This window comes from Oxyura jamaicensis, chromosome 1, assembly GCF_011077185.1.
Source record: "Oxyura jamaicensis isolate SHBP4307 breed ruddy duck chromosome 1, BPBGC_Ojam_1.0, whole genome shotgun sequence".
Taxonomy (NCBI): Eukaryota; Metazoa; Chordata; class Aves; order Anseriformes; family Anatidae; genus Oxyura; species Oxyura jamaicensis.
In genome coordinates, this window is record NC_048893.1 from 107,495,579 (window position 1) to 107,567,667 (window position 72,089).

Sequence of the window (72,089 nt, forward strand, 5' to 3'; positions counted from 1 at the left end):
AATTCTGACATGATGAATTTTTCTCTAGATACTACTTTGAACTCTGTTGCTTTGCTGACCTAATAGCTAAAAATTAGGTGTTTTTTTTTTTTAAGAAAAAACTGTTCTTGTCATATTTATACTGTATTTTCCAAAAGATAATATGATTTGTGTCCTTCTGTTATTTAAGGAGAGACCTTAAATTACTCTGCTAGTTAGATCCTTTGTAAGTATAGCACTGTAAAAAATCATTATATATGGTTATTTGAGAGATGTGTTTATGTCATGTTTCACCCAAGACCGGAGAAGCCTATTTCAGCTTTTGAGTTCAGCTGCCAATGAAACATTCAATTTTGTAACATCTGACTGCAGCCTGGGACAACTGCAGTCGTGCTCAAACAAACCAGCAGAACATCTGAAGCCTGCGCTCACGATTCACCCATGGCCAGAATGCAGGGAAAGCCAGTGAAAGGCTCAGATGGCAGCAGGAGTTTCTAAATGTCTACAGCTATAGAGACGCAGTCTGTTACACAGAGAAAGTGCATTTCTTGCTGTTACTCAGGTTAACAAAAGTAAGCGTGCCACTACAATGGCAAATGCATTTGCTTCAGACCACTTAAGAAAACAGTGAAGTAAATGAGTTTAAAAAAACAAGACCTATGCAATCTATTTCCTATTATTACTAACTTCCTTCCATCTTAACAAATGCTGAACAAGCTTAATTTAAGTATTCCAGATAGTAAGGATATGACTCATGCAGCCTTGAGACAGCCAAATTCTAGGGTAATTCTGCATTTGAAAAGTCTGGAAGATAAGAACCTGCAGGTTTGAGTTTGGCGGCTCAATTTTTTTTTTTTTTTTAACGTTTCCCCTTCCACAGTTATCTCTGTTCCAGCTGTTTTTGTGAATTAATCATCTTTGGAAATGTGTCACCTCCCTCGCCCCAGAGGCTTTGTTGCCACCTAGGCTTTTGTGAGCATGACACATGGCTCATTTTTCCCTACCTAGCAGTCTTTGCTTGCTCAGCGCTCAGGATGGCAGCACACAGATGCCAGTGGTGCTGTCATTTTGGCAGCACCAAGATGTGCACTGACAGAAGAAAAGGGCTGCGGGGAAAGGAGATTTGCTTCAGGCAGAGATATAGGAGGAGGACCACTGTCCCTGGCCAGCAGGATTGTCAGGAAAACTGGCAGAAACCATTATGGCAGGACTTTCCTCTCCCATGCACATACTTCTTTCTACATGTGCATACCCACAGCCCCAAGGGCCTTCTCCCTCCTGTTAGAGCATCCTTGCACAAATATACACAGAGAAGAGGGGAGAAGATGCCAAATGGGTGTCAAGCTCTGATTTCCGAAATCCGTGAGCATTAATACCTGCTGTGAAGTATGCAGTTGTGCTTTCAACACTTAAAGTGCTCTGTGATGCACCACAGTGCATCTAAGGTGCTCTATATACTCCAGGCTGTGATACCTTGTATATCTCTGAACAGGCCCCGTTAATGCACCTTTTGTGTTTTAATCTGTGTGTGCCTCAGTTCCAGCTGAAAGAAGAGAGTGGGAGGGGGCATACAAGGAAAATTAATTTATCTTATCACAGCACAATGTAGGAAAAGTAATGTGGGAGACCCACAGATAATACACTGATGAACATCCTTGGAAAATCTGTGACGAAACTATTGACTGTCTTCTTGACAATCTACCTTGCTTGGACCGATATCAGCCACCTACAGGTTCTTCAGTGTTCCTCACAAAGGGTGCTTTGCATTAGTCATAGCTGTATACATGAAAGATGGCAATCATTCGCACAGTAACTCTTCCCAGGCTTTCCAGACTGCACTGTCCAGTGGTTTAAACTGTAGAAAGCTCAAGATATAGCATGAGTCACTCAGCGTTTCTACACGTCGATCACCAGTTCCCCCTTTTAAACCTCAGTTCCTTTAATTCCCCCATCCTCTTTACCCCTTCCTGAGCAAGCAGCATCAGTCTAGAGCTCAGATCCGGTTGACTGGTGGTCTCATGACGTGGTCTGATGATTGCTGCATCCTTCATACAGTTTCCAAATTTACAATCATACAACGTTTTGTGGCTTGGTGCTGGTACACGACAGCAAGATCCTCTGCCAACTTCTAGGTGCTGGCTGTGAGATACGTTTTCTTTCTTTGAACTGCTTAGGAACATATGAGAACAGTTGGTCCACAGATTTAGTCATTTGACTGAATTTCATATTAAATTTAATACAGAAATTAGGGAAATGAAATGAGGATGTGTGTGCTGATGTAACAAACGTGTGGCGAGAGGCAAGGCTATCTTCCGGGTGCTCAGGATTAGTACAGGGATATGAGAACTGCAAATGACAGAAAGGAACTAGTTACAGCTGAGAAGAGGAACTGGTGAGTGAGCTGTATGCATTAACTGCTTTCTTGCTTGCTTTTTATGGCTTGCATCAATGGGTTGTACAGACTGTTATCCTTAGCTCAAAATTAAAAAGCTTTTGTTTGGACATTTCCCAAGGCTTTTCTACACAAACATTTTATACTGGAATATTTACTTCTTTTAGGGTTATGTTTTTGTCTAATATGCCTAGTACCAGTGGAGCTACCTGTGGCAAAGATGCTGATAGCATAGTAGGTGGTTCTCATATTGAAAGAGGAATAACCATTATACGGCTCTGTTCTTCTAGTACAGATGAATCCATGCTGAGGGTTGTATTTGCATTAAAAATACTCAAATTACAGCCTTGATAAATAGCCTGTGTTGTAAAAACTACACTGAAGCTAGAACACTGGCACTGAAATAAATGCATCTCCACTAATGGACCTTTACCGCTTTCATTGCACAAGCTGAGTTTGTTGCTTTTATTAACTAGATCCGCAGTTACTGACATGAAGGGGCAGTGATGTGATGTTCTGTGATGAAAAACCTCCCACTTCTGTCTTGTGACTGCTCCACAAGCGTATGGCACATCCCGGTGCGCAACCCAGGCTGCCCTGTGCCTACAGACTTCCTCCACAGCCCTGTGATTGCAGCAGTCTCTCCAGCTTCTTCCTTTGACTTGTGCCTGTCGCTCTCCCCTGCTGTGCCTGGGCAGCTTAAATAAGTCAACCACGCTCAGAGTTGCTAAGAGTAGCCAGAAGCAAAGACATCATTTGAAAACACCACGTGCTAAATACCTTAACCACCTCTCAGTCAGACCCTTCTGTATTCATGTCAGTATATAGGTTTAATGATTAAATGTCAGTATTTTCTATACTAAGAAACAACAGTATTTTCTATACTAAGCAAGTGTTAATATTCATGGGAGACTGGCACATTCAAACATATTCATAAATACAGTTCTAAATGTTTGGCTTATTTGGGGAGCTCAGCCCCTTATTGAGTGTTTAATCAGACAAGAAGCCCACTGCTCCCATACAAAATAGTATCTCCTTTTGAATTTATCCGTATTCAAGGAGAAAGTGAACACTAATCTGTGAAATAATTAAAAAAAAAAAAAAAAAAAAAAAAAAAAAAAAAAAATATTATTTAAAGGAAAAAATATATACATAAAAGTTCCCAGCTAAACTAAGTTATATTCAGGTATGCACTAAAATGTGCTTAAAATGTGCGTAAATCTATTAATGACCTTTTGAAAAGCTCTCATTAATTTGAGTCTGTGGAAGAGGCTCTTACATCTGACTGTGTGAGCTCCCTCTGGTGGGTAACGTGACATCTACCATTGCAAGGCAGATACAGATGCCTCAGTAAATATTTTCAGTATACAATCACATTTACCCAAGCGGAGTTTTTGTTGTTTGAGTGGTTATAGCTACTCATTCTTCACTTTATCTGGTATAGGACAGTTTACTGATTTCTCACCATCTGATCATATCTGTGTGAAAATACCAAAAGGGTGATATCTGGTGTTTTTAACGTACTAGAAATACTTGCACGAGGGTGTATTTTCCAGCAAAGCATTAGACAACAGCTAACATGAACACCTGAGCTGAGTGAGTTCTGGCACCCTAGAGATGCTAAAAGAGTCCATCCCACTTCCATGTCATATAGAAATATCTTTATGTGTCCAAAATAATTCTGTTGACTTCAGCTGGATTTACATTGATCTCTGTTGATTCCTGCTTGGAAATCTGGCCTAAACAGCTTTGCTTTGCAACGCACTACCCAGTACTAACTGATTGTGGATTATTTATGTAAAAAGTATTTATATAATAGCAAATATATATATATATATATACTTAAATAAGAGTACAGAACAGCTCTTTTTCTATTTATTGGTAAATTTTAAGAGGCCTTAAATCTCATACAGCATTGTCTTAATGAGTTATGTTTTGAAATACAATACCAATAACAACAAGAAAATGAAAATGCAATGTTGTCTTTCTATTTTTCTCTCTGTATTCAGTCAGGTTAAGTAACCTGATTAGACAAAGTGCTGGACTTTGGAAGCACACACTAACGCATGGGAAATTTTCCAGCCGCAGTTCAAGTTTCAATGACCCAAAGTGGCTGTGCTGGAATATTGGGCTTGTTTTGCAAGCCATGAAATCGGTGGCTCTTGCACAGCCCACAATTTGTTTGAACAACCATATTTTTTTTGAAAATTTGGATTAATATTACATTTTTGAAGGAAAAAGAGCAGAAAAAGCATGCTAATAAGTTTTCTTTGCTATTTTAGCTGTTTCAGAATTCCTCTTTAGTTCATAAAAAGAAGTCTCTTTCCTCACCTGGCTGAAACCTGGCAAGAGACAAATCTGTAGTTACATGGTTTTACAAGTGAGACATGAAAACGGAAGAAAACATAGGCAAGATTTTACCAAAAGCAGTGGACCACATTTTTATCAGCAGTCTGTGATAGCTGTGTATCTCCTAAGCATGGCTGTACATGCAGTGTTTTCAGATGTTTGTGAGGATCTCCTGATCCTGTAGCTTCAAGAGACAGTTAATTCAACGTTTGACCATCAGAGTGCTCTGACGTAAAGCTACCAACATATTGCCATCCGAAAGGGAATCATCACTGGATTTTTACCATGAGAAAGGGGCATTTTAAATGTGCTGACCATGAGTTCCGAAATGAAGGAGTCCACATCTAAGTGAGCGAGGCTGCTGGGTAGGTTAATCAGCAACTCGAAGAACAAACCATATGGTAAACTAGATTTAGGCCCTGGTTCAACACAGCACTTAGTGTGGAGCACTGTTGCCATATCAAACAAATTTCCCAAACAAGTACCTGACTTGAAGCGATGAGTAGTTCCCACCCATTGGCAGCAGTAGGGTTTTATTCACGCGCTGAAGTGTTTGGTTGGATCAAGGCCAAAGAGACCAGCACTTCAGCTTGAAACCTGACGGCTAAAAGACCATCTGAATGTAATGACGTGCTAGGAGTGTTTAAACACTGTGCTTGGTCAGTATCTTTCCAATGAGCTGTGCGTGAGCTAAACAGGTCGCCACTGAGCCTGACGCTGGGAAGGACCTTCACGCCGTGAGGTGTGTACAAAACTCGAGTGTCCTGCTCCATTGCTTGGAGCTGGGACTAGGCCCAGCTTCAGCTTCTGAGAAGCCAGCCCAAGGTGTAACTCAAAGTAATGAAGAAAACATTCTCTTCTGTCATCCCTGTTAAACATATTTGTTCCTACTCTCACAGCTACAGCCATGCCAACGCTTATGGAGTGGCTCTGTAGAGTCATTATATGGAACTATATGACTTTAAAGAAAAGCAAGCAAACAGAGAAAAAATGTCAAATATTTACTAAGCAATATGAAACACATCTAGAAAATGCTCTTGTCTAAAGGATTGACAGTATAATCGACAGCATAAACAATTTTAGAAATACTCTGCCAGCTTTTTTTTTGGGAAAAAAATTGCAGAAATATTGGGCTAGGAGGAATATGCCATGGGTTTCTACATCAGATACATCCCATCCCTCCTTTCTTCTCCCTTCACATACCCCTTCCAGCTCTTCCAGTAAGAGGAGATCTCAGCTGCTTCAAAGATGTGACAGGGAAAAAATGTTTCTTGTAGTTGTGACAGTGGCACACATGTCTCTGAGAAGCTCTGCATGCCTTCTGCTTTGGAGCAAGCATTGGGCAGGGGGGGAGTGCCTGTGTAAAGGCACTGGGGGCTCTGCCCTCCACATGAATGCCTGATCAAATCCCAAGGTGTAATAAGCATGGAAAATGTTCAGTTTGCATGTGGTAAGCAGAGACTTGGAGCTAAACTATTTCCTAGGTGAACTTACTCCTTAACCCAAGAGCACTGATGTGTATACGACTGTTCGGCACATGGATTGCTCTCCCCTGCAAATGCATACTTCAGACAGGGATATATGACCACTTCCCTTCCCTTCCCATTCAGCAGTATTAAAGCATATGCTCAGAAAAGATAAGCAATTTAAAGTAGAGTGCCTTTATAGGACAGATAGGCAGTGAGCTCAGACCTACAGAGATGTGTACAGCTGAACAAACAAAATGACTGTTTCAGCATGATCTTAAGCATTTGGAGCTTTTTGTCTGATGACACATTTTCCTATTTCAAGAGTAAGAATTACTTAATCTCTGTCTGAAGTAGGCGGAGGATTTATGAAACACACGATCTTCAGCTAGTCTCAGCCTTACTGGACCGTTATTGAGGACTTTTATTTAAAAACAATATGTAAAAATTTTCAACCTCATTTAAGCCATGCTTTTATAAATACCATTTTAGTTACAAGAGTCAATACCAACTGAAGGACAAGTTTTGAAGAGTCTACAAGTTTAGAAGAGTCTACTAGTCCACAGTGGGCCCAGATTGCTCACTATACAATTTAAGTCAAGTTTTCAAAATTAACTAGTGTTTGGGTAAGCAGCATGCAGTAGTTTCTCGGGGCTTCATTATCAGGAACTGGGCAATAGCACTTCTCAAATGTCAGATTTCTTTAAATAAATCAAAATTGACACATCACAGCAAACCAGACTTCACCTGTGACAATTAAGGCTGTATTAAGACCTCTGCTAACATCTGACAAGGCTTTGGACAGCAGAGATAGTGCCCCGGTTCAAAAAGATGTGAGAAATTCACATTGTGTGTTATCTGGGGCTGGTGCTATTCTGGGAATGCAGTCAATAGCAAGGAGTAGGCATTTATCCAGAGCGTAAGTGCCTCCTGTAGCAATCTTTTTCTTTTCCACTGACTGTATAGGGACCTCGGAGTTCAGTCACCCACCATATGGGTCTCCAAGGGGCTCTTATTGCATCTTGCGTCTGCATGAAAGAGCCATTCATTCACTTAAAACTTGGCTCTCACCACTTGAGACTTCTGGGAATATTGTTGAGAATGAGACTTTTGGTACTCTGAGTCATGCTACATGGACGTAAAAAGTACCTAAAACTCAGATTATGAGTAGCCTCAGCGCCTAATTGTTTTGTCTTCACTTGAAAACCCCCTCTCAGAAACCAGAGATTTGCAAAAGAAGCTATTCTGCCAGCCCCACGGAGGCAGGTATGGCATGACTACAAACTGAGCACACGCAAAAGGGAGCTTGAAATTGTTCTGGTATGTCTCTGCAGCTACAGTCATTGATCTCTTGAATTTAGGGGTCTGACATAAAGCCCTGTTGTGTGCCATGTACATTGTATTCCTTTGGTGTGACTCCTTCCTTGTGGAGCCACCTTCAAGTTTTACAGGGTAAGGGTGAGCCAAAGGAGCTGCTCCGCTCCTTGCCTGGCTCATTCCAGCTGTTGCTCTTCATGCAGCTGGCAAAAGGCAGAGAAGCACCATCAGGAGGCAAAGAAGCAGCCAAAAAGTCTTCAGACCTGTAGATCAAATGCTGCTGCAGCTCCAAAAAGCATCTAGAGCACTCCAAGAGGAGATAAAGCAAATGAGACAGTAGAAACTGTCCTGTTAAAGAGTAGTTTTAAAAAATAATATTGTGCTGTGATGAAGATGTGTGAGAGACAAATGGACTATTGAGAGCAGGAGTTGGTATGGATAACTATAGTCAAGTAGAAGTTGAGCTTTTTCAAGGTTCATCCTGAAGATTCTTTGAAGTGGAACAAGATTAACTAACAAGATTAATAAGTGCTTATGTAGTCTGTGAAAGAAAAAGAGAAAAAAAAAAAAAAAAAAGAGGGAGAGAGAGAGAGAGAGAGAGATGCTGCTTCTGTAATGCTCTTGGTCTGAAGCCTTTAATAAGTGGAAATCCTGGAGTCAGACAGCTGGCAGGTGGTATCAGACTGCTTTTTTAACATACTGAAAGAAGAAATTTCTTGCAGATTTGAAATAAGAAATGCAGGAAATATTACCTAAGACCTTTATTCATCTGCACTCTTTGACCTTCAGAAGGTTTTGATGACAGTTTAAAAATAGACTTTTTATTGTGTCTTATTAGAGGAATAAAGCTCTGGAAAGAAGGCCAATATTCACTGCAGACCTTGTGGCAGTGTATGTGGGTCTTCTGGGGCTTCCTTGGAAAACCCTCCGAGACTGTTTCCTTCATGTGTGGAAGACACGGGGAGAACAGCATGCAGTGATGTTGTAACACCTCACCCTAGGTCTGTGGGACCTAAAAGCCCAGGATATACATTGCCTTCACACCTCCTGCAGCCCTCTTAGTCCATTCACTTTCAACAGCTGATGAGCTGATCTGGATTGCTCTTTTTTCAGTTACTATTCCAGATTATTTCTTCCTAGATCTCGTTGTGAATTTGCTTTAAAGCTGGGCTATACATTTTATGAATTCATCTCCAATTTTGTCCTTCCTTCTGCCTATTTCTGGAAAGTCTGTGTGCAATTTATCCATGTATCGGTAGTATGAACCAGCAATCCATTTGGATTAAATGAATGAATGTTAAATTGTAGTGGTGTTTGTAAGCATTCTTGTGACTGATCTGTTACCTGTTCATTCTGCTAGAAGTCTGTCCCTCGTTTCCTTTTGAGAACAGAACCAATTCACTGTATTTTTGTTAGAAATGCTCCAACCTGCTGTCAGATGGCTTTTCTACAAATTTCTTCCTCTCTGTAGAAAAAATAATTTGATGTCCAGACCAAAACTGTTAGAAAAACAGAATTTATTTGTAGCAACTTAATAACAGGCAATTAACCTTTTTTGGTTGGTGGCTTTTCCCGATTTTAAGAGTCTAGTTCTTTTATGAATACACTAGTCCTTATATATGTATGTATGCTAGTTGCACAACTAGTGTTATGACATGTTAGCTGTTCCATGAATAACTCTGCTCTCCAAATTAACGTGCTTCCCTTCATGACTCGTCAATTTCTTTTTCCTCATTGCTCTTTTGAGCCATTTCTGTACTTCTTTATTCTTTTGAAACAACAACAACCTTTCTCCCAGGTGTGAGCTTATTTCTCTCTCATTGCCTGTCTGGTAGCATGGCTGCTTCGGCACTGATAGTCAAAGGCACCTTTCCTACCTGGAACCCATTTTCCTAGAATTTTGCTTCCAGCCCTTATCTGAAAACATAAATGTCTTGCTCTAACAAAGTTGTTTACCATGCTCCAGTAAAATCCTAACACAAACACATGGCTGCATTTCCTAAAGTGCATCTTACGTATTGAAATCATATTGAAAATACATTAAAAACACAGTCCTAATATGCAAAATACTTTAACAGTTTCTATTAGCAAGATGCCTTTAAATTCAGCAGGCAGTAAGACAAGTTTTCTCAGCGCTTCTGATTTGTTTTCCAGAGGGTTTGTTGGTTAACTAATTCTACTTAATTCTATCAATGATTAAATTTTATGCTTCCATTATAAGGGGTTCCCAGGGCATTATCTACCTAAACAACATTTTTTCCCTATGGATGAAGCTTCTTTTTTAATATATGTATCCCATAATACTTGCTCAACTATGGTGGTTATCTAGCCAATAAATGAAGTACATCTTGTTCCCAGCAGTTAGCATATTTGGCAACGTGTCTTACATTGCTGTTTGAAACCTCAACAGCATCTGAACAAGCTTAGTTTAGTCCAAGCTCATTTCCACATTTTTAATGGCCTGCTGCCTATTTTAATAACCCATCAATTGCACGCTTAAAACACTGCACATGGATTAAAACAGAATTATTGTGATGTGTTCAGGAGAGAAGCTGCTTGAACAACGCAAACAGGCTGATGTCTTGAGAACTAATGAAAAGAGGATTTCCTGAAAACTGGTGAGGGCACAGTTTTGTTATCCACGACTCTTTAGTAATTTCTGCCAAAATCATTCCAAAAGCGCTCAGAGGAAAGAACTAGAAAGCCGTGGCTGGTGCCAGGCAGCATCCCCATCAACTGTCTGGCAGCTGGAGGTCCAGGCAGGGACGAGGCACCACCTTACTCACATGCTTGAAAAGCGCAGCCAGAAGCACTGAGAGGATGCCCTGGTCAAACTGGGATGCAGGGAGCAAACAGAGCCGTGTTCAGGAGGAGAAGCAAGGAACATTTGTCTTGGTTCAGCATTTTGGATGCAGTTTTAAATATCTAGGTATATTCACATACTTTGATATACCCAGGTGTATTTCCAAACACCTCCCACACTCCAGTATCTGCATGTGCAAGCTCACGATTGCTGGTTTAGCTGCTACACCAAATGCAGTATGTTTAAAGCATGTTAGCTATTTGCTTAGTGAAGCTGCCTCTGTCCCCTCATTCTCCAGTTAATATTTTTTACATCTTCGAGCCCTCCAGAAGAAACACCAAAGAGCAATACTTGTAAGTGGAATGCAGTTCTTTCATTTTTAGGGTAGTGCTTTGCCTGCCAGGGAGCCCCACTGCAGGCCTCACGTGGTGAAAATGCTATCCTTCTTGATGAAGAGATGCATCATCTTTATCACCGCGTATCTGGCCGCCTGGCACCGGGGCATGCTGATGTGTAACCCCGGTAGGGTCATGCCCCGGGACACATCAACACGCACACGTCCTTCTGGGGGTTTGCCTGCCCCGTAAATCCCAGCGGCCTGCAGCGGTGCGTGGCTGCGCTACAGTACCCACTATGAAACTTTATGTAAGCTTGTCACATACAATGTCATTTAAGGAATGCTATCACAAATAAGATGAGTCACTTAACTTAAGCATCATTCTAAATTTAATACTGAAAATACCAAGGTACAACTTAGAAAGTAGCTCCTAAGGTAGGTTTCTCTATTCTTAGCAGCATCGGCCGTGTAAAAACTTGGCAGAAGCTGAATTCAAACAACTGCAGCACTCTAGTTCTGTTTCAAAACCAGAAAGTACCTAGAAAATACAACAGACTCTTCAGTCAGCAGTTTTTTGTGCTGCATCATTTCCACTGCAATTGGCAAATAACGAAAAAAACAACCAAGCTGCTCACGTCCGGACAGAAACGAGGCCTCTGAGGCACTGCACAACTGAGAACTTTTAAAACAAAACCTACAGAGCAGCGTGCAGCTGAGAAGTTTCTAGCAATTTAGAAGTGGTTATCTGACAGTATTTCTTGCTTTATGAAACAGCAAGTGTTGGTAACAGGGACAGGCAACTTTGTGTTAATAGAAATGTGAAGCTTAGTCCTTACGCCCTTATCAATAAAGCTGCCAACAGCACAAAAGCAGTTATACCCTTCTGGTTGGTACAAGGACAGACACTAATCCAAATAAACACAGTTATGCTGACACATGACCTCTCTCAATTTGCACAATTAGAGACAGAGCTGCTGCAACCTCGAACAGTATTTTATGTATATATCGGCTTATATTTTAGCTGGTCTGAATGAACTTTGGCAGGCAGGTTTAGAAGCCTTTTGTAGGGGCCTGCTGGGGAAAAAAAAAAAAAAAAAAAAAAAAAAAGTAGTTTTTCAAAGACTGTAAAATTGGTCAATATTGATTATTGCACAAGAGCATTTTCTCAAAACATCTAGATCAGTGTCTGGAAGTTTCCTTCCCATTCTGCTGCATCGTTTCAGTCTTCCAAACTACAATGTCCCACCAGCGAAATTGTCAAGCAGTATTTAAATAACACAAAGGAAAATGATGGAGAAAGATGAAAAACAAACAAACAACAACAACAAAAAACTTACATTTCTTGGTATGTAACATAGCAGTGTATGTTTCAAACAGATTTTTAAAAGCTTGCTCATTCAGATTGTAGTGGGTCTACTCACCTGCCTAATGACATGCACTCTGTTAAATGTCTTACCAGATGTGCAGGACTCCATGTGCACTATATTCCATTTTGCTCTCTCAGGATTATTTCACACACCACCCTGGACTTGAGCAATTTTTCATAAACAGTCACACGTGCTATACATTCCTATCCCAAAGCCTATGTCCTTACCTAGAGTGGCACTTCATCTGTCATCCTGAATGCTCCTGTTTCATTTATTACTTTGTTCCAAAAATGTTTTTAAAAACACCCCTGGACTGTTCATTCTTACCTCCACCTGACAGTCTAATATTAAAGCAATAGTAACTACTGTGTCATATAGTGATCGCTGAACAACGTTGTTGCTGAGTCCCTCATTCAGCACGTCCTCCCCATTTTCTGAGAGCTCGGATGAGACGCGACAGGTGGTGTCATTTTTTACACGGCAGCGATTCAGGAGCACTTCACTGGAACCTTAGCTTTGTGTTCTTCTTAGAAGGACTTAGCATGAGGTAATTACGTTTTCTGATTTGCAACATTTGTCATGGAGTGTAAGGCATTTGCATTTTCTTAGATGAGAACTTGCTTTCACGTGGTGGGAATGCTTGCAAACAAGCACTGGGAGCCGCAGGCTTCTATCTTATCAGTACCAAACACTGCTGTGCTCTGCCAGCGCTGCACATGGAGATTCAAGCAGCTTGACTGTGACTTGCAAAACTCCGTCTGAACCCCAGGATCCCAAATTTTTCCAGGTGACTCCTCAGCAGAGGAAGGTAAGTAGTAGGTACTCCACACCCTGGAGAACGTGGCTCCTGCGAGCAACAGACAGACCTCAACCTGAGCTCAGGTGTCTTGAGAGGTTGGTCAGCAGGAGGCTGCTTTGCCAGGTGCTGCCTCTGGAAGCCCCAGCAGGAGCAGCAGGCTTGGCAAAAGCAGGTAGAGAAGGTGTTGCTTTGGAGCTGCTACAAGCTGTCACAGCCCTTAGATAGGCTATATGAGTCGTGACCTCCAGTGGGGTACCACAGACAAGAGTCCAGCAGAAAGCCCTAGTACAGTCAGCTACGTAGCCTTTCAGATAATAAATATAGCCAAAATTTGCTAGACAGACAAAAAGGTCAGGGTTTTGTATAGAAGAAAAAAAAAATTACTGTGGTGTATGAAACAATATCAGAAAATCTCCTCAGCTAAATGACAAACAGAAAACACCTTACAAGGAAATTTAAGGTTGTGTTTACAATCCTCCTTGTCAGGAAATAAGTCTATGCAAATAAATACCTGCAGGAATTTGATTTTCTCCTGCCTGTCTAGTAGAGTGGCAACTTCTTCCCCCCTCTCCTCTTCCTCACCCCACCAAATGCTTGTGGGGAGGTAGGGCAGTCAGTGTGGAACCAAACTGGGCCCTTCAGGGGACCGATGACCCTACGTGAGCTCTGCAGACAGGAGATGGGGGCTTGTTTCGGGAAAGACACAACATGTACAAAAGAACCCACCACCAACATGCTCACATGCTGCTTTTCACAACAGTGCCCAAGCCTCAGATACAGATGTACCGCTTGGATTTTGAAGATGGCACAAGGCGTAAGGGGATGGCAGGCTGCCATGTGGTCTAGTGTCTAAGTATTCACTGACTTTTTTCAGGTGCTTTTGTAGAGTGTTTTGAAAACTGACTGGGATGGGGTCCAAACTGCATCCAAGATCTGCACTGTCATGAAGTACAACATTTACACACTCAGCTGAGAAAAAACATGTCTCACAAAGCATTGTAATCATCAGATAGTAGCAGGAACGGCACAGGAGGCTTTTGCTGAGTAAATATGTCAGCTTAGCCCCTGACCAGGCAGCTTGGCCTATTTCAGCCCCTACTTTAGTACTTCATCCCAGACAAGAGGAGGGGGGGGTTCTCCTCAATGTGCACAAATACCTGAAGGGAGGGGGCAGAGGACAGAGCCGGGCTCTTTTCAGTGGTGCCCAGTGCCAGGACTAGAGGCAGTGGGCATAAACTGGAGCACAGGAGGCTCCATCTGAACCTCAGGAAGCACTTCTGTGCTATGTGGGTGACTGAGCACTGGCACAGGTTGTCCAGAGAGTCTCCCCTCCGTGGAGATACACCAAAGCCACCTGATCATGGGCCTGGGCAGCCCTAGGTGTCCCTGCTTGATCAGGGACCAGGGGTTGGACCAGATGACCTACAGAGGTCCCTTCCAGTCTCAGCTGTGCTGTGACTCTGTGAAGGAAAAGGGGAAAAGAAACAGTGTGCTCATCAGACAAATTCCTTTTGAGAGTACATTCAAGAAGCTCCTACTTTCCAGTGTGAGAAATCCAGCTCCAAAGTGTTTCTGGAAAAAGTTGTGAGTTGTGGATCACCGGCTTTCCAAAGAAGGGAGAGGAAAAGCAGAAACAACAGGAAACTATCAAGCAGATTACCGTATCCTAGGCAATTCCTCATAAGACAAAAGACTAACGCAGAGCTGAGTTATCAGGAAATGACACTACATAATCAATCCCATCATTTCTATAACCAGTTCCAGGTTTGCAAGTACCCTTTCCAATCTAAACCTGCTGTTTTCAGCAACTTTCATCCTCCAACAGGAGACGACCGCTACTTCGTGCACCATCTAATATTTGTGCACCATCTGACATTTTAGTTTTTGGAAAGAGACTCCATCCCAGCCAGACCCAACACAGAGACTTGCAGGTACATTTCTCTCACTCTCTCTATATATACCTTTTTTTATTTTTTATTTTTTTTTCCCCCTCATGTGGATGGCGATACCTTCTTCTGTATCTTTTATGCATTGGGTTGCCTTTTGCTGCATGTAGCTGTTCTGGACTCTTTGTGACTTTCACAGAATTAACTAAGCTAGACTTAAAATTAAAAGTAGAGTTAAAATTGGCCTCCTTTTCCTTTCAGTATGAGTTGTTCGCTTGAACCATGACTCATCATGGCTCGCAGTCACACCCAAGCAAACGATGAACGGACTGGCCAATCGCTCGGGAACAGGAGGAAATCCAGATAGGCACGGCAGATGGGCTAAGATTGGCTGCCTCCTCTTGCTGGATCACCGCAGTGACATACATGTTTGTAATCACTCCAGCTTCTCGACTGAGGCTCCAGCTTGGTAATCAGTACCAGAAACTGAACAGCTTCTGTTGTGGGGCATTTAATTTGCAGTTCTAAACAGAAGCAGGCTCTGAATCAATTTTTCTTCTGTTATGACAAATGGGAAAGCACACAACCTCAGAAAAATAATTTTTTTTTTTTTTTTTTTTTTTTTTTTTTACAGAAAGCTGTAGTAACAGTACAGTTAATATGCTGAACAGTCAAACTCTTTTCCTGGCAAGTCATTCTAGGATCAATATAGAAGCAGTAGGTTACAACAAGAACCTTATGTTGTGAAATTAAAACCTAGCCAAGTATTTGAATGTATCGTATTCTTTCCTAATTTTGGTATGCTTTCCAGTCTTAGCCAAGTCTTCAAATGCATCATTCACTTTTGCAATCATCCTCTGAAACAAAAGCAAGCCACATGATCATAATGAAGAACTTGTTTAAGCAAAACAGTACTTAGGTACTTAAAAAAATTATACCATACTGCACAAGATCATGTGCTTTCAAGTCTTTTTGCCACTGTTAGGCATCTCCAAAAGCAAATGCAATTTCATTGTTCACTGTTCAGCTCCTGATATATTTCTGATATTCTGAGTGTAAGTCCTTCCGAAGTTTTCCATCAAATAATTTTAAAATTAATCCTTCTTTAGGCATTAGACTCAAAAGGCAAATATGTTCAGATAGACTGGGATGACAATTCATTTCCATATTTTCTTTCAGAGTCCTTGAAATGTTTCTGTCTGATGCCAGAAAACCTAGCCTTTTGAATCATTTAACCAGTGTTTTTGTTGTTCATCTGTCTGTCTTGGTTGTGTCTGACCTCTGTAATGATTGTAATAGAAAAAACATTCAGCTTTTCTTTCCTTTCTTCACTATGACTCAACATCCTTCTCCTCTCAGGGGTATGACTACAATTTTTAGGGAATCAGTCCAAAGTTTTAATGTTTCAAGTATGGCAGAGATTTTTGAATCTGCTGTGAGAGAGAAGCCACTTCTTTCCTACCTTCAAGGATCTCACCCACAAGTATTTTTGTTAAGAACACTGAGGGTACCTCCTTCCACAGATAGAGCAAATGTTTCACAGGTTTTCATCTGGGGGAGAGAGTGTGCATTTCTCTAGAAGAGCAGCAAACCAGTGCTCCAGATATCACCGATAATCTAGCACTAACGAGCAGACTTCTCAGTTAGAGCAGTTTAGAGCGAGAGCAACATAAGAACCCCAGGCTTGACACAGATGGGGAGAGTGATCTACCAGCTCTTAGCCCCCCCTGAAGTAGGAGTGCGTGGAGGGACCATCAAAGTTGCTAAATTGGGAGATTATCTATAGACTGTACTATGTGTTAAAGGAAGCAGACGGACTGTTCAAGGAAAGGTTGGACCTGGTGTTTAGGAAGATGATTTAGTGGGTGACATTGGTGGTAGGGTGATGGTTGGACCAGGTGATCTTGAAGGTCTTTTCCAACCTTGATGATTCTATGATTCTTCTTTCCCTAGTACCACTAAGGGTATTTTTAAGGTGGTGTCTCCCTTTCCCAGCATAATCTTTTCATATAAAAGGAAACACATAAGCAACACGGTGTGTTATGCATTTAGTTTGTGAAGGAGCACCACAAGGTGTTTCACCAGGTCTTCCTACATCTTCCCAAATACTCACCACTTCCACGAATCTGTTAGCAAATCTGTATCTGGCTGAAAACAGCTTCTGCTGTTTTCAGGCTTTGTGGTTTTCTGCTGCACTGCACTAATTCATTTAAAATCCACACAGCTGCTATCCCACAGCATTACTTGAGACTGAAAATGCTCATCAAGCTCCGGACAGCATACACTGGCTTTCCCACAAACACCGAAGTTTCCTCCCAAGCTTCAAAAGAGCCACTGTGTGATAATGCGTGGCCTGGACAGTCTGACTGCAGCAATCTCACCTCCCAGGCACTTCTGGTCTTTTCTCAGATCCCTCAGATCAGCCATTTCTGCCAGACAAAATTACAGCTTTTACCATTTTCTTCTCCAGGTTTCCAGGAAAGCAAATCCATTTTTTTCATGGATAAATCAATTGTTGTCCTTTTTCCAGCGAAGTACCTGGATGGGTCTTTTTAGTTGTCCTGCTGCATTTCTCATTTGTTGGTCTCTTCATACACCTCCTTCAGCCTATGTAAGCAGACCTCTGGTGTCCCACAAGTAGAAACTTTTAAATATGTTTCCCATATTTTTTTTGCCATTGTTTACATGTGTACATTGTTTACTTTAACAGCATCCTCTCCCTCCTCCCCAAGTCATTCTTTTCAATTAAAAACAAAATACCCCCCCCCCCCCTTTTTTTTCCCCTGTGGAAATATTACTGTTTAGTTTAATGATGCTGTTTTAAAAAATATATCTGAAAAAAAAAGAAAAAAAAAGTTTAAACTGAGAGACCAGTTTTCACTTTAAGAAGCTTTGACAATAATTTGGACCAAATTAACTTTGAAATAATCACTTTTATAATTGTGTTTTTAAAGGACAGTCTAATAGAATAGGATTCACTTCTAGATGAAAAACATTTTCCTCTCTCTCTCTCTCTCTTTTTTTTTTTTATATAAATAGGGAATTTAAAAATATTTTCCTGTGAGTAATAGTATGCTTTCCCAGAATGAACAAAAGACTTTTGTAAGCAAGAAAACCATAAAAAATAAGCATGTGTGTTCTTAAGAATTAGAACAGTACCTCACACATACAGCAAAAAGACGGTATGGAAATAAATTTGCTTTGCTCCTTCGCTTACGTACTTGTAAGAAAATGTAGGAAGTCTTCAAAGGCTTTCTAGAAGAATTTGTTTGAAGACTAAAAATAATTTTAAAGTAAGAGGTAGATATTCAGCTTATACATATTGACATAGCCCTGAGGTTTAAGTCACTTAAATGCATTACATACTACTTAGCTACTTGATAGCTAGATTTACAGTAAGAAAATGCAATCTAAGTGGAGATTAAAAACCGGCTTTTGCGTTTGCAAGTTCACAGGAGGGAGCGGTTTGGTTTTCTTTTACCAGAGTGCAAATGGACTGGTCTGCTGCGTGACGATATGGATGTGTGAGCAGCAGGGTCCCCAGCCTCTGGCCCATGAGGGCCAGGTGGCAGCCTCCTGCAGGAGGTACTGGAACTGCTGTGCGTGCATCCATTTGTTTTACTGCTTATGATAGTATGGCGAGTGCTTCCAGGAAAGCATTGGACCTGCCCCCTCTGTAGCGCGTTCAACCTATGCATATGAAACAGGTGTCTAGGACAGGTCTGTTACAGCTGGTTTACTGTATGCTCATTTGGCTTGTGACCAAAAGTGCCAGGTTCATTGCATATGTCTCATCAGTCTGCTACAGTGTAGGTACGGGGCCAAGGGCAGGAACCCTCTTCTGACGGTAAGTGTCTTGCTCAGCCAGAAAAAGCTGGGCACAAAAGGAAGGGGATGGGGCCTTGGCATTTACTTTTCTCAATGACTTTTGCTGATGTTTTGGATATATTCTGATCCCAGCATCCCACAGAAGGTGCAGATTCAACTCATCCACAGTCCTCTGAGAGTTATCCACCTAGCCTAACCCAGTTATCTGTTCCCACCACAGACAAAGGAGCGAGACAGGCATCTCCAAAAGGAGTTTCATCACACCTGTCTCAGACACCTACCATAGGAAGGGGAAAATTACCCTGTGGAGATGCCTATCAGGTTCCATTGACTACACAGGAGCCTACATAAGTAGCTTAGACTAGACAGCTAATATTTAGATGGGTAAAGATAGATGGGATGAGTCTTACCTTTAGCATTGGAATATGTTGCAATTCAGCTCTGGAGAATTTATTAGCCAAGTTTCTGCTGTATGAAACCAGCTTCAGCATAGGAACTGAGGGCAAGGGCAGAGAAGATTAAACACAATATTAAAGATGTCCCAAATGTTCCTTGTTTTAGGCTGTGCCTGTTTAACACAAAAACTCTAAACTATACCACATTCATCCATCTGGGCCATTATCCCCATGCAGACTAGTTGGAGCTCAGTGAAATCCAGCCACAAATTAATACGAGCTGAGACCGAGCTGAGACTGGTGCACCCAGTGTGTCTGATGCAGTAAATGACACTAAGGAAAAGATAACGATATTCACGCTTCTTAGGGAAATAAAAGCATCTGATATAACGGGACTTAAAATCCCATTGTCTTCAATGTATCAGAAAAAAAATCTACTGCAAGAAAGGGCATTATTCTTCATTTTCTTCTAATTGCAGTCTTTTATTATTATTTCTTCTCATACTCATTAATTCTGTGAGCATTTATAATTCCGGTTTATAAACTGTTTAATCTTTAAAACATTCATTATTTATCTGCAGGAAGATCTACTTCCTTATTTTTCAGCTTAGCTCCCAGATCTCCTTTTTGCTGGTTTTACTTCTCCTTTTTAGGAAAAAAAAATGGACTAACTTTTTTTTTATTATTATTATTTTCCCCCTCTCCAGTTGTGTCTAATTTCAATGAGGAAAGTACTTACTCAGTTCTTCAGTCTGACTATGAGTGAGAAACAAGCTATTACACCATAATTTCTTTCTCTATTGTGTGGGAAGTCGGCATTGCATCATCCCTAGGACTGAGAACAAGAGATGAAGATCCCTTCTTGGTGGGTGCGGTCCAAGGTTTGGTAGTCTATCTTCAAGTCAGAGTTCTTTTTGTTTTGATTTATTTCTTCTCTCTTCTTTTCCTCACTTACAAAAATTTTAAGTGTAAGATCAGAAAATAAAGAAAGAAACAAGAAAAACAAACAAACAAACAAAAACAACTCTTACCCTAGTGGTATTTTAAAATTTCTGCTTATGCTTAAGAACTGAAATCATTCCCTATTCTGTAACTCAACTTTTATCATTTAATTTTTTTTTTTTTTTAAGCTGCTTCTTTCACGTCTGTGTACTTGGGCATTGGGAATTGTCAGCATGTGTAAAGCCATGAGGTGGTAGAAAACATAAAGAACCACTATAAAAACCGAGATTCAGAATACATTATTATTAAAAATGTAAGAACAAGCGTTACCCAAATCTCAAGCATAAAGACACTGTTTGGATATCATAACCAAATAGTTGTTCTTAAAGATTTTTGCCAACAAATTGCTTATGCTATTTTGTAATGAAACCCTGGTTGTGCCTGTGGAATGTATTGGGCAACTAATTAATAACTAAAATAAGGACTAAAAATAACTGAGTGCCGTCCTAAGGAGGTGAAAAGCAGTTATCAAACAGTCAAAGAAGGAAAATTGGTATTAGCCTCTACCAAAACTGAAAGTCTCAGAACTTTGCTCGATACGTTCTTCGTCTGAATGGCAGGGAAAACCACACCCTCCCTTCATGATGTGCGATTTTGCTAAATCCCGCATGAGATCATAAACATTGCATATCTTCATTTTACAATACAGTTGCATTTAGCAAATTGGGGCCACCACCAAATTCTTGCTTACTCAAAATACAGGAGCTGTATAAGCACAGGATTACCAGTTCTGTTACACGTGAAGGGAACTGTTAGAGGAGTTATTTCTGTTTACAAAGTGTTGGATATAACTTGTTCCTTTAGCAGAAATGCACGTGAGCAAATTTGTCAAGAGAAATTCCAGGGAAAAGTAGGGAGTGGAGAGGCAATCCTTCCTCCTACCGGAAGATTTTTCTCAGCTAACAGGTATTGTTCTTCCTTCACGGAATGCTCACAAAGTCAATTTGTAAAACAAACAAACTAAGGCTGTAATTATATATATGTACATACATACATTATATTAGTAATTGACTGTCCAATTTGCTTTTCAGTCAGCAAGTACTTTCATGTCTTCCGCTCGTGGCCCAGTACCATCCTGCTACAGTTCTCCACCCTCTTTCAACCACCTCTTTTGACCCGATACCCTCTGCTTCATTAGCTCCAGTGTAACACACGCGCAGCATTTTCATCTTGGCCGTTAGCGTGGACTAACACATGGGTGTTATAATTCTGTTTGCTCCAGGCCTTTCAGAGAAAGCCTTGCTTGACTAAATCTCGTGTACAGACAACACCGAAGGCTGTTTGTTCATGTTCTTTTATTTGTTCTGCATAGTCGTCAGTTACAAATGACAACTGTTACCCGTCCCACATTAAAGGCTCTTAAAGAATCCAGGAACTTGTAAAAGTAAAATGAAAGGTGTGTCACTTTGGAAGATGCTTAAAGTTTACGTGCCTACAGCAGGCATAACAAAAAGCCAAAGTGACTTTCACCTGGTGGAAACCTAGACAAGGTGTTAACATCTATCTCCGATGTTGTCAACTGAGGAAAAGACAGCTTGCATTTGGCAGACTTTTCCACCTGAATGCAGAGATTACAAATAAGTACGTCAGTTCCTCGGGGGCTGGGGCAATCGGGAACCCTTGGATAAACAACCTGGAACTGCTACTCAGGGTCTGGTTGCAGATCTGCTTTCACAGCGCTTCAGGTTGTTATTTTTATTTTGGGTGGTGTTGAAGATGTGTGACTAAAGAAATGCTAACAAAATACACCTTTCAAAGTGGAGACTAAAGGTGCTTAGAGAAATGATCCAAGGAAACATGAAGCCTGCCTGTGAAATACAGCCACTCCTCACCTAAGTCTCATTCAAAAGCAAACAAAAACAACAAAAAAGTCAATAAATCAGCAGGGATTTCCTGTCTGTTATCAGTTTTAATTTGGTATAATGACTATTGAAGAAAGCTATTGAAAAATTCCTTTCTAGGTTGCAGTGGAAGTGAAACCGGTGAATAAGGGCTCCCCAGTTCACTGGGTGGGGGCTGGAATCAGCTGGAGGTCCTTCAGACCTCCCATCCGTGTGATTTCTAGCTCCTTTGCCACTGAAAATAAAGAAGAGTTTCATTATCATCCTAATGGTAACTCTGAAGAACAGGACTATTAATACAAGTAGGAGTAAAGTAATATATAAAAGTATGTTTTTGACACCCAATGCCCTTCAATAAACATTTTTTTCCCCAACGGCTTCATCTGTTTCTGAATTATGCAAGGTCAGTCGTTATGCGCAGACACGAGGGGAACTCCCTGCCCTTTCATGCACACCCACCACCGCTAAGCATTACCAGTAAGGTTTTTACTCATACCTCCCCCCAAAATTCCCAGGGGGGGCAAAAAGAGGTGTAGAGCTTCTGCTGTAGAAACAGCCTTGGGAAGTTACGGGGCATTTAAATACAGGGTAAGAAGTGTGTATTTCATATTTTCTTTTTAAAAATGTAATTTTTATGGAGCATAAATGGAATTCTGTAACTTGTATGTAAGGAAAATTGTTAACTCTGTTAGAATTTCGTAATACAATGATGTTCTTGTTGGTGTTACTGACAAGGAAGCTTTCACAGCTGACATCATTGACGTTTTATTTTATTCAGGATATGCAGCTTCTGGAAGGAGACTGTGGCATCTGCCCTCTGTGGCATCCTTGAACAGACAAGCAGATGGAGTTTACCCCCCTCCCGTGTGGCCAACAGGATCCCCGCCCCCAGTCCCCCCCTTTTAATACACGGCAGAGGTGGGTCCTTTCTGCGTGACACTAACTTTCCCCCAGCAGTGCTTTCAGGACGATAACTGGGGAGAACGAGCTGCCCTTTGGCTGTTTATTAGCTTTACACCGCGCCACAGCCGCACGGCGGGGGAGGCTCCCCTCACACCCGCGGACCTCTCCTCAAAGCCCGGGGGGGCCCGCAACGGCCACCGGCGGCGGCCGCGCGCATGCGCCGTGCGCGGGCGGTCGGCGGGGAGCGCGGCGCCCAATGGGCGGGCGGGGTGTGCGCGCGGGGGCGGCCCGTGTTGTCGGGGGTCACCTGACCGCCGCCAAGCCGCCGCAGTCGGGCCGCAGCCGCCGGGGCAGGAGCAGCCGGGGCGGAGCGGCGGGAGGAGGGAAGGAAGGAAGGGCGCGCGCAGGCAGGCGGTGGCCGCGCTGCTGCTGCTGCTGCCGCCCCCGCCGCGACGGCGGCGGCAGGCGCTGAGGTGAGGTGCGCTGCGCGGAGCGGCCGTTGGGTGTCCGTTGGGCGCCCGTTGGGCTGGGGAGGGGGGGAGCGCGAGGGCAGCACCGCTTTAGTTCGGGGGGGGGGGGGGCGAGGCTGAGGCGCGCTGCGCTCGGGCAGCCGCAACCCCCCTTGGTTCCCCCCCGCTGCCCCGCGCGGTCTGGGTGCCCGGCAGGGGAGGGAGGGGGGCGGCAGCGGGCCGGCCCTCCGGGCGGGCTGGCTGCGGGCCGTAAACAAGGAGCCGCAGTGCCCTCCGTGTCGTTGTGAGGCGCCGGGCGGGCTGTGGGGAGCACTGGGAGCCTGGTCCTGGAGCCTCTAAACCACCCGGAGCCTCTAAATTTTCGTTGAAGAGAATAAAAAGCAGGGTTCTGGTAGTAGAGATAACGCGCTGCGTACGGTTCCGTCACGCAGCGACTTTTGACAGACACGTTGGTTTGAGGCGCTTTCAGGAAGGTGTGTGGGAAAAACGTACTTAGCTGTAGTAATGAATAGTTGTCATCTGGAAAGAAATGCCGTAAGTTAGTTACACAGCTCCACAAATCGGTTATAGTCCTTTAAAGTTACACTGAAGGAAGAACAAGTGGGGATCTCCTTACCAAGCGTGAGTGAATGGAAGCAGTTAAACTGCGACGTCTTATTTTGTGGGTTGAGTTTCCCCTTTAAAGTCGAGTTTCCCCTTTAAAGGTGACTTGCATGGCATAATTCCTCTTGCGTGTCCTGACACATGTGAGTAAGTGGTGTGCGCGTTTCCAGGCGGTGAGGCCCTAAGGTAGCAAATGTGCGGAGAGAAACAGCTGCTGAAAGCAGAGGATCTGCATTGCATGCATTTCATAAGGATTGTTTTGAGGTGATTCCACTGAATCCCTTAGTATTTGAAATTCTTTAGGTGTACTTCTAGAGTATATCTTAATACAGAAATAATCTAAATCTAAACGTCTTCTAGAGCTTAGGGTTATGGTTTAGTGGAGGACTTGTTAGTGTTAGGTCAGAGGTTGGGCTGGGTGATCCTGGAGGTCTCTTGAACCTAGATGATTCTGTGATTCTGTAATCCACTTTTGTAGGGTGTATCTGTCTTGTGAGGTGAATGGAGGCGTAGTAGGTGGGATGTTCGGGAATTCTGCTTCACTGGCATATGAAGTAACCAAAATGGATGTTTTGACTTGCATCTCCTGTGTTATCGAGTGTCTTATACTCAAAAACACCCAAGACCTTAGTGTAATAGGATCTTAGTATCTCAAGGATATTTGAGCAATTAGATGTTAATGTTAGAATTGTCTGGTATTAGAAGCCATGCTCTTCACCAGGTCATTTTGGTCAGGTAGCACTATCACTGGGCATAGAAAAAATGTATCGTTGGGGGTAGAATAGAGGCATTTTTGTACTTGAGTGGTAATTTGAGTCCCAAATAACTTCCCAGTGGTTTGGGTCCAGGTCTTCTTGTTGTTATTTCCTCCCCTCTTCCCCCATTTGATCAGGTGAGAAAAGGTGTTCAGATAAATTTCTCACATTTCCATTCAGTCATCAACCTGGCTGTCTCCTTGCACTGGGTGGACTGGTGTGAGGGGAAGGATTGGTAGGCCGGTCGAAGGACTTGTGTCTCGGAGTGCTGGTGTTTTAGTTGCCCCTTTGAGTTTTGCCACTGAAAGTTTCATGAGGGAGATTTTAGGGGCCGAAAAAAACTTGGAGGTATTTATAGCATAAGTCCTGTTTATATGCAGTCCATAGTTAAACAGTGGTAACATGCTGGTTAATGCAAATGTGGGTAGGAACAAAACCTTAAGTGAGCAAAAAATAACTGCTGAAACAACCATGAAGTTATATGAATTCAGCCAAGTATGCCCAAACTGGGGATAATTTGTGAGGACTTCCTACAGCTTTCCCTGTCTTAATTTCAGAAGTTAACCATGGTGGGATATCAGGAGGGGGTGCTCACTGTGCTGAAATAAATCATAGGCTGTGTCGCAAAAGCAACTTCCATCTCCAGCAGCATGCTGTATTTTTCAGTTAAGGACCTTTTTGTGGTGGAGAGAGGTTTTGTTCTTTGGTAATGTGAAGGGAAACTACTGTTCTTTAGTGTTTTGTGTAAATGTGAGGTAGCAGGCCAGAGTAAAGCTCAGCTGACCTGTCAGCTACTGAAACTTTACGAAGAGGGAAGTGTCTTATGGAGGGTAAATTGGCTTTAGAAGCACTAGTGAAACACAAATTCAGTTTAACCATTAGACGTACACTGAAGAGTGGAAGACATAGCATAGGGTCATGCCTTTTGATTGACTGTATCTTAAAGGGTATCTTAAAGAAGTAGTCTTCAGAATCATGTTGAGATAGTGTTTTTGAGTGACTGCATTTTAACTGTCAAGATAACGCTTGGATCCCAGTCTTGGCCCATGAGCTAATACTTTCATAAGATATTAAATAACACTTGCTATTCCTATTACCATTTGAAGTCTGGTATTCTGTGTGTTCTTCTCTAAACAGAAATATATAAATATTGCGAATTCTGATCAAATTTCCATATGCTCTTCTGTTTCCATAGCAGTGTGTCTGAAGTTCTTCCTGATTCATGCCTAAAATCTTCTTAACATTCTGTTTGTTTCTCATGCTGTGAAGAAAGGTTGTGGAAGCAAATCAGAAGAGCTAAAAAGCTAGCACCACAAACAATGTTACTTAAAGATCACTTTCCAAAAAAAAAATAGTTACTTTGAATTGCCAATATATTTGCTTCTCAGTTCTTTCTGGGTTGTTTCTTGTGTCTTTTGTAAGTTAGGGTAAGATGCATTAGAACTACAGATGGTTAAATTACTATTTGTTATAAATATTTTGACATAGATACTTACGAACAGATTCTGACTGTTGTTTAAACATAATTAATGTGGTTTAACTGTGGCAAGGAGTAAAATATGTAGATATAAACACAAAGGTATTTGTCCTTTAAGGCAAGAGTTGACAGTAAGTCAACTTGTTGAGCATGCTTTGTTATTCATTTTACCTTTCATCCTAAATGAATATTTTCAGTCAGGGCATAGCCACCTTCCCAGGGTTGTAAATGGTGGGATTTTGCTGAAAAGAGTCTCTGAAATCCTTTCAGTCCTATTCGTTTTTAGCACTGAAACAAAACAAATCTCAAAATGATTCTTTTCTATGCCTGATACAAAATTTTAGTGGTGTAAGATATATTTTTTTTTCTGGCTTTATATCACCTTCTTAGGGAAACTGTTCAAACTTTTGCTCTGGTGAGAGTTCTGTGTCTATACAATATCCCTGCCTTCTGCTTTTTTTCTTTAAAATCCCAGCCTCTGGAGTCTAATGTCTACTAGGATTCTCAATTCTTTGCTTTTCTCCTCTCTGAGTTCTCATACAGACTGCAAGTAATCTAAAAAAGTGAATCTCTGGGCTTAAAACCTGGAAAACAAATCGTGACTGAGACTTGTCAGTTGCCTGACTTTCCATGACTCTTTTTAATTCTCGCTTGTGACTTGACAAGAGTCCAAATGCTGTGGTAAGAATTAAGCAGAAATGCAGCCTAATCATTTTTAAGAGCTCATTTTGTAATTAAGCTGTGAACAATACCATCCAGGTGTTTAGACTAATAAAGAATAGCTTAGAGTTTTAATTATGAATGTGCTAATCATCTGAAGATGAGACCTACATTCTTTATAGGAGAAAGCATTGTTTTTATGAACAATGCCAGTTGCTGTAATCAAAAGGGTTTTTTAATCACTTTGTTCTTTTAAGTCTTGTAGGACTGATGATGGAGAAGCAGTAAACATGAACACTAAAATGCTTGTTCATCCCTTGTCAGCATAACGTGAATCAGCAGCTATTAGCTGCTGTAGGCATTCATCTGTAACATAACTTCATTTCCTTAAAAGGCGAGGAAGTTGGGGGCAAGGACAGCTACAAAGCCTTAGAAAAAAGCATTTGCCATGCATTTCGAATAAACTGTCTCTTACCCAAACTGTTTTGTTTTAGCAGTTGTAAACAATAGCTGTCCCTTTGTGCTTTACGTTTGTGCAGGAGAGGTTTTTTTTTTTTTTTACAGAATGAAATAAATGTGTCTACTCTAAGGGAACTGAGAGGGAGATAAGTGATAAGCTTAAAGTTGGTACATCGGCATCAGAGGCAGGAATACCACTTGGATTTTGCTTTTGAAGTTATTTTCTTGTCTATAATTTTTGTCAACTGCACAAGTATTTAAGGGGTTCTGAGAGTACAGATAAATTACAAGCATTGTGATTGCTGAGCAGATGTTTACTGGCTGCTGCATGAGAAATCAATCTTGCCAGTTTGGTTTGATGATGATCACAACAGAAAGTGCATCTGGATGTCCAAGTTAGGTGGTGGATTCAGGAGAGGTGGCCTGCCTGAGCTTTGGAGCAACTGAGGATGAACTGCATTTGCTGCTTGCTTCCTTGCATTTCAGGAACTTTACCTGTGTAATACTGGAAATTACTGCAGTTACTACTGGAGATTGATAATCCAGCATGCCTTTGGAGGATGGTTGTTCACTAAGTAAAGAATAAGGAACAAGTTTTTGTTTACTTTTTCAGTAAATTGAGTAACTCTTGGGTTGGATAATTTACAGGAAATGTATTGTAGCAGAAGGTTGGGGGGGTGGGGAACAAAACAAACCCCTGTACTTGTTGACAGATTGGTGGTAGAGCAACACTGATACGTGAGTCTAGGAATAGAAGATTACCTCCTTTCAGGAATTTCTAAAATGGAGTTACTGACTGATGGAAAACAAAAGGCTGTTGTTCTTGAGAAGAAAGCATTAAGTTGATAGGTTTTAACTTCGATAGATTTTTTTTTTTTTCCTTGGCTCTTGCTAGTACCGTTACTGTCTTTGTAGAGCTTAAGACTGAAGAACCACATGCCAGTTTGAGCTGGTTTATTACCCCTCTTGCTATTGAGTGTATCACAGTCGATGGTAGCAAAGTACAGTCCTATGTTTTATTTGACAGCCTTTCACAGGTGATCATTAAGCTAGGATGCTCACTAGATTTGCTCAAATGCAGGTGCCTGTGGGTTCCCATTGAACTTGCTGAGAATTAGATACTGGGAGTTTCTCTTCTGGGTCTTTAGATTTGCCCCCCAGAGTCTAGATTGTCAGTTTGGCAAATCAGCCATCTCTGTCCTGAAAGTACAAGCCTCCTGGGTAGGAAAGGTCTGACCATTATTGGTTGGTTTCCATGGATTTGTATGCTCTGATTTGGTATTTTTAAGGACACTTGAAACACTCAACTCACAATGTTCAAAAAGTGTTTTAGTAAATGTGTATACAAATCATAGGTGTATCCTTCTGTCATTTCTGCTGTTACTTGTATTAATTTCCATCCTCAAACATCTACCTCAGTTCTAAGTGCCATTTTAGTATTTTTTGGCTGTTTTCCCTTTAGGAGTCTGAGAGCCTATGGAGCTGACTTCTATGACTCATTCATTTTTTCTGGTTGTGAATTTTCTTCTAACACTGCCAGTGGATCTTTCCAGCTTCAGCTGGTCTCACATGCAAAAACATTTGCTTTAGCTGTAAAGCATGTCCCTTTGTATGCTGAAATCTCTCACCTTTTTCTTTTTAGTGTTTGTGGTGTTTGAAAGCAGACTGAAGGATGCTGAATTTCTTCACCAGTATGAGAGCTGTCATGCTGTTATTGTAAGTTACTTAGTAGTGAAGTTCTTGGCAGCTGTCATAGGCAGGCGGGGACACTTCCAGCTGTTGTTTTTGTCTTCTCTGGTTAGAAAGAATGATGGAAGTATACAATAAACAGCTATAAGTGTACAGAACTGGTGTTATTTGGTTGTTTCTGAGTCAATTAAAAGCTTTGTTGTAAACTATATGACGTTGGGGGGATTTTCCAACATAGATGCAAAATGCAGGCTATTCCGTTTAAAGCTTCAGAGTCCAAAGAAGTTCTTAATATTAAATAGTATATTTCATTTATTTTGTCACTTCAGTTGATTTTTTTACAATCCTGTATGTTTGGCATTCATTATAAATAAAATATTTTGGACAGCATGGAAGTCCTAGAAATTCTCAGTAGGAAAGATGGATTTCTTTGGTAGTTGTTCAGCAGGCATCTTGATGAGTGTTGGGGTGATTACTTGAGGTAATTGCTGCTGATGTTAAAACTTGCAATGAGCCGATGGGTGATATTTTATTGTTTTCAGGTTTCAAATGCATTCTTAACATCTACATCCTAGTGCTGTTGCTTTTGGTTAGCAATAGAACTTTCCCTTTGGAATAGGATTTCTGCTTATCTTCCTTGTGCAACTGTAAAGGGCTTGGTCATTGGGGCATATCATGAAGCTTGGACTGAATGATGCAAGAAAAGTGGGCACTCCTTTTGAGTGTACATGAACTGAGTTTTGCTATCCTTTGCATAGTGTACGTAGTACTTAGCACTAAGTACTTCAGCTTCATTGGCAACTTGATGCTTCAGAGCTTCCTTCATCTCTGGCATAAGGTTTTCCTGTTGACCACAGGATGTTCATTTGCATGTGGGTTTTTACCCGTTGTAGTGGTGCTGCTGAGCATGAAAGTCACAGTTAATTTACCTTGAGCCAGATTTCTGAATGTGGACAAGAATTGTATCATGTGCACTGTTACAAGGTTTTATCTGGGTAATATGTTCCCACTCTTACGGTATCTATTCCAAGATAATATTATCTATTATGTTCCTTCTGTAACTTAGCAACTGCAGTTCCTTATAGCTTGACATGGACTTGACCAGAGTGATCATCATCTTTGGAACATATGCAATTAGAGTCAAATGGGGACAACGTAAGGTTTTCCTGAAGATCAGCACTGAAGTGACTCTGTACTTCCCTCCCTACCAGTACCTGTTCTAGAGGATTACTTAACCTGGTTTCTTCTGCCATCACCAAGGAGTTAAGGAGAAGTAACTTCTACCAATTGTAATCTATCAGATGAGCATACCTGAAGTCTGGTTTAATTTTACTTAAAGTACCTTACACTTTCTATACTGTGCAATTACCTCCATGTTAGTAATATAAATTAATGAATAACTTTGGTCATGTGAAGAAAATGAGTCCTGGTGAGATCTCTTATTTCCGGATAAATGTGGACAGGCATCTTGCTCTAATCTCTACACTGTATTCAAAGAAACTTTTCTTAACATTGTTGGCACTGCTAATTTCCATTAGGATCACAAGTATTTTGTATGTCCTTCTGAAAATGAATATGTATATATTAAGTCAATTAAAGTAGACGTGTCTAAATCTTCTGAAGACATAGTGATTTTACAGGTACCTGTTATTCATAATTTTAGTGTTGAGCCCTATGGTAGAAGGGGTGAAAAAATCAGTATAACTTCGCTATGAGGTGGAATAAGGTTTTATAGCCAGTACTTAGGAGATATTATTTTTGCTCTTAAGCAGAATATTCTTGATCAAAGTGGCTGCCTGATAAAGAATGGCAGCTTTACAGTCACATGCTTCGCTGTGTTTTCAAAGTAGATCTTGATTCATTCAGCTGCAAGTGTTCTTCCAGGTAGCTCTTATACTAGCACTTGTGTTAGTTTCTTTCCTCTCCCCTCAAGCCTCTGAGGTTATTAGGTGCCCAGAATTTCACATGAGAGGAATTTAAGGAATGCCTTTGTACTGACAGTACTAGTTTTCTTCCACTGATGGAGGATTTGTAGTTAGTGACATATTGTTTCTTCTTTAATCCTTTCAACCTGCATTATAAGGACTACTTTAAGTTTTTTAAGATCTCTTTGAATTCTCCTTATTTTTGATGGTGACTGCTCTATCGAATACCTTAATCAGCATTCTTATCTATTTTTGTTTCCTATCTTCTTTTGCATTCAGCAAAATGGTTGTTACGTTATACTGATTGAGTAAACAGGGATTTAGATATAGCCAAAGGCTGACTTGGAGTATTTCTACAAGTTATTTGTGCCTGCCTCTAGTTTGCTTTCCTTAAGTGTTCACTTGAAAATAAAGATAGCATGGTAGAATAGGAGATTGATAACTTTCAAGGAAGTAGTTTATCACTGTTTTGAGTGTCCTGCTTCCTTTTTTTTTTTTTTTAGTTCCTTGCATCTAAATTTTCTGAGGGGGGGAAATCTGACAAGTGTTTGTAGTAAATGAAGAGATGCAAGCTGCACACCTGTATTGGGGCAGGGAAAGCCTATGAAGGTCTGTGCCAGGGGAGCAGTTGCAGCTTGAGCTTGCAAGTTACACACCTTCTTAAAAAGCGCCATCAAATTGCTTTGTCTGCTTCAAACCTCTTACCCTCTTTGGCCATCCATAAGTAGTATTAATTGGAAATAATTTGTGGGTGCTCCAGAAGAATAGAGTAGGAGGAACGGAAAACAGTTTAGAATATATATATATATATTTTTTCTATTGGAGACAAGAATAGAGTTTCTGCTAGCATTGTTTGTGGATGTGTATATAATGACACTTTTATGGCCAACAGTATTCTGAACATAGAGTGGAAAATCTAGTTGGCTGTCATGACGTGCCATAATAAATGTGTGGCCTTGCCTTTATTACACAACTGGAAAACAGAATTAAGACACAGATTTGACCTTTGTTAGTACTTCTCTTAAGTGTGACAGATTTCTTACTGTGCTTAGATTTTCCCTTTTCCCATTTGATACTTTGTTTTCATGAGCATTCTTAATTTTCTGGTTGTTTTCCTTTTAATTTCTCTTTACCATATGTCAAGATTATTATTAGATTTTTACAGAGAAGACAGGTTTAGTGTTTTGGGCTTTGGTTTTTGCTTCTTAAAGGTTCTTAAATTTTGAAATGCTTAATGAAATGCTGCATCTTGTATTTTGGACATCTCAAACTTGTCTTCTGTTTAAAAAAGGTGGGGGCTTAACTCTATTGAAATCTTCACATTAGGAAGTATAGTATTCTGTCAGATTAAAAATATTAAATCAGGTTATACTCAAATAAAATGCTTTCCCTCTTGAAGAAACAGAAGGTGGTGTTTCCACGTAGAAACTTTTTTTTTGGCAGCAACAACATTGGAAATCTGTTATCAGTGCTTTAAGTGGGCTGCACAGGGTTTTGAAAGCACGTTGTGTGCCTTGTAGAGATGAAGTGGAACAGGTTCAGCTGTACTGCACACATACATATGTTAATGTTCCTCTTAAACTTCCAGGCTATGAAAGTGTAACGAGCTGGACAGGATACTGGAATGGATTATTTTATGAGGGAGAACCCAAGGGCAGCACGTTTGCACGGGCTGTCTGAGGGTTGTGAGGACTTGAAGAAAAAATAAAGAACCCCTAACTTGTTGCAACTAATCTTCTGACGCATTGGGCCTAGGTGCTCGGCCTAAAAGAGGTCCTTATCTTTAATACTGCCCCGTGATCCCCAGCTCCTTGGATTTAGTCTTCTATTTTGTCCTTAGTTCCTCATCTAATTGGTTTTTAGACCTTCCAGTAACAAACAACATGTGCTATAATATCTGAGGAATATGATAAGGATATTAACAACTTACACAGTTAAGCTGTGATGTTTAAGTAAACAAAAGTTTAGTCTTTCATTAGGTATATGGAAATAAAGATTCAAAGTGTCTTTTCTTCCCAAAATAAGCCCTTCAGGGTTAACTACTCAAGATAGAGCTATTTCTTAGTGGGAAAGCTCTGGTTTGTGTAACTGTCTTGAAACTTAGATTTTCACAAAACAATTTTTTTTTAAGTAAACACCCCAAAATGTACTTACTTTCTTGGTCAAGTCGTGAACTGTAGTTTTCTTGGTGAAGTTGAGTGTGCAGTATTCCATTAGGGAGTGGAAGGCGTGAATAACATTGACGCTCTGTGCTTTACTGGAGTCTGGATGTTTCAAAAGATCACTAAAAATGCCAGTATCCTGTGAAAATAACTGGAGCTGTGAGTAACTAGAAGTATATCTTGGCAGGGTAGCTGTCTTTTTTTTTCCTACTGTTCTGAAAAATGCTCCTGCCCTCTTCCCTTCACTTGTGAAAGCTTCCTGTATCTGAAAAGTGAGGATTCATATTGGCTACAACTTTATTGTTGTTGGGAGCTGGCATATCATAAACTCTGTTGAGCAATACAATAGTTGTGTAGTTTTGTGTCAGCAGCTGTCTGCAGTTACAGTAACCCTTGCGTAGAGTAGTCCAGTGTAATGGAAGTGCTTAATTTGTTAATGTAACACTAGTCCCAGTGACATATTTTCCTTGTAGATCATCAGCTAGTTCCAAATCCAACTTTTTAGCTTCTTGATCAAACTTTAGGTGTGAAGATGCTTTCTATTATGCCTTTTTTTCTCTTCTTGAAAGAAGGCTCAATCCAAAGAAAGTAGGAAGTTAGAAATGCAGTGTAAAGATTGGACTTGGAAACGGTGTTAAACTTTGCACTCTCTAGGAGGGTTGGCTTTTCCTAGCTCTTTATTTCTCAAACACCGGGAGTTCAGGAATAGCTTCAGGACACTTTAGAGTTTATTTCTGAGATTTTGATATTATATTAGTGTTATTATCCAATGAATACTTCAGAACTTTGTTCTATCACACCATTGCCAGATGATCTGAATCAGTGTTCCATTATGAAAGAAAACTTCTGACAAGCATGATCCAAGTAGCAATGAGCAAAAGGGCAGGAAGAAGGCTGCATTGGGGAATTAATGCAAGTGGAGAATAAGAACTAATGTGCTTAAAAAGTAAAATATTTGCTAGAGAGAAAATGAAAGTGTTTTTTTGACTGCTAAAACAGTAAGAATTGTTGAACTACTTTTTAAAGAAGATAGAAAATTTTTTTACTCTGTACTGGATGAATCAGTAAACAAGTAGTTCATGTAGCATCTTGGTGGATTTTAGCTTAACAGTTCTGGGTTTTATTTCTCTTTACATTTCCATAGTGTTGGAGTTACTAACTCCACAACTAAAAATCAATGCTTAAATAATTTCTAGGCATTACAGTAAAGTTGTTATTAATGACTTGCTGAAGAAAAACTGTTCTGTATCCCTGAAGTCAAGGGAAAATGTTTTTTTTGGTCTGTTCAGCTATTAAACCAATACTGAAGATGTACATATCAAGGTTTGGAAATGTTAATTGCTCATAAACATGTATTTGTGGTATCATGAATGAAATATTAGGTGTTAAGCTTAGTCTTAGAACAGGCAATGCATGTTTAACAGTTTCCTTTTGTGTTCTAGTATCATCAGTATGTTCCTGCTGGATATGATTTTTATGTACACTATTTTTTTCTTTCTCCAGATTGGAAGAATAGAAGCATGCTTTCCACTGAGACTTACACCAACAACTGTGATACAGAATGTCTCTAAGTGAGAAGAATAGTGTGGTTTTTGCATATGAGTCTTCAGTACATAGTACCAATGTACTTCTCAGTCTTGATGATCAGAGAAAGCAAGATATTCTTTGTGATGTCACTATTTTAGTGGAAGACCAACGATTTCGGGCTCACAAAGCTGTGCTTGCAGCTTGCAGTAGTTACTTCCTTTCAAGAATTGTGGGCCAGCTGGATGCTGATCTTATCACTTTACCAGAGGAGGTGAGTGTCACTTACTTCTGTATTTTACCTGTCTGTTCTTCTAATCTGTTTTGTTCAAATCTGTTTTACAGTAGGCTGATGCTTAATGGAGATTAGAAATTAAGGAAAGAGCTGAGGTGGAAGGAATTTTTGAGTTGTAAAGCTGCCATTGATTTGACGTAAAGGCTAGACAGATCTTAGGGTATATCACAGACTGAAGATAAGTAAATACTGTGCTGGGGAGTGTGTAGGGTAGAGCTGTTCAATGAGGTGTATATTACTTTTAAAATCGTGCACCAGATTCAAAGCATATGAGCTTGTCAAAAAACAGGTGTTTAACATGGACCTCAGATGTTGAAGAGCCACTGCAGATCTAGCCATCCTATGCGAAAAGGGAGTACTTCTGGAGTAGTAAACAACAAATGAATGGTATTAATATTTCAAGCTTTACACCAGCATCATCAAGGATTTGTTTAAGAAGGTTTGAGAAATACAACCATGCTTATATTCCTTGCTTACAGTTTACTGTAGTTTTCTTCAGTTCCCCATCTTTTTTTGCACACATAATTAGCAGCTCGATCTTTCTTCTGCTGCGAAAATGTATTGCAACAACTTGCTTTCTTTTTCCAGTTGAAATCCATACTCAGATTGAATTCGAAGGCATGCAGTGGAAATCAGCCAGAACCTGTCATCCATAGGAAAGAAAATTGATTATTAGATACCTGAAGCATCCAAGACATTTAAAGATTTCAGTTGGTATTTAGTTAAAAGCATTCAAGACACTTAAAGATTTCAGATGGCATTTACTTAATAGCATTCAAGGCACTTAAAGATTTCAGATGGTATTTATTTAAGAGGCATGAGGCAAACAAATGTTTGGATTTTATATTAACCACTGTGCTTGTAAATGAAAAATCAAGAGCCTCCAAGTGCTCTGTGCCCAGAAGTAGCAGTAAGCTTAAGAGTTGATTGGTGCGTGATCATTGGCTTTCTGGGAGGTGGCTTTTGGTAATCAGTCTGGTAAGGGGGATAGAAATAATATGCCAGTTGTTGGTAAGTCAACTGAAATAATTAAAGCAGGTGGAAAGCTGCATGTCAATGAATATTTATAGTGACACATTAGTGACTTTTTCATGTAAAGAGTAAACTGAGTGCTAAATGTAATGTATCAATGTATTCACAGTAAGCCTGTATCTCATTAAAATAACCCCTTCACTGTAAGTTTCTGTATTCAGAATCTTTCTGATTTGATGAAAATCAGAAAACCAAAAGGGATCAGATAGTCTGTTTAAAGAGTTTCAGTGATCTTTGCTATTCTCTGATCGATGACTTCGTAACAAACCTATACCATATCACATTACCACTACGTCACTTTTACTCAGCTTCCTTACCATGCCTGTGCATTCTTCTTCCCCCTTTTTATTCTTGATAGCTTACTATGTTGGTAGCCTGAATATCTTCCCTATTAAAAGCAAAGTAATGAAAGGAGCTGATAAGGAAGGGAATTAAGGTGATGGGGACACAAAGCTGACTTTTGGAGTAAAAGAGAAGAAATAGTGACATGTCAAACTTCTGGAAAGATAGAAAATAGGATATTAGAAGAACAAGAAATGTACATCAAAGTGTGTGTGGGGGGAACAGTCTGTTGTAAAACACTGGTGTTCCCATGGACCTGTGAACTCAACCTGAGTTAAAAGGGAACCAGAGTTTGTAAACAAAATGGAAGAATTTAATAATCCTGATACCATGAGTGAGATGAGTCCTCATATTTAGCATTTAGCATTACTGATGTAAGAACTGAATATGCTGAAGTAAGAAGCAAAACCAGTGATTAAAAGATAAGATTCACTGTTAGATCTCATCATTTACTTGATAAGTTGCTGAATCTGAAAATGTTTTTGAGCTTGTCTTCTGGGAACTGCTGAACACTCTGAAATGAGTCAGTTTATGAAGCTGCATATATGAGAGAGACAAATACTAATCACGTGGTTTGGTTAAAAAAAATTCTAACTTTTTCAATCATCCAAAGTATTTGAAATTTAAAATGAAAGATACCAGTCCACAATCTGAAATACCAAAATATTTTTGGCTTTAGATTGGTTCGTATACATTATATTGTCAAAACAAACCACTGACATGTTGCTGTCTGTTGTTGTTTTCATACTAATGTTTTCACTAAGATCTGGAATTTGAGCCAAAATGCAAATGAAATTTAATGGCTTCTGCAAGACTTGCTTTTTAGGGTCAGTCAGCCCAAGAGTCATTCTAGTCTATCTTGTTTGAGGGTAGACATCTAGAAATATGTAAGAGAAAGGATAAGGGGTATAGTGTTTTTTCTCTAAATATTTCATGTTTTAACAACAAATATATCTACCTTATGTAGGAAAAACAGTTCTGAAATATCACTGTACTTGTTCTGTTTGGTTATATACATGAGTGTAATTTGTTTGTAAACCTACTATAATGATTTGTTGGCTGTACTAGGTTTGAATACTTCTTGACAACATATGGATGAACTGTCTTTTCCCTGCCTGTATTTTTAGGGATGAATTAATGTGATGGTGTAATCAGTATTCTTGTCTCCAGAGAATACGTGAAACACTATTTTAAGAATCCTTTACAATAAGGTCATAAGACTTCTCTTTTTTTCAGAATGTCTTTTTGCTGAACTGTCTCTGTGCAGATCCCTTCAGCTGCCCTTCATGTGGTATTTATTTTTTTAAAAAAGGAACTCAACTGATTCATAAATCAAATTGTGTAGTAAATTATCTTGCTAGCAGAAGAATTCAGTATAGTTCATGCATTAATATGGCACTTCATTCAGCATAAAGCCCTGTTCTTTAAAATAAAGAAGGGTACCAGCGTGGGATTGAGTTTGAATATAAATAATGAACGTATTGCTTCATCTTGTCTTTGCAGAGAGGCTAGTGGAAGTATCATGTAACTTGTAATATGATTGTCTGTTTACACTTTCCTACTTGATTCCTTAGTAATTTTTTTTTCTGGTGTAGATTTTGTTCAGTTTGTGATGATACAGTTTTGCTCATCTTTGAGTTTCCTTTTAGGTAACTGTTCTGCAGTAGAAACTGAGATGATAATGATGGAACTGTTCCAGTAAACCTATGTACTCCAGAGAGGCTTTAAACTGAGAATAACTGCTGTTGGTGTAGTGTTTTGGGTACCATTCTTTACAGCCATGGGAAGAAGAAAGGAGTAGAGTAGATACAATAACAAATAATATGTGGTAAAATTCCATTATTTCAAAAAGTTTTATATCAGTGATGCATTAAACTGAGCAAATAGCAATAATTGCTCTTCAAAGGAATAATTAATGCCAGCAGCATCTTGATCTTATTCTAGGGTAATTCATGCATAACTTCAATTTGAAAGATATTTTTGTAAAATTGGAGTTCGGTTACTGGTTTTCAGTATACAGCAATATTTTTCACTTGTTAGTACTATTTAAAAGATTCATTACAGTGAAGAAGATAACTGCCATAAAATATACAGGATAAAATTGTATCAGAAGATTTGTTTTACAATAAGTGTGGCCAGTCATACTCTGTGGAACAAATCTGTTGCTTTTCTCTTGTTCTCTATCTTGATGGCATGCTTTGCTCACTGGTAAATGTGAATTCTGCGTGTTTAAACCCATCTACAACACTGGAGCTGTAACTGGAAACTTGGCAACTGAACTGCCCGCTGTACTGAAATTGGAAACACGAAGCCTTGTTCTCTTTCATACTGTATGTCCTGGTCGAGAGGAGGCAAGTGAGAGTTGGTTGTGGATTCACCAAGAAGGAAGTTGGCCTTACTAATATTTTCTTTTTTTTTTTTTAATAGGTAACCCTTAAAGGATTTAGTCCCTTGCTTCAGTTTGCATACACAGCTAAACTTATCTTAAATAAAGACAATGTGTCTGAAGTTTGCAAGTGTGCTGAATTCTTGGGTGTTCACAACATTGAAGAGTCCTGCTTCCAGTTTCTCAAATTCAAATTTTTGGACTGTAAATCGGATCAGCAAGAATGTCCTAGGAAGAAATGTTGTACACAACATTGTAAGAAAGCAAACCCTAAAACTGGCAACGTGGATGATGGAGACCTAGAAATTGATGATGAAGCAGAAGAACTTCTAGAAAAAGAATATATTCAAACATCTCACACAAAGCTCTGTAAAGATGAAGAAAATCCTAAAACGTCACCTACTCTCCAAGATAACACCAATCAAACCTGTGATCCATCACATATAGAAAAGGGTAATGTCTCCAGCTCATCTTCCCAATGTCCAAAGTACAGGAAATTCCAGAAAGCTTTTGGAAATGACAAAGTTCATACTACAGAGTCCAATTCCAGTATTAAAGATGCTCAGGTGCCACCAATTGCAACTTTTCTTGAGAAGGAAATATCTGATAATGATGGCACACGAAAAGCTCAGGAGTGTGTACCTATGCAGCTGGTCTCCAAATGTGAAGAGACTCAGGTAAAAATGGAAGAAGGGGAGGAAGACAATGAGAAAAAGGAAGAGTCAAAGAAGGATTCTGTGACTCAGAGTGTTTCATGTCCTGTGGAGAAAATTGATGTTGCTGCTTTCCCTCAGAACACTGCTGCACCTCATGGACTTAATTCTGTGTCTTTTTTGCATACATGTGAGCAATATGGTAACTTGAATTTCAGTGGTGTGCAAAACAACACAGTCTTAACTGAAAAAACTGTAACAAGTACTGGAGCTGGGAATGACAAAATTGAAGGTCAAGATGATACACCTTTGAAGGTTGATTTGTGCACTAGAGAAGCCATTAACATTACATCAGCAGGTGATCGAAGCAGTGTGGAGAGAGAGATAGCAGAACATCTAGCAAAAGGGTTCTGGAGCGATATTTACAGTACAGAACCCTGCCAAATCCATTTACAGTCTGCAGTTCTGAAAGAATGCTCGGAGCCTGTATATTCGGGGAAGAAATCAGAGTGTCCGTGGCTGGGTATCAGGATCAGTGAAAGCCCTGAACCTTGCTCTCAACGAACTTTTACAACATTGAATTCTGTCAACTGCCCCTTCATAAGTAACCTTAGTACTGAAGGATGCTCCAACAGCTCTGAAATAAGCAGTGGAGATTATGTTCAGGGACAACAGCAAGAACAGTGCCCCTATAATTATGTGATAAGTTTAGGAGAGGATTCGGAAACTGACACCGAGGGAGACAGTGAATCCTGTTCAGCAAGAGAACAAGAATGTGAGGTAAGAACATCCTTGTGTATCTTTCGCTTACGTGTATTTTAAGGCCCTACTCAGAAACCTGAGTCCTGTTATTTTGATGTGGTTGCTTGTTTTAAAAACTTGGGAAATTAAACTTAAAATAACCATTTGAAGATCTGTATGGGAGATCACTGTTAATTCAAGGAGACTTAAAAGTTTTGTAGGGTACTGAAGTGATAGATGCTTAGGTATTAGATCTCTTCAGATACTTCTCTGAAACAACTTGATCAAAAGATGTTAGAAGTATTTTAAACCACAGCATGTGGATTTTTTTGTCTACTTCAGTTAAACATAACTAAATTTCATGGTCTGTTTTATAGAAACTTAAAAAGTTCCTGGTTTTGGTTTGAGGTGAGAAGGTGGGAGAGAAATAATACTTCAGTTTTCCTGCAAAATGAAAATTAAGTTTTCAAGCTGCCTACAGTAGCTGTGTACTTAAAACTGCTTTAATAGCATCACCGTCTCCAAAACTTTGGCTATACTTGTTCCCTTGAAATGCAGAAACTATTTGGCACGTCTTTTCTACGTGTCACCGCTTTGGTAGCATTGTAGACAGATGCTGTAAGCAGTCAAATCTCAAAAGGATTTTCTGTGTACATAGAATGACTTCTGTCATGGTTCCTAGAATTGTAGAATTGCAGTGCAACTCTGTGTGGTGGGACCTTACTGAAACTTAAAATAAGTGAAAGCTGCCATTCCTGTAGAAGGTTGACAGGCCAAAAAGGGCCAGAATTGGCTTAAAAACATTCCTCATCTTTATATTGCAAAGAAGAAAATGGCCTCATAGCTTAAGGTAATACTTTGCCCATTTGTTTGTCTGCTTATTAACCGGTGATAGCCAAACACAAGAAGGGTGGTAGTTCTTATTTGCTTTTTAAGTGAATTCCAGATCTTTAACCACAGCAAGATAACATTCTACTGTTTAGTGTACTCAAACAGAGGGATTAAAATACTGTCTTTAATTGGGTGCTCAATAAAACCTGACACTTACTTTGTAAAGATGGCTTTTGGTATTTACCAGGACTGTATGATCTGTGTGTTTTCTGTAACTGCTTCTATAGCTCAGGTGTAAGTACTCTGCTTGTAGACTGACTTAATAGCAATAGCCTGATCCTCTCTTCTCCAGCATTAAGAATTATAAAACAAATATTAACTGCCAGTAACTTCTCTACTTTAAGTAGATGCTTGTTTCGTACTAACTCTTCCTACAGTAAAGTATAAAAATGGATACAGAATACACTCTTAGTAGCAGGTTAGAGGAAACTTGAGACTGCATAATGATTCTTGACACCTATTTTATGTGTCCATAACTTAACCATAACTTAGTTTTAGCATCTATTGCCTAAGTGATTTGCTGTACCCAGGGATCGATTTTTTTCTTTTTTTTTTTTTTTGGTCCTACTCTCAACATTCTTCTGAAGAGCTAGTATAAATGCGCTCAATTATTTCTCCCATCCTTGAGCTCATCCATTTGAAATCCCTGGATTTTATCCACCTCATCTGATGGCTATATTATTTTGCTCTTGCTTCTGAGATTAAGGAAGAAAGATAAGTGTTGTGATAAAGAATGCTTATAATTAAAGACTTGAATTGACCTGTTGGAGTATGTGGAAACCAGTTTCACCTTTGACTTACAACTGTATCTTACATTCTAGGTAAAACTGCCATTTAATGCACAAAGGATTATCTCACTTTCCAGAAATGACTTCCAGTCATTTCTGAAAATGCATAAATTAACTCCTGAACAGTTGGACTGTATTCATGATATCCGAAGGCGAAGTAAAAATAGAATCGCAGCACAGCGATGTCGTAAGAGAAAACTTGACTGCATACAGAATCTTGAATCTGAAATCGAAAAACTGGTATGTATAAATATTCATTACTAATATTGACTTGAGTCTTTCTTTAAATGTCGTCTTTGGATATCTGCCAGTAGCTTGAGGTGGCTTATTATTTTATCCACTTAAGCTCAGAGAACTTTCCGTCTTTAACAGATGACTTCTTGATAACAGTTCTAGATTTTTCTGTGCCTACACTAAAATGCACGCTGTTCCTCTGTGTTTTTCTGTGGTAAAACTTTATCACAGCGTAATTCTCGGTGAAGGCTGTTTCAGAACTGCCATCAGTATTGAGCTTAGTTACACAAAACGATTCCCACATTGTCATCTTATCCTGCTCAGTTTTCTACCTCTATGTACTTTCTTGCTTTGTGCTTTTTTTTCTTTCAACTCATAACCCTTATGGTCAAGTTTACTGTTACAGTGTTGTTGGTATTTGTTCTTGTAAAATATCAGCACAGCCTGGTAAACTGTTTCTTGAATCTTGAATCTTAAAAATGAGACACGTGCAGAAAGGCAGAAGATACAGCAGAACTCAGGAAGCTGCTTGCAGTTTTATCAGTTTTATCAAGATTGTAGCAGAGGAATTAATGTATCCAAATTTTTCTACAGGCATCTGTTTACATATGCTACTCCTTTAAAGTGATAAATGAATGTGTAGCTTCATATAGCTGTACATAATCTGAAGTTCTTCTGGCAAGAAAGTTATTGTGGATGTTTTTTTAATGTTTGTTTCTGACCCTCTCATTTCAGTTTTGTTGTTGATTACACCAGATGAACTAAATAGTTAGGTTTACTGTACTTTTGTTTGTGGTGATTTAGACTTTGTGCTCTGTATAGATGAATTTAGTATCTTTTTTTTCCTTCTGACCTTAAAATGAAAAAGAAAACAAAACTAGAGCAAAGGACCAGAGGCTAGAAACTTATTTTCCAGAAATGCTTCATCTTTCACAAAATGTGATTTTGTGAAAATGTGATTTTCCTGCAGCAAATGAGAGACTTTGAGGGAAGGCTGAGAGTGCCATACAACCCTGATGAGTTGACAGAGCAAGTCTGTTCAGTGTGCTCAGTGAAGATGTTCGAGTGGGGAGGGAAATCAGGTGGTTGTGCTAATAAAAAAATATTACTCAGGCTAAGCAAGAAGCTGTTTCTGACAGCTCAGAACTCTGTTTCTGATGTCTTATGCGATTTCTGTTTGTTTTGTAACTTTGTCAGTATTGTGCAACAGTTTGGGGAGAAAAATTTAAAGACATGATTCATCTGCAGGATTAGACCTGTAGTTGACTAAACAACAATTATAGTGTAGTATCTTTTTTTTTCTGTGGACCTACGCTAGAACAGAATGAGTGTCTGCTGTTTGACAGAGAGAGATCATTGTACGAGTGGTAGACAATGAGCATTGAGAACTGTGAGGTGAGGCCTGAGTTCTGAATTGTGCTCTAGGTACAAATGTTTCCTGTTGCTTTTTTTCCAACTGAGCGGGTAAATTTCTTCAGAATTTCTTGAAGACGCTGTTTGAAGCTGTTGAGAGCGTCTTAGGGCAGCTGATGTTGTGCGCCGTCAAACCTGTGTTAGTTGTGCACAAATACAGAAACTGAGAGACTTGTCTAGACATAATTTTTGGGTGTCTGGAAGAAGAGACATCTGAAGAGTGTACGGTACACACCCAGATTGCTTTGTGCATGGTGACTCCTGCCGGATTGCTGCTTTTCTGGGTCAGTCTTGGGCCTGAGAATCTGGTTGCTCTTCTCACAGTGTTCTCTGTCATGTGGCTCTGAGAGAGGATAATGTGGTATAGTTGGAAAACTTTGGACAGGTAGATAATACTCTGTGTACTGTTAGGAAATGTTATTTGGCAAAACAATTCATACTGGTTTCCAGTTTGTACAGTGTGTTGTCTTGTATTGATGTCTGAGTTTTTGCTTATCAGGTTTTTGTTTTTCTCAGATTAAAACATAGTTGTGGTGCATCCACAAGAAACCCCTCTATCTGGGGCAGACATTAACCCCTTGCATTAGCGGAGGCTGGAGACTGGCTGGGGAGTAGCTTTGCTGAAAGGGCCCTGGGGGAGTGTTCTGGGCATGAGCATGAGTCAACAGCTGAGCATGAGTCAACAGCTTGTCCGGGCTGAAAAAAGGCTGTCAGCATCCTGGGTTGTATTAACAGGAGCACAGCCAGTGGTTTGAGGGCAGTGATTGCACTCCTATACTTAGCACTTGTAAGACTGAATCCAGAATATGGTGCCCAGTTTCGCCACTGCCCTCCCTGTGCTAGAAGGACCTCAACAAATGAATAAGGTTAGGAGAGGGGTCCCTGGGACGGTCAGGGATGAAGTACTTATTTGAGGAGAGGCAGATGAAATGGGGCTGCTTCTGCTCAGGAAGAGATGGTTGTGGGGAGACCTAATAGCCACCAGCCCACATCTGTGGGGAAGTCATCAAGATGATGTAGCTGTTAGGAATGGGAGTACTCCCAGCAGGTAGTCTTATTCACAGCAGAAGAGCTGGAGACCCTGTCATAAACAGAAATAGGAGGTTTCAACTGGATATATGGAAACCCCATTTTACCAATGGGGACAGGCAGGCAATGGAGGAGGTTACCCACAGATGTTGTGTGGGCTCTGTCCTAGGAGGTTTTCATGACACCACTGGATAAACCCCTGAGCAGACTGATCTTACCCAGAGGTGACTTTGCTCAGGCTACAGACCTCCTGAGTTGTACCTTCCTATCCAAGTGAATCTGAAAGTCTTAAGCTCCACTTACATGTGAACAAAAGTAGTACTGTGTTGAATCTAACTGCTCTCTGAGAGAATTAGATTTAGTTGTTTTTCTTGACCAGCTCTGTACAGAAGGTCATCTCTGACCCTGGGTCTGGCAGGGGTGGAGTTAACTTCCCCACAGCAGCCCCATGGAGTGTTGTGTTCAGCAACTGCAGCTAGAACAGCCCTGGTATCGCACCAGTGTTTTGTCTATTGCTGAGCAGGGTTGGCACGGCATCAAGACTCTCCTCCCTTTTTTCTTTTTCCTTTAAACGATCCTTATCTCACCCTGGAAGCCTTTGTTTGCAGTCATATTTTCTCCTCCCCCTACCTCTTCCTTTGAGGACTCCAGTTGGCCATTGGTGTGAAACCACCACCACAGACCCCCCCCCTTGTATAGCACATATAGTCTTTGTTTATTGACCTTCCGGGTGAGCCTTTGTGTTCCTGCTGTTCACTCCTGTTCTTTATATAGGAATATATGTGGGCCTCTCAGGGAAAGGTTGACTTCCTAGAAACAGCTCTTTCAGAACACCTGTGTATGTGTATCCACCTACCTTGTACTTTCTCACATCAGAGTTTTAGACTGAGGGTACTTGTGAGGGGGAGCAAAGGACAGCTTGCCTCAAGAAGTACTACTTCCTTGGAGATCCTGTGGCTCAGGGGGAGGATGTGTCACTGCATGACAGGCCATAGCTGTGATCTAAAATGCAATTGAGATCTTGTTATATATGTTATAGCAAGGAGAAATGCATGACCTAAATAGATTCCTCACCAGAAGTGAGAGTTTTTAATTTGCTGATTATTTTGACCTCCTAGTTAGTATTACTTTGCAGTACTAATATAATGCAGCTAAAATTGAAATGCATTAACTTGTTAACAACTTAAGTTCCCTACCCCCATCTTGCACTGGGAAAGATATTTCTGAGTTTGTGTTAAGCAACAGTCCAGATTATTTCATCAGTCCGTGCTGTACAGCTGAGTGACTTTGCATACCCAAAACGTGCGTTTCAGATTAGGAGATCTGGCGAAGCCACACTCTTTCTAATCTCTTTAGGCAAAAGAGGCTGGCAAAAACTGCTTCCCTTGCAAAGTGCTGCTTAACACTTTCAAAAAGAAATTGTAGAGGTTGCAGTATGAGTTTCTCCTGCAAGAGGGAATGTGAGAAGAAATAAAAGTAATATTTCTAAGAACGAATTGATGTAACCCATGATGATTTATTTCTCAAAAGCTATTTAAAACTTTGTGCAGAAACTGAAATATGTGTCTTCAAAACTCTGCCTTTTTAAACTAACTGTAAAAAATGTGTTGGTTTTTTTTCTTTCAGCTACTTCATTTGGGTTTTATTTCCTGTTCTTTGTTTCCTCATTTTCTTTTCCTCCAGACATTGCTTGTTGACATCATTAGGCTACCCCCTCTAGTTCTCTATGTCCTTGCATCTTCAACCACTTGTACCAGAAGTCTCAGGAAAGATTATGGTGTTGAAGTAAAATAAATTTTACTGTAGAAACAATTCTGAAGTCCATTGTTTGTTCTGTGGTGGACTTAACACTTCTTGAGAATTTAATTTATTTTCATCTAACAGAGTAATATCAATACTGAAAATGTGATGTCTACTTTTTTACACTTAAATTTTCAACGTAAAATCTCCATGGAAACTGCGCTGCTTAATGTTTGGTTGAACTAACGGGTGGTAACAGTTTAGCTGTGTTATCCTGTAGAATTAGTGTTTTGGGAATATTTATAGTAAGTGGAGCTAGGTTTTATTTAATAAGTAAGCGTTATTCCTTTGGCTGTCAGCATTAGTTTTGAAGTTTTATGCTTTGAAAAGAGACTTCAAATAGCTGAGCTGACACTTCAAGATAGGGTAGGATTGTTCTTTTAGTAGGCATTTGGTTGTCATTGTTGATCTTACAGTCTGCTGAAATAAGGAATTTGGCAATGTTATTTACAGACTTGTTTTAGTTTTTTTGTGTTAAAATGTGTGCTAAAAAGCTATTCTCTTTTTGCAGCAAAATGAAAAAGAAAACTTGCTGAAGGAGAGAAATCACATTTTGTCAACTCTGGGTGAGACAAAGCAGAATTTGACTGGACTTTGCCAGCAGGTGTGTAAAGAAGCAGCCTTGAGTCATGAGCAAATACAAATACTTGCGAAATATTCTTCCTCAGATTGTCCGCTTTCATTTTTATTCCCGGAGAGAGAACGAACAGCGCCATCTGATAGCGAGCTCACAATACCAGCGGGTCTAGAACTAGCAGATGGCCTTTCAGGTGTTACGTCTACAAATGAGCAGAGTTCCTGTTATCCGTGTGTGAAAGGTGTGTGTGATGCACCATATGATCAAGTACAAGAACTGCATCCAGCTCCTGTAAGAACACTGGAGAAAACTTCACTCGTGGAACAGTGTGGACAGAGTGGTGCTATCACAGACTTCTGTCAGCAAATGACTGACAAATGCACTACAGATGAGTAAATCTATTATCTTCCTTTTGCCAGCCTCTCAACATTGCGATTTAAAGCGAGATTGAGCATTATCCTAAAGTAATTTACAAAGTGAAAGTAAAGAGAACTTTCTTTTAAAACTACATTGACAACTACATGGTCATTATATTACTTGGCAAGCTTTGGGTTTGCTCTGTGTAGTTCTAGAGTGTAATTTGTACGTGTCAGCCTTAGAGCTTTTTCTGTGTGGTGATGGCAAGGAATGTTCAAGTAAGTTGTTTGAAAGTATAAACTTTGTGCACAGATGTTTATTTGTGAGGAAGCTTTCATTCAGGTATCAAGTAGCCTTCACTCTGGTTTATGCCACAGTACCTAATGCCACTCTACATCTCAAGATTCCTAACATGTTTATGCACAATGACTTCTGTACATGGAGTGCTTATCTCTTTAAGATGTCTTTTTTCTTCTGGCAGACAAACTTTAAGAAGTGTATATAGCTTTATAAATGTTTATTTTGTAGATGGGTTAGGATAACATGATATTATGAGGAGATTCTGGCAAGTACTTTCTGGAACAGCTACCTGCTTTCTGCTGTTCACGTCCCTGTACCAGAGCCACCTTTTATTGAATATTTGCCTTTGTCTTAGCTTTCCCATGTGGTGTTAAGATGATGGGAACAGCAGAGGTGCTGCAGCATACTGCTCTTTCTCTGTTTGCAGGAGAAATAACGTATTGGAAAGGCAGAAGCTTGAAATTGATACAGTTCTTTGCTTATACAGTGTGCATTGGATCCTCAGGCATCTGAATCCCAGGTGCTTGTTAAAATTCAGTGATGTACAGTAACTTACTATCCTAGTACCTTTGAGCTTGCTGCTGTTTGTGATGAGTTGGAATTAAGTATTGTGAAAGTTTAAGGACAAGTGGCTTTGTTTTTGTAATTATGGTATTCAGGCACCAAATTCTTCATAACTTCAGTGCCTAATTGCATTTTAAGTAACCTCTAAGTCTATAATCTCTAAGTCTAATTGCCCTCTGATCACTGGGACCAGTAAAGATCTATTTCAGAATTTTAATCTTCAGGATAATTTTATGGCTAAACCTGTAGTGCATTTTCAATGGCTTGTGTTATAAGTATAGATATATAAAAATATAATAAGGAAAAGAGCTGGAGGGATTTCTTTTATTTACTTTATGAAGGAGAAATTCAGCCACTAAAATAAGAGAAATTGAAAGTAATCCCCTCCCCTTTTTTAAAAAGACTTTCACGTGGAAGTAGATGCATATTGTATACTGATGATTGCTTTGTTATTTAGATGTTGTTCTCACACCAGAACTAAGTATTGAACTTCACCACAGAAAACTTTGGTTTTGCTGGTTTACAAAACATGAAGAATCTTGTACAAGCCAGTGGAATTCTTCATTTCCTACCTCAGAGTGTATATTAGCTGTTTGTGTCTTCGTGTGCATGTACAGTAGGCAGCAACTAGAGCAAAGGACTATTGTAAATACTACTTTGCATTTTTTTTCTTGCAGTGAGACAAAACTTGCTAAAGAAACTGTTTGGCAAGGATCTTTTTTTTTTTTAATTCTCTTCCTCTTAGCAGGTAACATAGCATTAATAAATAAAGACTATTAGGCCACTTATTTAAAACAAAATTGACAGATTTCAACAGTACTTCTTGTAACCAGCACCTAATACAAGTGACTACACTACCTCAATAATGCAATTGAAAGTTAATTCAAATCTCTAGTGATATCCTTGGATTTTCATAATATATCATATTTTAAGGGGGAAAAATGTTAATGGAACATACCTTGTATAAATCAGTGCTTGCAGTAACTGAAGTTCAGAAATAAATACTATATTGCAGACATGAGAGTTCTACTGCTTCAGAAGTATTTTCAGATAATCAAATTGAAATTCTTTTAAATTACTAGGGTTTATATATGTTGATCCTGTAATGTATTACTCATGAAGCTCTCTGTGTCTGTTCTCCAATATCTGTATATTCCTGGTTAATTTAATCCTGCCTCCCTCATGTACTGCCATCATGGGCAGTATATTACCTTAAGCGTCCGTTCTGCTTAATAAGCAAGCCAAGAGAAACAGTAAAAATGAAGTCCCATACCCTCGACTGTCTATCACTTTTTAAAGTTGGTGGTATTTGAAACGACATGGATAATGACATTAAAGCATTGTCCTATAATACATGTACTCTAAAATGCAATTTCTTGGGTTAAATGTTTTGTTATAAACTGGTGGAGCATGTACATAGAGAATGACTGGCTGGGAACTTAAATATATCCAGTGGCCCATACCCCGACTCACCTGGCTGTGAATGAAACCAAGTCTGTGGTGACCAGGTCCAGAGGTCGGAATATCCACCAGAAAGAGTTGTGCTCCACTGCCATGGTCTGATCAGATGCATCTGAATTCCATCCAGCAAATGTCGCAGGGCTTCCGGTGCAGAAGTTACGGCTGTCTTTTCACGTTGGGTTAGGCTAAAATTCATGTCATGTATTTAAATATATGATGAACTTGTTGAAGTTTGAGGGTAGGTTTTTGCCTAACCAGCTGCATCTAAATAATTTTTAAAATATTTATTTAATACAGTAGACATACAAGTTGCATGTTGACTTCTATAGGCTATATCATCAACTTGCAAAAGTTAAGAATGAATGACAATTTTATGATACCGAATTCTCAGGTAAACGTTTTGGAGTTTTTCCAGTAAAGAAATAGTCAATTTTGAAATTGTAAAATACTTTGTTAAAGCATGTTTTAAAATACTTTGGACAGAATATCTAAAAGCCATAAGAGTATGGTGGCATACAGATTGTAAAATAAACAGATAATTCCAACAGTTGATTTTGTATCTTTCATAATTCAATATTTTCTAAGACTACAATAAAAACCACTATCCTTTCTACAGAGGCTTTTCTTTTTTTTGTACACATCTTTTGCGGTGACAGTGTTTATTGGTGTATTACTAACTTCTGTAGTACTACTACTACATTTCTGAAAGCAGTAGCAAAATAATTTATATGGTCTATAAATTCCTGAATAATACACACAGCAGTGAACATTACTAAGTTGGAATAAATTTCCTGTAAGTTTATTTGATGTTTATTGTGTCCTGTTCTGTTTGAGTGGGTTTTCTTCTTTGGGGAACTTTGAGTTTTTGATTTGGGGAGAGAAAAGAGGTGAATAGCTGGTTAATAAGATACTGTATAGGTTTGTTGGTTCAAGAAAAAACACAAATGACAGTCCAGATGAGTGCATGAGATAGAGGTGGAAGCATCTTTGCAACTGTAGATAAGGTAGGTCCTGTTAAGTAATTAGGATTGCAGAAGAGCTGTCCTTTGAGAAACTACATTTATCTGTATCTCCCTCTGTACCTCCTAAACAGTTAACTGTAATATGGGATCTGACCTTTCAGTACTGTGACTCACCTTATTCAGAAAGCTTTTCTTTAGAAGTTTTTGTAATTTGTGCATTTGACACTTAAGTCTGAAGTTGTTTGGTCCTACAGCAGATGCGTCATTAAGTGAAAGTAGTCATTTTAGGAGAAAAAGCTGGGAAGTAAGATGATGGATTATAAGGCTTAACTTGCCGCTTATAATGCATAGGGTGGCAGACTCTGTTTTTTCTCAAGGGTAGTTTTGTCCTTGAAACTGATAAGTCACTTGGATTTAGACTGTAGGTGTTCTGTGCATTTCTTGACTTTAAGAGTCAAGATGTTATCTTTCACAAAAGTTACCGTGGTTCCTCTTTGAGGAAACTAAAATCTCAATGCAAGGTTCTGTGATGTTTAAAACTCCTCTTAATGTTCAGAAAGAAACAACAACTGCAATGAAACCTAAAGGATACATACGCCAGAGATCAGGACTGTACATTTAGTTCTGTCTCTGGATCTCTTTTTTAGGAAGTAAGAAATGAGGAACTGCTGATAACTAGTACTCTAAGTAGCACTTCAGTTTTTATCTGAGTATGACAGCAAGTCAAATTAGCAAGAAATGTGTTTGAAGCAGCAGAAATTCTTCCAATGTTGAAATAGTGAAAGCATACCCCCTCTAACTAGCAGCTAACTAGCAGTTTTGGAACAAATTTCTTTAATCTTGTTCTGATAAAGGCTTCAGTATAAACAAAGTAGTTGATCTATACCAAACAAAGTGAATTTTATCCCTTTTTGGCACAGAAATAGAAGCTGGACAAGCTGGAACTTTATGGTGGTTTGCTGTTACGTTGTTTGCATACTGATTTCCTCTTGATTTCATTTTTGTTTCAAAAAAATGAAATGCACACAGTTGGGATTCAGTAACGTGGATTATGGGGATTTTTAATACCAGACTTCATGTCAGTTGAATTTTTGTGGTCAGGACTTAAGGGAAAAGGGGAGAACAAACCTTTTTAAAAAAGGTTTAAGCAAGGTATTTAAGCATGCATTATACTCCTGTGGCCTCCTAAATTTGTATACGCTATACAAGCTTTTTATTACTATTTTTAATCTTTTTGATTTGGAAATGCTAATCTGACACCATGTGGATGCAAATCTAGCTAACAGTAATTATTTTTTTCCCAGTTCTGGCATGGGGCAGGGAAAGCACGGTTCACCTCAAATTGAAGCTTTAGAAATCAGCAGGATGTTTAAACAAACACTTCTGGGAATGGTTGTTTATGAAGGTTCAGGTAATGGCATTTGTTGCTGAGAAATGTTTTTCCATGACATGGGTTCAAAAACAAGTAATTGTCTATTTTTCTGTTGAGCCAAGGAAGATTCACGTAAAATTCGTTATGCCAGAATCATTTTTTTTTTTTTCTGGTTAAGTGAAGGTGAGTTATAGAAAAATTCAGCCTGACCTTTCTGTCCCTTCTCCACTGTTTCAAAGGAAAATGGGAAAAAAAAAGAAGCTATTTACAATAATGCTTATTCAGTGTATTATGGTAGTTTTCGAAGGATGCCGTTTAAAATACGGATGTGTATTTCTTTTAAAAAAAAAGCCTTAAATACCACCTAGGTATTGCAGGCACACATATGAATAGTCCCTATCCAAAGAGATATTGGTTCAAGAGATGTGAGATAACGTAATAATACAATTTGCAAAGCACAAGATAAACTATAATCTCATTTTAGTTCTAGGACAGTGTTTCAGCTTGCTACATACAAAAATTCTAGGACTTCTAGGCTTTCTGGGCTCTGAGAAGAGAACGTATGGTATGACTGCAGGAGGGTAAAAATAGCTTTACACTATGAATAAATTTGAATTTGTTTTGTGGAGGGTTGTATTAGGCTTCTATAATATATTGCTAATGTTGACTCGTATGTTCTTATTACAAGCTAGTGTACTGAGTAGTAAATATATAGTAAATGTGCATGTACAGACAAAAAAACTCCCTGAACTCATCAGAAACATGAATACCTGTTAGCGGGACTGATGCACGTCTTGGAGTACCTGGAGTTGTTTGGGCCACATGATCCATATAGTAACTTGTGGATGGAACATGTGCCATCCATTTCCTTCCTGCATTTGGATCTGCATTTGAGAGGAAGTGGAGGTGTGGGGTGCCTCACACACAACTTCGTTCTGGCAATGTCAGGCAGAGCAAACTGCATAGTGTGGTCAGAAGCCTTAAGGTTGCTTATAAGGTTCAGCAGAAGCTGAATGCTCAACTGTAGATGGTCTGAAAATCCAGTTACCACAAGGTAAGAGTATTCTTTGTGTGCACGTAGTGGTTCCTTCCCTTTTCTGTTCATGAGAAGCGTTTTCTGAGCACTATAGCTGGCAAAAAACTTCCAGCTTTCTGTGTATCCACCGACATAGAAAAGAATGAGGATACGGATAGAAAAATATTAGCAAGTTTTTATAAGTTTTGATAGTAACTTAATACCTACTATAACTTGCATATTTTTGCTCACAAAAGTCACTTAGTGATTTGATTGTGTTACAAAATGAACATACTTGTAATGCCTAGAGAGAACAGCAGAAAATGTCATGTGTTTTTTGAATTTCAGTCACTCAAATTAGGATCTGTGTTTTTCTTATTTTATAATTAAAAAAAAATATACAAAAATCAAAGGAAATAAAGTCAAGAAGCATCAGATTCTGGAAGACAAATTGGTAATTTACAGGATTTCCACATCCGCAAGACTTCCATTATTTTCTTAACAAGAAAAGAGGTTTCTTATTTTGTTTTCATAGAAATATATTGAATGCTCTTTTTTAAAAAAATAGCTTTCTGCAAAAGCATATTTTATGAACCGCCGCCCTGAGAACAGGAAAACCTCAGTGTCCAAATAATCTGGAATGTGAAGAATTTGGTATTTTTTTCCAAGCTGCTAATACCTACTTTGAAAGTAAGTGCTAGTAGGTGATCTCACATTTGTAATCAAGATTCCCAAATCTGTATTTCATACAATTGAATGAAATTTGATTGAGTGTTTACTGCTGACCCTTTTTAATGTAGTCCAGCATAGGACTCCTCAAGAACGTCTTGCTGATGCTTTCAATAAGGCCACAAGTTTTGCTCACTGGGCTAGAACATAAGCACAAAAATAACTACATCTTGAACATTCATTTCTTGAGAAGCCCAGATGACTTATTTTACGATTTAATCTGGTGTTTTGTTAACTTGAACTGCGCAGTCTGTTTTCTTCTTTAAACTGTAGATGGCAGCATAATACTGCTTACTGCATGCATCATCTGGTGTATCAGCGAGGGCGAAATGTTTGTTGGCTAAAAATCTACTGGCAGAGTGAATTTAGATTATTTAAAAAAAAAAAAAACCACCTTAGAATATGAACTTCAACATCTAGCACTTCATCCTGTAAACTATGCTTACTACTCATTCATTTCAGCAGATCAGTGATGTGAATGCAGCCTACTGGTTACTGATGTACTCAGGTATGAATTGCAACAGCACCTATTTTGCTTGCAACTTTTCATTCCTCAAGTGTGTAGTATCTCATTGGCTTGATTTCAAGATAGAAATTAGAACAATAGTAATAATAATAATAAAACATTTCCCAAAGCTTTCCTCTTTGTGAATTTAACTAAGTGGGAGAGTACATTACAGTTTGCCTTGGAGCCTGGCCTAACCTATGTACCTTTTTAGTGCTATTACTACTGCTGTTAGTACAAAGGACTTTATATTATTCATTTTCTAGGAAAGGAAAGGTCTTTAAATAGTGCTAGCATTTAGTCTTCTAAATATAAATAGGGACAGAGATTTTGGCTTAAAAATTAAGATACAGCTTTCAAATTATGATTTTGTTGTCAAACTATCACTGATAGCATCAGTCTGTGGTCTAAGAAAATATGATTTTGCCACTTTGTGTATACTGTGCAGTAAGAGGAGGTAATTCCCACAAAGATGAGGATGTTTGTTCCCCTTCTCCACCTTCCTGGTAGACCACCTTCTTCCTGGACTATCTTCTTGGATGCTGCTGAAGAAGACAAATGCAGCTTTCCAACAGCCTGAAGGGTACCAGGTGATACCAAGTGTTTGGTTTGAACACAGAACAAACCACGCTTTGGAAGAAGAGATTGTCTGACACAGGCTTTACCTAGCACAAGCTGTAGCTCTCAGCTGATGCCATCTAACACATGTCTGTGAAGGAGAAAGAATTAGCTGAGATAAAATAGATGCCTGCATTTAGATCTGCTGAGAAACTTAGTGTCCTACATGCTGATGTCAGATGTTGCCAGATCAAGCCTTAGGGTGTATGTAAAAGAAGAATGAATTACCAAAATGGTATTTCAATCGCAGGCTAAAACTTTATGTAATTCTTAATTGTGTAGCTAGATAAAACACTTAATACACAATTTCCCTTTTTCCCTCATCGGCTTAAAAAATAAAAAGGTAGATCCATGTGCATATGGCAAAATTTTCTACCATAACCCTGAAAATAAAATTATCTTATGTAAATCTTATAGAGACAGTCATAAAAGTGCCTTTAGGGATATTATTAATTTGCTTGAAAAATGACAAGCTTAACCAGAAAACAGCTTTTTGTTGTAACAATGTGATGACAAAGACTTTTCTAATGTATTGGAATGCAAATGTTAAAAGCAAAAATGTACAGATGTCAAAATGAAAATCCCCATTTTTCAAGCTGGTACATTCCCTTTTGTTTTGCAGTTATGAAAAATTTCCAAATATTTCAAGTGTGTTTTTTTTTTTTTTAGTGATAGAAAATGACCTGCGTATAATTCCCATCTCAAAAATACTTAAAATAAGTAATTAAAAAAATCCTTCGAGCTGTCAGAAATTATTTCTGCCCTTAAAATCAAATGGTTGTTTCATCTCAATATTTTTTTAACACTGGACTATGAAGCTCTGAAAATACAGGTTTACAATTAAGCATTGAAAAAACAAAGCAATAAAATATAGCAGCACTAATCCTTCTCTACTCTTTTCCTCTTATATTGGTCTGAAGATCTAGCATCTGATCCTAGAAATGTTCTCTGACTGGATTATTACATTATGGAGTTCTTAAAAGGGGAAAAAGTAAACCAAGGGGAGGAAAACTCTGCTCCAACTGAGGCACTTGCCCTGCAGTCATTCCAATGTTTTTTGGAGATGTTCTTATGGCTGAAATCTTGTTTGCATGCTCACAGATCTAGGAAATCAATCCAACTGTTATGCCAAGAAGCCAGCAGCTGTGTGTTGTTGGATGTTTTGCTTTGTTTCCCAAAGGAGCTGTGATTTGAGGCTGGGGGCTTAGACATCCAACAGCTGCTGTTTGGGGTTGGCACTTTGGTGCTACAAATTTCTAATGTGCAAATTCCTCTAGTGAAAATACCTCGGAGAAATGTGATCTGCCATGCAGTTGCAGGAGGAGTTGCAGGAGGAATTGCATTGAAGAAAGCTTTTTTTGTAGCAATTTTCTATAGGTGGCTTATTGCTTGAAAATAGCCATACTAGTGCTGAATGCACTGCAGTTATGTATATCTCAACAATTAGTGGATTTTTCTGCAATTATAGAACAAATTTCAGCAATGGGAGGCATAGTCACTCCAACAGCTACTTTTGTGAATGTTTTTTAAAAAAAATATTTTAATCAATTCCTAAGCAATGTTAGTTTTAACTTTCCCTTTAAATCTCAGTCAGACTGAGCAATGCTGATGAATAAATTTGATGTTTGTCAGCATCACACCACCCTGTATGTTCAGAATTGCTGACTGGATACTGACAGAAGTCAGCCAGAACAGAAATCTTGCTTCAGTGTCATTAGCTAGCTAACGAAGGGAAAAAAAGTCATTTGCACAAGGCTTCCTATTTTTACTAATGTCCTCTTTGCCTTTCCCTTCCTTCCATTTTGTGAGTTGTTGTAAAATATAGGAATTATAACTCTGCGTGTGCTGTGGGACCATCACACTGCATCGTCACCAGTCAAATCCATGAAATAGTAGGACCCAAGATTCTGTTTTCCTCACTGTTCATTTGAATGTGACTTATGATTTGGCTATTTCAAGAACCAGAAAAATATTGTGTAAGACTTGAGAGAAGTTGTGCTGTTGCTGATTTTCTTCCTCTAACTTCTATCCCCTTCAGAAGCTGCTGTGTGCTGTTCAGATAGGAAGTAAAGCACATGAAAATGTGATGTAAGATTAGTCATGACTCTTCCCACACAGTTTTTAAAATGAAGACTTAATTGTTGTAGGTTTTTACAACTGTTACCTAAAGCTGTAAATTAGCCCTTATTTTTACAAAACGCTGCTATCAAACTAAGTGCTTGTGTGTTACATAGCATTACTCCAACTGTCTTCAACATTAGCCCTGGGAAGTCAGGGATCTAAATGAGTAAACTACTGTGAGAGGGGGAACAGCAAGTATAGCTCAAGAGCTACACCTTCTTTCAACATGGATCCCCAGCCTTCAGCTCCTTGCAGGTGATCTGAAATTGTCCATAGCAATCAATGCTGGCTTTCCTGAATTCATGGGCTACTTTATAGTCTGTGTGTCAAGGCCAGATCTGCTCTGTAATGACAGCTGTTGTCACCTCTTATCTGGTCCTTCAGTGCATGTGATGTGTAAGTTTTAGCTCTGTTTTTTAGGAGGATGCTATTTTGTAGGAGGATGCCAGCATGGGAATCACAAGGCCAGGAAGTTTCTTTAGCTCTGCTCTGAGGCTGGGGCTGTCTCATGGCTATGTGCTGTAAGGTATCTGCAACTTTGGCAAATATAGCAGGGGGACACAAAAATGTAGATTATAACAAGGCTTTGTAATGAAACTGCCAAAGAACTATCGAGACAAATTGAAGTATTTAGCTAACCGACAAGGATTTCTGTTGTTGAGACGTACTGAATGAGCTGAGGCTAACTTAAAAAGCTCAGTGGATATGCTTTCCAATTCTGTGTTCTTCTAAGAAAGAAGAAACTCAGGGAAATGGGACCCACTGCAATAGTGGTAATTGCAATAAATAGTTTAATTGCTGCACAGAAATATTCTTATCTGGCTAGATAAACTCCAAGGCAAAGTAAAGTATCAGTGATTGTGATTAATTTTGCTACTGTCATTGACACTGGTAGAGGAATTGGGTTGCCTAAAAATAGGTAATTAGTGCCATTTCAGGTGTGTGGCACCACCTGCTGATTGATGCCTATCCCATCCCTGAGCAGTGGTCTCCCCACCCTGGCCTGCCACCCCATATTAATTGTTCATTATATCATCATACAGTATGGAATATCCATATCTGTCCCCTCCCAGCTCCTGCTGCACCCAAGCCTCCTCACTGGCAGGGTGGTATGAGAGGCTGAAAAGTCCTTGGCTTAGCGTAAGCGGTGCTCAGCGACAGCTAAAATATTGGTGAACACTGAACGTTGGTATTATTCTAATACTAAATGCAAAACAGAGCACCACAGCAGCTACTAGGAGGAAAGTCAGCTCTATCCTAGCCAAAACCAGGACTCCGCTTCACTCAGGGAAGAAGTTTGAAAAGTGAATGTAGTTCAGTGAATGTATAGTTTAAGGGCTTGGTGGTGGTTTTTCACAGAAGTTTTTTCATTCCAGGAATCAGCGTGACTTAGGCGATGGGAACTTCCCAGTTTAGGTGCGTGACTAAACAAAGCATTTTAAAGCACTGGATGGTAAAGCACCCTTTACGTTTTAAGAGAAAGCCAGTAAGTAGTTAACCAAGCAAAACTGGGAACTATAATACTTGTGTAAAGGATAGGCCAGAAACAATATTGTAGTCTGCAAACAAACCAGAAGAATCAAAGCAAGTTTGTGAGGGGAAACAAGAATCCTTAATTCAGAAGACACAAAAGGAATAATAAAAAGAAAGGTAAATTAGGGGAGTTTACAAATTACTAAAAACAAATAATTCTTCCTGTGTTGTATGATCTTCCATGGACTATTTTGGTGTTGCATTTGAAAGGTTATTTTAGTGCTGTCTTTCAGACGAGACTTTTTGCAGGTTTTTGCAGGTCAATCCAGGAGATGAGGTTGGAAACAGGTCTCAGTAGATACTGGATGGTGTCTTCTGCAGTGCTTTCATCCAAGTGTACATCCACAGGTATGATCAGTTACTACACTGATAGTTCAGTGCCAGACAAAGTGGAAATGTTAGGTATGTCCAGACAGTCCATGGAAATCTGTGTTAGTTGGATGAGGTGAATGGACAGGAAGTCTGCTGAGCTTATGGTCATCCTGAGTCCTTCAAGAGCAGGCTTTCTTGGCACAGGTACAAAGACCCCCCCCAAAAAATCATAGGGAGATATTTTAGTTAGAGTTGTACATGATAGCAACCATTGGTGTCAAATACTTTGACAATTTTTTGGTATTAGATAATGAGATAAAACCTAATGCGAAGATCAGATTGTCTCCTGCTTTTATATTTCTTAGATGTTCTACACTGAATTAAAAATTAAAAAGTTTTGTTCCAATTGGAGATTTTGGATAGCAACTTATTGAAAAATTATTTTAATGTTACTAGTTGTATACGTTTCAAGTGTCAGTAAATAGATTTTAACAGTATTGCAGAAGCAGTATTAGCTCTGTTGTATGTCTTAATAGTAGGCTGATTGAGTGGTTGAGGCTGCTGTAGTGTCTAGATAGTGTTCACATATCCCATATACCTTAACAATTGCCAGCTGAGTCTAGATGTTGTGCTGAAGCTCTAAGTTTGATCCCTTGCCATCCACATCTACAACCTATTTCATTGAACCTGAGCACAGCAAGACTGTGGGAAGCAAAGGGAGCAATGCCACTGTTCAGTGTTCTTAGCTTCCTTCTACATATTGATAGCTATGTGTAATATCATCTGGAAGAAGAGAAAATTATACAAAAAAAAAAAAAAAAAAAAAGAAAAAACGATTATGCTTTGATGTTTTATGACAGGCTTGCAGATGAGAAACAGGTGGAAGGAAGGAAAATTCATGCAGTTGTTCAAAATGGATGAGTACAGAATTGGAGGCTAACTGTAACTATCACTGAAAGACAGATTCCAATTGTTATTTGACTTGCAGGGAATAAAAGATTAAGAGGGAAAAAAATGAAGATCTGGCTTCTCACTCATTCCTCCCTCCTCTTTTGCAAAGGAACCTACTTAGTAAAACAAGATCCTCAAGAAGGAGTGCCAGGGGTAACGTAAGAAGTGTAGATGACAGCCAGGAAGAATCACTGGCTATTGAAAATATTTGTCATAGCAGAACTTGAATACAAGAGAATGTCTTGCTTCAGAAATCAAGTGAAAGGACCCTGCTAACTCTGACTGTGGAGGGAGGATGGGGATGGCTAGTAATACACTGGTTTCCTGTTGGGTGGGCACCTTCTTGTTCTCCAGAAAGTTCCAGTTGGCTGATCTGTTTTGCTGCAGAACACTGTAGCAATTGCATGTGTTTGCATCAACTTGTGTTTGTACAGCAACTGATTTTTTTATACAATAGCACTTTGTGTGAGGATAATGGTGCTGAGAAAACGTACTAAAATTTGGCATGACAAGCTATACTTCTCATCTGAATTCATGGAGGAAAAAAAAAAAAGAAGGAAATAATGGTGTTCAAACAGCTAATAAATGCATACTTTTCATACTAGCTATTTGTTGTTTGGTCCTATTTCTGACTGTCTGATCACATGGTGATTCACTGACTTCACTGATAATGCTTTCAGAAATCACAAAGAAGATGTGAAAACACATCCAAATATGTACAGACCACTTCAACTTCTTCATTCTGACATAGTCAAACAGCAACTGTAACTTCCACAAAGCCCAAGGACCACCTTCTGTTTCACTGAATTCCTTTTCCATTTCAAGAGAAAACTTGAGGACTGGAGATCTTCCCTTCTATTCATACCAGTTTTTCTTGTTCCCTTCAAAGACCATGAATAATAAGACAGTAGTGGCTGCAAGAAAAAGTTTCTTCCGTTTTTGATGACAATGACAGACCTCTTGCTAAATTTAGAGATTGTTAGGGGCAGCTGTATATGTTTTTATTAGGGAAGGTGATGAAGAAAGATCTTACTTATGTTGGTCAGGGCTGTTTCTAAAAAGTTTCTTAATCTTGAGCTAATCTTCCCAAAGGGAGGGAGGAAGATCTTGTCTCATAATCCTTGGATTATGTGAATATCCTTTATGCTTACAAATGCACTGCATAAAAATTACGGTGTCAGAAGCCTTACAAGAAATATTCCTTTTATTCACTGCGGATTTTTTTCCTGGTCTGTGTTTTGTTGGTCTGTATCAAAAATACCTTTTTTCTCTTGAATTTCCTCCTCCTCTAAATAAAACTCCAAATATTTTTGTTATTCTATCCATCTGTATATACTCTAAGGAAACAATTGAGATTAAGAAATGTTTAATTCTAGCTCACTATTATCAAACTAAGTTGAGGATAGTTCAAAACCATTATTTAGCTTCAGGGAATGACTTTTCCTTGGACTTTTCTTCTCTTTAAGGAATTTTAATTATTCAGGAACTGATAAACTGGGATAGCCATCACTAACAATCATGTAAAATAAAGTGCTTCCAGAACTATGATGAAAAGTTCAATGAATTTAAAATAAATTGTGAAATCAAGATTGTTGTTCTCCTACTATGGCTGATTAAGATTTTCATGACGTTAAATGACTTCAACTCAGCTACGTGCAGAGAAAAACAAATGCTGTTTTGTGAGGCAGCTCAGATGCTTGGAGATTTCTGTACAAGACAAAGAACTCAATGCAGGAGGAATAAATGAAGCTCACAAAAGAGAGGTGACTTTCCCTCCTATCCCAGATTTCTTCTGCAATTAGCAATGCCATGTATGCACTTGCTTTTGAACTAAATAAATCATTTATACTCTAATACTTCTCTTGCTGAGTTCAAGGCAAGACCCCTGAGTGGGGTGTCTCACCAGGGTGAGGTGAGATGAATTACTAGATTGGTCACAAGGAAAAGCAGCCTCGTGGCCTGGGTGATAGCCCGGGTCCCACAAGGATGTGGGCCCAGTCTGTGTTGCAGTGTTCTGTTGTGCTCATGTGGAGATAGATGGGAAGCACCAAGTTTCACAAAATCATCTCTTCAAACACGGATAGTGGAGGCTGCAGAGATGCTACAGGTGCCTAGAAACACCCATAGAGGAAGTGTTGCAAGGTGCTATTTCTACTGAAGTCCTCTCTGTTGGCAACCCTAAGTCCCCAAAATGAGATGCCTGCAGCTGGAGCTGCGTAAGGGATCTTGATTCACTCCACCATGATCTCCTTCAAGTACTAAATAGGTTTAGACAGGCTTGGTGAATAAGAACGCCTAAGAATGTCTTAAAGGAGTTGCTGAATGCATTTCTTGTTTGGAAAAAAATATCCCTTCCCTGAAGAATTTACAATAAAACTAGACATGCTTGGTAGAATTATCCTAAAGTTCTTTTTGTAAGTGGAAAAAAAATCTAGTTTTGTACATAGTATTTTGTTGACTCATGTTCTCCTGTATTGTGCATTATTAAATCTCAGTAAGTAATCACTCCTGGAAATGTCTCAGGTGTTCTAGGGTCAAAGGGACTTTGAAAGTAGCTCTCTCTCTTCATGGAGGGACTTGGGTAAAGCAGAATTATCTTCCTGTCATATTAATAACAATTTAGAAGAAACAGAGAGGCCCTGATGGATTTTAATTCTTCACTGAAAGGAGAGAGGGGTTCAGATTTTTCTTTGCTGGAGAGTATTTTTGTCCTTTCCTTTTTTTTTTTTTTTTTTTTTTTTTTTTTTTCTGGGACCTTCTTATAGGTTTGAAATGGCTCCCACTTGCTGTGACAGTGAGCACGAGAAGGGGAAACAAACAGCTGTCTACCAGAGGCAGGTCAGGGGCCTCTAATCTTCCATTTTCTACATACAAGATTAAAGATCTGCTTTGAGTTTTGATTAAGAATGCAAAGTTAAAAGATTAAATACCAGCAAGCTAAATTAAAGAGGTTTAAGTCAATCTCAGAACTCATCAAAGTACCAAATTTTTAAGCTGTCATTACAACACAGGATTAGCGCAAAGCTTCCCAGAACCCTGATTTGATGTCATTCAGTCAACAATGTTATTCTCCCTGCAGTTTGCGCTCTTGGCATAAAACCAGCTATTGTCTTGTATTTAGAGCTCATCTCACCTAGATCCTTCCTTGATTTTTTCTGTTTTTTCTACCTGTGGCCCAGTTAATCTAAGAACCATATTGTTTTGTGACTTGTGGTTTAGCAATGCACTGTTCCATATTATGCGTTGTCACAAAATGCATTCACGCTTAGTAAATTTGACTGTTTTAAAAAAAGGTCTTAGTCACTCGGGTAATTATAAACTATTCCTATGAGTTCTAAGGAGTAAACACTTTCTGCATCCTCTGTATATTTCAGACAATTGATTCTAAAAATAAAGTAAGAGGGGAAAATCTAATGAGTTCCTAGAATGAAATGAGTCTAGCATGGTGATCATCAGCTACCTGAGAATCAGTTTTAACAGTCTGTAATCGATGTTCCGACCTTTATGAAACCATGAATCATTTCAGCTGAAATCTGTGAAAACATAGGACAGTGAGAACGGAAGACTGGAGAATTATTAGATCCAGGAACCTGCTAATGCAAATAACTACTTCGGTAATAAATTTTACGAACTGTCATAAATGTTATTTAAAGCTCAGGCTGTAATGCATTAAAGTGAATGTTCCTCTGGTTTTCAGTATAGTAATTTGGTTCATTTCCATATTTTATTTATAGAGTTTGGGATGTCTCAGCTACATTAACATTATGCTTTCCAGGATTATAACCACAAAAGATAACTTACTAATGTTACCAAGCACCACACTAATTGAATATTTAATTTGAAGTTATTCCCCTGGTAAGATTGTGTGCCAAGTGAAATATTTCAAAATTTTAAACTAAATCTTTTTTTTTTTTTTTTTTTTTTTTTTTGGTAACAGTTAAGAGTAATACTTCAGCTTATTGAGCACAAACACACATTTTAACATGCCTATGCAGAATCACTTCTTATCCAAAATACCAAACGCATATGCTAAACTTTTTTTTTTTTTTTTAAATAAATAAATAAATAAAAATCCTGTTCTTTATTGAACTGTAGTATCTGCATCTCTATATTAATGAGAGATCTTCATGGTCTGTTCTGACTCTTGCAGTCATTTCTTAGAACTGACTTGATGTGAAGGACCTTACCAATTACTGCCGTATGGTATATGGGACTGTAGTCAGCGCATAGTATCTTTCAGAAAGTTCTTCAGGATCATGGAAGACAAGGGATAAATTCTTGGCCTTTCAAAAAAGTTTTTTCTTGTAATGTTTTCTCACTTTTTTGAAACTACCTACTATCTAATTTATTTTGGGTATACTACCTAAAGCCTGAAAAAGCTTTTATTCAGCAAATAAAATTCAAATTAGCTAGTTTTTCTGAAAGAACGACATATGTATGTTTTGATTAAAGGCAGAAAAAAAATGGATGCCAAAGAACAAGGAGGACCACGAAGAAGGAAATACAGGTACTTCTTATGAAGCTCTTGGCATCCTACTCCTGGCAGATTTACAGTTATTTTATATCTGAATTTCTCTTGGTCCTGTTTTTATTTACTAGTATTCAGGTTGCAGACAGCAATGGAAATATGAGAGCATGATTTCCAACCCACAGCAATCATAACAAATAAGGAATTCACAAAAAAAAACCACTATCTTCAGAAAATGGTATTGGCAAATTCACCTTAGGGGTAAGCAGATACAGATTAGGTAGAATTTGGGTAAACTTGTTCATGAGTTGGAAAAGCTGGGATGCAGTTGACTACTTCTATATTGTGCAAATTTCTTCCTGCCATTTGATTGACTTCTTTTTAAATATTTATAGTGTAGAAACAGTCATGCTGTGTGTAAACAGGTCTACCTGGCTCTGTAGGCACTTGTTAGTGGCTAATGCACTTTGGACAAATACAGTGATATTCTTCACCTGGCATTTCCTCCTGGTGATCCATAGGTTATGGGCTTCCTGAGCCCAAGATTGCATTGGATTTTTCTCTTTAATGGCCTAGTGGCTTTTTTTTTTTTTTTTTTTTTTTTTTGAGAAAATGTACATTTCACATGCTGGTGAGTGTCACATTTTAAGTATGCAAAAAACCTCATTCTGATTATTTTGTTTTTGTTTTTTACCTGACCAATCTTACCATCAATTATCAACAGTCCTGGCTATTGAGGGAGGTCCCAGTTGACTGGCGGCTAGCAAATGTGATGCCCATCTACAAGAAGGGCCGGAGGACTGACCCGGGAAACTACAGGCCTGTCAGTTTGACCTCAGTGCCAGGGAAGCTCATGGAGCAGATTATCTCGAGAGTCATCACGCAGCACTTGCAGGGCAAGCAGGCGATCAGGCCCAGTCAGCATGGGTTTATGAAGGGCAGGTCCTGCTTGACGAACCTGATCTCCTTCTATGACAAAGTGTCGCGCTGGGTGGACGAGGGAAAGGCTGTGGATGTGGTCTACCTTGACTTCAGCAAGGCTTTTGACACCATTTCCCACAGCATTCTCCTCAAGAAACTGGCTGCTCTTGGTTTGGACTGGCACACGCTTCGTTGGGTTAGAAACTGGCTGGATAGCCGGGCCCAAAGAGTCGTGGTAAATGGAGTCAAATCCAGTTGGAGGCCGGTCACTAGTGGCGTTCCCCAGGGCTCGGTGCTGGGGCCGGTCCTCTTCAATATCTTCATTGATGATCTGGATGAGGGCATTGAGTGCACCCTCAGTAAGTTTGCAGATAACACCAAGTTAGGTACGTGTGTCGATCTGCTCGAGGGTAGGAAGGCTCTGCAGGAGGATCTGGAGAGGCTGGACCGATGGGCTGAGGTCAACTGCATGAAGTTCAACAAGGCCAAGTGCCGGGTCCTGCACCTGGGGCGCAATAACCCCAAGCAGAGCTACAGGCTGGGAGATGAGTGCAGAGTGCCAGGCAGAGAAGGACCTGGTTGGTCCTTCTGATGTGATGGTTGATAGTCGGCTGAATATGAGCCAGCAGTGTGCTCAGGTGGCCAAGAAGGCCAACAGCATCCTGGCCTGTATAAGAAACAGTGTGGCCAGCAGGGCCAGGGAGGTGATCGTTCCCCTGTACTCGGCTCTGGTGAGGCCGCACCTCGAGTACTGTGTTCAGTTTTGGGCCCTTCACTATAAGAAGGACATCGAGGTGCTTGAGCGAGTCCAGAGAAGGGCTACGAAGCTGGTGAGGGGTCTGGAGAACAAGTCTTACGAGGAGCGGCTGAGGGAGCTGGGCTTGTTCAGCCTGGAGAAAAGGAGGCTCAGGGGTGACCTTATCGCTCTCTACAGGTACCTCAAGGGAGGCTGTAGCGAGGTGGGGGTTGGTCTGTTCTCCCACGTGCCTGGTGACAGGACGAGGGGGAATGGGCTTAAGTTGCGCCAGGGGAGTTTTAGGTTGGATGTTAGGAAGAACTTCTTTACCGAAAGGGTTGTTAGACATTGGAACGGGCTGCCCAGGGAAGTGGTGGAGTCACCATCCCTGGAGGTCTTTAAAAGACGTTTAGATGTAGAGCTTAGGGATATGGTTTAGTGGGGACTGTTAGTGTTAGGTCAGAGGTTGGACTTGATGATCTTGAGGTCTCTTCCAACCTAGAAAATTCTGTGATTCTGTGATTCTGTAATCCTTTTGATGCTTTTAAGTGTTGGTATTATGAAAAATGGTGAATAACAATTCTATTCACATTTTCCTTACTGCACAGAATTCTGTACAGCACTGACCTGTTACCTCTTTTTTTCCATGATGAGTAATTCTCTAAAGCCTTGTTCTGTTTTTCTCTTTGTCTTTGTCTTTCTCCCTTAAGTTCTGCTATATCCATTTTTAGATATAGTGAGCAGAACTGCATGCCTTGTTTAAGAGACATATTTATATACTGGTAAAGAATGCTTTCTGTTTTATTCTGTTTTATTCTCTATTCCTAACCTTTGCTAATCTTTCTTTCTTTTTTCTTTTTTTTTTTTTTTTTTGACCAGAAGTGATCTATTTCCAAAAAACGTATTCACCATGGCTCTTGATTTTTTTATTTCTTATTCATACACAGCTAGTTTAAAACTCATTGATGTGCATGTCTAAATAAGGTTGTTTTTTCCTATATGGATCGCTGTGCTTTAACAACATTGAATTTAATCTGCCTATTTTACCATCCATCTGCTCAGTCTCCTCCTGCAACTCTTTGCAGTGCATTTCATTCTTTTACTGTGCTGGATTATTACCATCAGCAATCTTTATTGTACAGTTCCCTTTCTTTTTCACATAATTTATGACCATGTTCTACACAGAGATCATTACGGGACCCATGTGGTAACTTCCTCTACAGGTTGAAGGCTAATCGTTTATTCCTGCCTTTTATTTCCCATCTCTTAACCTATTATTAATCCATAACAGGACCTATATTTCACAAAGAGCTTTCTTCAGGTAGTATTATACGAACCAATTTTAGAAACCCTAATATGGTTCACTCATGGCCACATGCTTGGTGATCCCTTCAGGGAACTTTAATAGGTTTGTGACTTCCCTCCTGTGGTCATATTGACCCTTCTCATCATAACACTGATGTGTCTTTTAATTCTTCCGCTGTTATAACCTTAATCAGTGTGGCCTCTATGGGCAGCAGAATTACTAAACAGCTGTTCCATAGATGCTTCCATAGCTCTTTTCAGAAGTTGATATCACTTTCCTTTTCTCTGCTCATGCCATAGGAGACACCACACCTAACTACTTCTAGAATTAATATTTGAGATACTTAAGAATTAATGAATGAAAACCATTTGGTCCTCATGAATTATTACGATTTATTTTATCTATTTGTTCTACATTTCTTCTACTGATGCTTCCATTTAGTGGATTCTCCAGTTGATTGTATGGCTAGGTGCCAAAACAGGCAACTCCATGTTCTTCCCCATGGTAGAAATAGAAGTAAAGCATTGATTTAGCATTTCTGCTATTGCTTTAAATTTCTCATGTAAATTTCTTTTTCTTGCACCTATTTTATTTTCAGGTTCTACAGACTGGTTGATTTTCTACGTCTGAGAAATTTGAAGAAAGTTCAAAAAACTTTTCTGCAGTGTATTTTTAATATGGCTTTATCTTTAGCTAGCATTAATGCACTTTTCTATTTTCCTTGTTTGGACATGTTTTCTACTTCTGGACAGATGCCTTTTTGCTTTTAATAGCTTTCTTTATTTTCCTGCTTGACCACACCAGTATTTTCAGCAATCACTTGAGAGTCATTTTTAGTACAAAGTATGCTCTAAGCCTCTGCTATACTGTCTTCATATACTCTCAAATCACCTGCAAGGATTTTGGTCATTTAGGTGCTGACTTTAGTGCTGTATCTGTGTGACATATTGTTTCCAATACATTATTTTCTTTATCAGACCTGTGTGGTTTCAGTATGAACAGGTGAAAATTTTACATAGCAATTGAAACAAACAGATGAGCAAAGATCAGCAAATCAGTCTGTGTGAGGTTAAACTCTGAACTTTTGGCAAAATCGAGATCATGTTGTCGTTTGGGTTGGGCCCTGCCTGTTACCAGCAACACACGAGTTCAATGAACTCTGACACCGTGGTCCTGCTGGGTGCTGAAGAAATGCCCGTGGGTGACAGAGCAACAGGTGGACCCCAGTGACGCTGACCCACTGAAGGGAGGGTGCCCTCTAAAAACAGTGCCCACAGGCTTTTGTTCAGATTAGTTTAGTTTAGAGGTTCTCTTTTTCTGCTTATGCTTCAGCTGAGGTGGCTCATGTCCCATCCGAGGCCTCCCACTGTTGACAGGCTTCTGCCCTGGCCTGGTCGGGTGAAATGGCGTTCCCAAGGCCTTGCTAAGAGAGTGTCAGAGTGTCAGGAGCTGTTACAATTTCTAAAAAAGGGTCCAGGACACGGGCTGTTTCTACACAGTTTTTCTTTTTCATATGTGTGAGAAATTCAATTGTTAGAAATGAGAATGGAAAATGGAATAACCCATGGAAAGCAATCTGACTGTGGCTTGTTGTCTATGCTTGCTGAGGTGAGGAATCGTGATTCAGAACAAGCAAGAGTTTCTGAAATGTTCTGTGGTTTTGTTATGTAAAATCTTTACTGTATTGATAGGGACAGACTGAGGATTCCTGCAGCTTCTTGGAAGATTGGAGAGGAGTCAGGGGATGTCGCTGCTTAGCTGTATTGGTTTTCCTTGAACAATCAATGTCACCACTGTGACGAGGACGTTCAATTTAATCATCTGAAAATTAAGGCAAATAGTTGAGGGGCCCCAGAGAATACAAACTGCAATTAAGAGATAATTGACAGAGAATAGCATAAATTGACCCATTATCCCTGAGCCTTGCTTGTGAGGATCAAAAGTGGGACTGGCTCCTGCATGAGGAGTTGGTGAGGAGGTCCAGAGGTGATGTGGGAGATGTGACAGAGGCCCTGCAGGGCTGTGACCTGAAGGGGAGGGCAGAGAGGGACCAACGGTTCAACATCTCATCTGAGGACCATTAAATGAAGAAAGCAGGAGCCTGGTTCAAACCAAACAAGAGGTGGAGCTTCACTTAATGGATGGCTTAGACTTCATGCGCAAAGATATGTTTTGGTGCTAAAATATTACATAGGTTGAAAGAGAGGTTGAACAGGTACATGGAGAAAAAGCTGCAGCAAATCTGGGAGGTGTTGCTGCAGAAAAGCATGAGAAAAGAAGTTGCATGTGTCCATGTTCAGTGCGTAGGTATGCCCCCAAGCAACACAAGTCAAGACTGAAGCTGAATGTGTGATAAAATGAGGAATGGACAACATTTCAGATGGAGAAGCTATAAACTAGTGTGCAGTCCTCTGCTACAAAAGGGAGATTTATCTAAGCTTTACCTAAGATGTTTACATAAGCTTTACTTAAGCTTTACCAAAGCTTTAAAATCATCAATGTTTTTTTAAGGAACTGTTTTTAAACATGAAGTTTTAATTTAAGAATAAAGCAAATTAATTAATCTGAATTAACAAGAAATGTAGGATCATGATTACCACATCTATTGAGAAATTACTATAATTTATAGAGCTCTCTTCACTCACACATCTTGATACTTCTGATAGTAATAATCATGTTGTTTTGAAATCCATATATGTGAGCATTATGAGCTATGTTGGACTGTCACAAAGCTGCAGCTATGAAGATGAATGCAAAGAAACAAAAGTTACAGCTTACAGTTCTACAGAATAAACTTGGCCAGTGGATGTCACAATACTCTCTGTCCAGATTCTTTCAGATGTTCCACATGAGGAAGGTTTAATATCAAATCTAGTTATCATTAAATGTTATTTATAACCGAATGTGTTTAATATCAAATAACTTATTTGGTTTATTTGGTGTTACATGGGATTTGATTTAGCAGAGTGATACAGAAATATACTAAAATCACAAGCATAATGTAGCAACTGCAATGTACAGCTGAATCACAATACAGATGTGATTCCCATTACCAGACTCTGTATGTTCACCATCACTGCACTGGGTGTCCCCAGTCACTGACAAGGCACATGTGGGTTGAGATCAGCACAAATGGTTGCTTTCTTCAAAATGTGTTTTATTTGTTGGCTGGTATAATACATTATGCTGGGCTGAGCCACATGGGCACTCCTCCCACATGGTGGTCTGGCTGGCTCAGGAAGTCATTGCTCTTTGTTAACCATCTCTGAAACGCAATGACTCACTGGTGTGGCTGTCTTATCGAAAACCAAGGTTATCCTCCAGTTGCAAGAATGTGCAACTTTCTTTAGGATATATTCTCCCCTGAGTTTATTGCTTTTTGTTGTTGTTTTCCTCTGAGCTCGCCTCCACTGAGGGGGGTGCTGTTGGGGCTCAGTGGGGCACTCGAGTGATGAAAGAAAAGGCTTTGAGTTGCATTTTGGAAAAAATCAACTTACTGGTGTAGTTCTTCTTAGTATATTTTTAATATTAGAAAAACATAATAACATTAAGCTATTAGTTACATTTCATTGTTATAACAATTGAGTGATACATACAATACATTGTATTGCATTGTGTTAGTTCTTGTGAGTGCATTAGAGCCCTCAATCTTATTGGGCACTAGAGGTCTCTTATTTACACTTTTTCAAAAGACTACAGTTCATTTGTATGCTGAATACACCGCTCATCACGTTGCATTTGCTTGCTACTTTATTATCAGAGGTACATCATGTGCCACAGACCAAAAAATATTAGCACCAATTAAAAGTCCCAGTTATTGAATATTGTTCTTTCCTATACAAGCAGCAGCACAGCTTCACTAGCAGGAAAAAAACATAAAAATCTCTTATTTTTCTTAGGAAAATAAAAGAGAGAGAGAGAGAGTTAAAAGACAAGGCAGTTTTTGTTATTTACTGTGCCTTTGGGAAGGGGGAGTCTAAAGTTCTCCTTAACTGGCAACAGAGTGTTGAGAATGTGAGCCTGGATAGACTTTTTTGGGTAATTGACTATGTAGCTATTCTTTCTGGTACATTGATAGCAAAAGAATAATTGAAGAATTTATCCATAAAAGCATATATTTTGTCTCATAAATATGCTTCCATTTAATTTTTGTGCATGAAAGATCTAGAGCACTCAAAATGCAGTAATACAAAGGAGAAACACACACTTGTAATAAATCCTCAGGCATTTGAAGTATATTTGCTATGACTTTTATCATGCATTTGACATTTTCCTTCTGCCCAGCAACAGTTTGTTATAGCCTTTACCGCAAGAAAGATTGTCAGTGGGAGGTTATCAGATGCTAGAAGTGCTACTGCTGGAAGATGTCATCTGCAGATATTGCTTACATTTCTCCTCTTTATCTGTATTTCCCTCCTCTGTTCACCCCAGGGGAAGATAGAAAATGGATTAAAATTGATTGAGCTAATGAGTTTTGGAAAAAGTGCTGAAATATACATTTTCCATAAAACCACGAATGAAATGCATGCTGGCTACAATCTGCAGAGGGACTCTGAAAATAGAAATGCTCAGATGCAAATTTTTCCTGATTATCTCAGGATAAAATTCTTGCATCTAGTCTGTGGCTCCTTCCATTGTGAAGCCCAGTAACTTCTTGCAAGCATTAAGGACTGAAGTAGCAAAGTTTAAATTGTCACTTGAGTGATTATTTCTCTCTTTTATAGAGGAAGTTCCTGAGGCACACAAAACCAAGACCCTTGCTCCTGTGCAGGGAGTCTTTGGCAAAGGTAGAGTTGTGATCTAAGTCCCTCGTCATGAAGAGATCCCAGTTAAGGTTTCTCATTTCTAACAGCTTTGACTGACTCACCAGGCATTTGTGCTGAAAACATTCTTGAAGCCCAGTGCCCAGCAGCAGCTTAGTCCAACCCAAGACCAACGCAATCCAACCTCTACCCCTGAGGGTTTCCAAGACCCAAGGAAAGGCCTGAACAGGCTGCTCTGATCCCAGAGCTGGCCCTGCCTTGGGCAAGGGCTTGGACTGGAGATATCCCAGGTTTACCTGCCAACTAAATTATCCACAGTGCTCTGAGAGCTTTTTTGAGTGCCAGGGATGGCAGTGGAGGCTGTTCTTGCACCTGGCTCTGGTGGGGACAGAGCTGGCTGGGTGCTGCAGGCATAGCATCAATCTCTGCTTGCCCATCTGCACTGCTGCTCTTCTCTCTGGCTCCCACATCTGGGGCAAGATCAAAAGGAAAAAAAAAAAAAAAAAAAAAAAAAAAAAGAAAGGAA

General features: G+C 39.5%; 1 protein-coding gene and 1 long non-coding RNA gene across 6 annotated transcripts; both read left to right on the plus strand.

The window, feature by feature from the left end:
• The first annotated feature begins 14,282 nt into the window (after window positions 1–14,282).
• On the plus strand, window positions 14,283–22,654 carry LOC118160692. Of its 2 annotated transcripts, XR_004747634.1 has the most exons (4): window positions 14,283–14,740; window positions 14,957–15,164; window positions 19,626–19,825; window positions 22,540–22,654. It is a non-coding gene; the product is annotated as an uncharacterized LOC118160692 (long non-coding RNA). The 2 variants fall into 2 exon arrangements; XR_004747635.1 differs by lacking the exon at window positions 14,957–15,164.
• Window positions 22,655–22,973: 319 nt separating this feature from the next.
• BACH1 (BTB domain and CNC homolog 1) lies at window positions 22,974–50,053 on the plus strand. 4 transcript variants are annotated; one of them, XM_035315578.1, is made up of 5 exons: window positions 22,974–23,142; window positions 34,368–34,662; window positions 38,485–39,876; window positions 41,550–41,756; window positions 46,504–50,053. In XM_035315578.1, the coding sequence occupies exons 2-5, from the start codon at window positions 34,426–34,428 to the stop codon at window positions 46,963–46,965; spliced, it is 2,298 nt and encodes a 765-aa protein (XP_035171469.1). In that variant the 5' UTR covers window positions 22,974–23,142; window positions 34,368–34,425; the 3' UTR covers window positions 46,966–50,053. The 4 variants fall into 4 exon arrangements, with proteins under 4 accessions (XP_035171469.1, XP_035171468.1, XP_035171470.1 ...); XM_035315577.1 differs by having other exon boundaries at window positions 22,975–23,137; XM_035315579.1 differs by lacking the exon at window positions 22,974–23,142 and adding an exon at window positions 23,530–23,668.
• Window positions 50,054–72,089: the final 22,036 nt, after the last annotated feature.

Bases quoted from the DNA above. Each gene is read 5' to 3' on its own strand.
- BACH1 (XM_035315578.1), top strand. From the start codon at position 34,426: ATGTCTCTAAGTGAGAAGAATAGTGTGGTTTTTGCATATGAGTCTTCA. The intron at 39,877-41,549 runs GTAAGAACATCC...CTTACATTCTAG, and splicing joins CAAGAGAACAAGAATGTGAG to GTAAAACTGCCATTTAATGC. The intron at 41,757-46,503 runs GTATGTATAAAT...CTCTTTTTGCAG, and splicing joins AATCTGAAATCGAAAAACTG to CAAAATGAAAAAGAAAACTT.